Raw genomic sequence first — 72,089 nt, forward strand, 5'->3', positions numbered from 1 at the left:
TATCTGTCAGTGTTTGGTCACCCAGATCCCTGATGGTTCATTCAAGCCCCTCAGACAACCTGCCTCCGGGTTCTCCTTGAGCCGATCCCCCACCGCACAGCACGTAGCTTAGGATCTCCTCAGTAGAGCTGGGGATCCAGTAAGTCACTGGGGCCCCTGGTAGCATCAGTCGCTCCAGGCCATGAGGGCCCAGAGTCAGGAACTCTGCATTGCGACCCCAGGCCTGGTAGGCCATAGTGGTGGGGCCCGCGATGTGCGCACACCCTAAACCCGCGAAGAACCAGGAACAACGGCTTCCGCCACAGAAATACTCCTCCCCAGCATGCCCCGCGAGGGAAAACTCCTCTAATTGGCTGCTGGGGAAAAGTGGCTCTGCCAGAACCCCTCTAGCGCCACCTGCCGCCCAGGGGTGGGATCGCATCCCTGGAACGCAGACTGACCCACAGGACAGTTCAGGAATGACAGCAGCCCAAATTTAGCACAATTAGGAATGAGAGCAACTTATCTCTCTCATTCCCCCCCAATAACTTTAGCGTAGTGCCCATACTGAAAGTAAGGGGGCGCCACATTAACATAGCACCTGTACTGAAAAGTACAAAGGCGCTACAAGTACATGGGAGGACCATCGCAGCACATCTCAGATGATGAAGAAACACAGTTGCCAACTGCTGGTGCTTTCGCAATTGTGCAGACCGACAAGGAGGGCAGTGGTGAAGACTGGGTGGAAGATGATGTGGAGGACGATGAGGTCCTCGACCCGACATGGAATCAACCTCATGCAGGTGACCCATGTAGTTCGGAGGAAGAGGCGGTGGTCGCACAGAGCCACCAGCACAGCAGAAGAGGGAGCAGGGTGCCAAAGCAGAGCGTCCGTCCCCTAGACAGTACGCCTGCTACTGCCCAACGCAGCAAGGGTCCGAGCACACCAAAGCCAGGTCCAAGGAGTTCCCTAGCGTGGCAGTTCTTCACACAATGTGCTGATGACAAGACACGCGTGGTTTGCACGTTGTGCAATCAGAGCCTGAAGCGAGGCATAAACGTTCTCAACCTGAGAACAACCTGCATGACCAGGCATCTAAGTGCAAAGCACGAGCTGCAGTGGAGTAGACACCGCAAAAACCAAGAAAGGTCTCTGGCTCCTCCTGCTTCCTCTTCTGCTTCAGTCTCGGGCCTCTCGGCCTCTTCATCCACCTCCGTAGTGACAGTGCCACCTGCCACCCCGCAATCAGAGGACCGGCAAGCAACACTACCACCTGGGTCACCAAACATCTCCACAATGTCCCATGGAAGCATTCAGCTCTCCATCTCCCAAACACTGGAGTGTAAGAGGAAGTACCCCTCTACCCACCCGCGATCCCTGGCCCTGAATGCCAGCATTTCAATATTACTGGCCTTTGAAATGCTGTCATTCCGTCTGGTGGAGACGCAGAGTTTTAAAAGCCTGATGGCATTGGCTGTCCCACAGTACGTCGTGCCCAGCCGCCACTACTTTTCCAGGCGAGCCCTCCCTTCCCTGCACAACCAAGTGGAGGACAAAATCAGGTGTGCACTGCGCAACGCCATCTGTGCCAAGGTCCACCTAACTACGGATACGTGGACCAGTAAGCACGGTCAGGGACGTTATATCTCCCTAACAGCGCACTGGGTAAATGCAGTGGCGGCTGAGCGGATAGCAGTTTGGCGCATGTCCTTCCACCACCGAGGATTGCAGGGCGCTTCAGTTTGCCTCCTGTTCCTAACTCCTCCTACTCCGCTTCCTCATCCTCTACCGCAGGGGTCTCCATACTTTCTAAACAAAGGGCCGGTTTACTGTCCTTCAGACTATAGGAGGGCCGGATCGATAGCCAGCGGGAGTGTACATTTTTCTGGCATTAGTAGGAGTAAACATCACCACATTTGGTATTAGGTTGGGAGGAATAGTGCCCCATCTTTGGTAATATAGGGAGTAATTGTGCTCCATTATTGGTGTCAGTAGAAGAAATGGTGCCCCATTGTTGGTGTTAGATGTCAGAATAGTGTCTCATATCAGTGGGAGGATTAGTGCCCCAAGGGCCAGATAAAGGCCAGGAGAGGGCCGTATCTGGCCCACAGGCCACAGTTTGGAGACCCCTGCTCTACCGCCTCCTCATCCAGTCAGCGTAACAAACTCACCACCAACTTCAGCGCAGCCATGGACAAACGCCAGCAGGCAGTTTTAAAACTTTCCTGTTTGGGGGAAAAACCACACACCGCGCAGGAGTTGTGGAGGGACATGGAACAACAGACCGATGAGTGGTTGGCGTCAGTGAGCCTCAAGCCGGGCCTGGTGGTGTGCGATAACGGGCGAAATCTCGTAGCAGCTCTGGGCCTAGCCGGTTTGACGCACATTCCTTGCCTGGCGCATGTGCTGAATTTGGTGGTGCAGAGTTTCCTGAAAACTTACCCCGATACGCCACAGCTGCTGCAGAAAGTGCGGGCCGTCTGTGCGCACTTTCAGCGTTCTCACCCTGCTGCTGCTCGCCTGGCAGCGCTGCAGCGTAACTTCAGCCTTCCCGCTCACCGCCTCATATGTGATGTGCCCACAAGTTGGAACTCCACCTTGCACATGCTGGCCAGACTGTGCGAGCAGCAGCAGGCGATAGTGGAGTTCCAGCTGCAGCACGCACGCGTGAGTCGCTCTGCGGAACAGAACCACTTTACCACCAATAACTGGGCCTCCATGCGAGACCTGTGTGCCTTGTTGCGCTGTTTTGAGTGCTCCACCAACATGGCCAGTGCCAATGACGCCGCTCTCAGCGTGACTATACCACTTCTATGCCTCCTTGAAAAAACGCTACGGGCGATGATGGAAGAGGATGTGGCACAGGAGGAGGAGGAGGAGGAATCGGGATAATTTGCAAGGCTTTCAGGGCAGTCATTCACAAGTGGCTCCGAGGGTGGGTTCCTGCACCAACAAAGGCCAGGTACACAATTGTCTAGCAAGGGCACAGTTCTGGAGGATGACGCGGTGGAGGATGAAGAGGAGGAAGACATGGAGGGGAGGAGGAACCATGTTCACAGCAGGATGGCATCCAGACCAGCTCATGGCCATCACCGGTGCGTGGCTGGGGGGATACAGAGGACACAGATGATACACCTCCCACAGAGGACAGCTTTTCGTTGCCTCTGGGCAGCCTGGCACACATGAGCAATTACTTGCTGCAATGTCTCCGCAACGACCGCCGAGTTGCCCACATTTTAACAGGTGCTGATTACTGGGTGCCCATGCTGCTGGATCCCCGTTACAAGGACAATGTACCGTCCTTAATCCCCTCACTGGAGCGTGAACGCAAAATGCGCGAGTACAAGCGCACGCTGGTAGACGCGCTGCTAGTGCAATTCCCACCTGGCAGCGGGGGCACAGTGGAAGCAGAAGGCGAAGGCAGAGGAGGAGGAAGAGGTCGCCAACGCAGCAGGGGCACCGCCAGCACCTCAGAAGGCAGGGTTAGCATGGCCGAAATGTGGAAAAGCTTTGTCAGCACGCCACAACAAACAGCACCACCAGCTTATATGGAACGTTTTAGCAGGAGGCAGCATTTCAGCAACATGGTGGAGCAGTATGTCAGCACACCCCTACACGTACTGAATGACGGCTATGCCCCCTTAAACTTCTGGGTCTCCAAATTGGGCACATGGCCTGAGCTTGCCCTTTACGCCTTGGAGGTGCTGGCCTGCCCTGCGGCCAGTGTATTGTCTGAACGTGTATTTAGCACGGCAGGGGGCGTTATCACAGACAAGCGCAGCCGCCTGTCCAGAGACAATGTGGACAAGCTCACGTTCATTAAAATGAACCAGGCATGGATCCCACAGGACTTGTCCGTACCTTGTGCAGAATAGACACCGGGCCGGCCTTACCCAGCCATTCCTGTATTTCTGATCTTTCTCACTCTTTTGGGGTGTACCCTAATTTAAAAAATAAATAAATTAAATACAAAAACCTGTGTTGGCTACCTCGTCCTCCTCCACCGCCGCTTCCCCCTACACCGCCACATCCACCGCCACCTCAACCTCTTACTCCATATGGACCTCGTCCTCCTAGGTCAAGATTATTTTATTTTAATTTTTTTTATGTTATTTTAAGTTATTTGCCTATCCACATTTAATTGCAGAGTACTTGCCATGCTCTTATCAACATTATTTTTTTAGAGACATTTTAGTACCCAAAAGTTCGGGTCCCCATTGACTTCAATGGGGTTCGGGGTCAAGTTCAGGTCTCGAACCCGGCCTTTTTTTCGAAGTTTGGCCGAACCCGTCGAACCCGAACATCCAGGTGTCCGCTCAACTCTATTTGTAATCCAATGTGGTAAGAAATCAGATGGCAAAATTGCCCAAACAGTAAAACCTAGCTGGCCAAGGTAAATGGTCCACCCTCCAACAACACAGTCAGTAGGTCTTTGGGCAGGTGCCCGTCTCACCCAACCAGTCCAGGCCTTGTCCTTCCAGGACACTCCGTGCGCAATCTCCGGTCACAGTCCGACTAGACGGCAGCCTCCGGTTCTCAGACAGGTCTCAGGGGTTCTGGATGTTCGTCCAATCACTCCGGCAGAGGTTCCGTCCCTCTTCCTCAATGGCGCTTCACCCGGGCGTAAGTAGGCCTCAGTTCTGGCCTACTCTCCATGGGGACACTTCCACAGGTGTCCTCCTGGGTTGAAGAGGCGGTCCAGAGAGAGCGTGCCAAACACGTCCGCTCCCTTAAATTACCTCCCCCAGCAGGCTGCGCGGAAGGCAAGGCATCCTGGGATTGTACAGTTGCTCTCTGGGTAATGTAGTCTATATCCAGCCAGGGCAAATGGAGTCTCTTTTCTCCCTGTACTCAATCTCCCAACACTCTCTGTGGTACCAGAACAAAAAGGTAAACAGGTGGCACTAACTCGTCTCGGCCACTGGAGGGAGCTGAGATCCTTCTCAATTAGCAATGGTAGTCTTTATATCACATTAGAAAGGGTGATATCCCGCTACATATGGGATATATGTGTAGCGCCTGGCTACTTTTATAGCAGGCGCTATTGTAAATTTAAAAGGGGGTCAGAGAGTTAATTAACTCTGACCAGGTTTATTTGGCTAAATTTAAGGCCTCTGTTCCAGCCCTGGCTGTACTGGGCGCCTATGCTGCTGTCTGGGGACTTCAGTCGCCCCCAGACGGTAGATGGCGGCAGTAGAATCAGGGACGTGTGGATACTTCTCCTCGGCAGCCAATCAGGAGGGTTGATCGCCTCGCTGTGCATGCTGAGGAGGGGTATTTAAAGCGGGAGTTCACCCATTTAAAAAAAAAAAAAAAATCTCCCCTTAGCTTCCTGCTCGTTCGGTCTAGGGGAATCGGCTATTTATATTAAAATATGTGCAGTACTTACCCGTTTTCGAGCTGCATCTTCTTCCGTCGCTTCCGGGTATGGGTCTTCGGGAGCGGGCGTTCCTTCTTGATTGACATTCTTCCGAGAGGCTTCCGACGGTCGCATCCATCGCGTCACTCGTAGCCGAAAGAAGCCGAACGTCGGTGCGGCTCTATACTGCGCCTGCGCACCGACGTTCGGCTTCTTTCGGAAAATCGTGACGCGATGGATGCGACCGTCGGAAGCCTCTCGGAAGACTGTCAATCAAGAAGGAACGCCCATTCCCGAAGAACATACCCGGAAGCGACGGAGAGGATGCATCTCGTAAACGGGTAAGTACTGCACATATTTTAAAATAAATAGCCGATTCCCCTAGTAATAACGAGCGTGAATCTAAGGGGGAAAAGTGCCATCTAAGGGTGAACCCCCACTTTAAGGTGCAGATGCCATTGGTCGTGGTCGTTGCCGCCCTGCGCCTTCCACCTGGGCAGTCGTCCCACCACCCCCATGTGTGGCCCTCCTGGCCGGGGTATGTGTGTTGCTGTGTTCCTGGCCCCAGGACCACGTTGGTCTGGAGCATTTAATTTACCTTGAAGGCTCCGTAAGCAGACTGGGCCAGATTCACAGTCAGCGTAAATGTAGGCGAGCGTAGCGTATCGTAGTTACGCTACGCCGCCGCAACTTAGAGAGGCAAGTGCTGTATTCACAAAGCACTTGCGTCTAAAGTTACGGCGGCGTAGCGTAAATGTGCCGGCATAAGCGCGCCTAAATCAAGTGAGGGACAGGGGGGCGTGTTTTATGTAAACTAAGCATGACCTCACGTAAATGACGCTTTTTCGAACGACGCATGCGCGCGCATGCTCAGTATCACGTCGGATTTTCAAATTAAATTACGCCCACTCAATGCCTAGACGACGTGAACGTAACTTACGCAAAGCCCTATTCGCGAACGTTTTACGCAAACGACGGAAAATTTGACGCTGTCCCGACGTCCATACTTAACATTGCGTACGCCTCACTATAGCAGGGGTAACTTTACGCCAGTCCGACGCCTTACGCAATATAGATACGCCGGGCGCACGTACGTTCGTGAATCGGCGTATCTACCTAATTTGCATATTCTACGCGTAAATCTACGGAAGCGCCACCTAGCGGCCAGCGTAAATATGCAACTAAGATACGATGGCGTAAGAGACTTACTTCAGTCGTATCTAAGCAAAAATCCGGCGTATCTTGCTTTCTGGATACAGAAAAAAGATACGCCGGCGCATCCTAGAAGTTACGCGGCGTATCAATAGATACGCCGACGTAACTTCTTTGTGGATCTGGCCCATCGAGTCTACAAATTTACAAGTGGTCCTGTGCTGTCCGTCCAAGGTGGAGGAAGCCGGTCGATGGAGAACCTGTCTGAGGGACACCAAGCACGAGGCCGGTGTCGCAGGAGAGGCCTATCTGCTCATCGAAGGACACTTCGTACCTCAGAGGCTGGACGGTGGTCGCCTGTCAGTTATTGATGTAACCGAAGCTGTTTGAAGGAGATCCGGGTGCTGAATCCAGTGTTAAGAAGGATTTTGGACCGAGTATGTCTCCACCTTTAGGAGGGTCTGCGGCAGAGACTTTGGGCCAGATTCACAAAAGGGATACGACGGCGTTTCTCCTGATACGCCGTCGTATCTCTGTTTCTATCTATGCGACTGATTCATAGAATCATAGAATCAGTTACGCATAGATATCCATAAGATCCGACAGGTGTAATAGTTTTTACACTGTCGGATCTTAGGCTGCAATACCGCGGCCGCCGCTGGGGGGAGTTTGCGTCGTAAACCAGCGTCGGGTATGCAAATTAGGAGTTACATCCGATCCACGACGGTTTTTCGCGTTCGCTACGTCACCGCTAGTATAGTTTCCCGTCGCTAAGTTACACTTTTTTTTTGGTGCCTTAACTTTAGTCATTGCTGTCTAAAGTATGGCCGTCGTTCCCGCGTCGAAATTTAAAAATCAACGTCGTTTGCGTAAGCCGTCCGGGAATACGGAAGTACGCTACGCGCGTCGCCGTTCAAAAAAATGACGTCACGGCGCGCAAAGCACGGCGGGAGTTAGGAAACGGAGCATGCGCAGTAGGTCCGGCGCGGGAGCGCGCCTAATTTAAATGGCACACGCCCATTTGAATTGGCCCGCCTTGCGCCGGAGGCCGCGGGCGTAGGTTTTCATCGCAAGTGCTTGGTGAATCAGGCACTTGCGATGAAAAATTGCGGCGGTGTAACTTATCTAGGATAAGTTACGCCGCCGCGATTCTACGTGAATCTGGCCCTTTAACCTGAAGTTTCTGAGTGGCACCCTGGCTGCTAGGCTGGTGAGAGAGGCCTATCCGGGTGCACCTACTCCTATCGGGCCAGATTCATATACCTGCGCTGCGGCGTAACGTAACTCATTTACGTTACACCGCCGCAACTTTTCAGCGCAAGTGCTTGATTCACAAAGCACTTGCCTGAAAACTTGCGGCGGCGTAACGTAAATCTGTCCGGCGCAAGCCCGCCTAATTCAAATGGGGCGTGTTCCATTTAAATTAGGCGTGTTCCCGCGCCGAACGTTGTGCGCATGCTCCGTTAGGAAATTTCCCGCCGTGCTTTGTGCGAAATTACGGCGCCCCGACGTGTTTTTTGAACGGCGACGTGCGTTACGTCCTTTCGTATTCCCGGACGTCTTACGCAAAAAAAAAAAAAATTCTAATTCGACGCGGGAACGACGGCCATACTTTAACATGGATGGTCTAGTGTTACACCACCTAAATAGCACTCGTAACTTTACGACGGGAAAAGCCGACATGCGACGAACGCGCGTACCTTGGTGGATCGCCGTAAACAGCTAATTAGCATACCCGCCGCGGAAAACGACGAGGACTCCACCCAGCGGGCGCCGAAGAATTACACCTACGATCCGAAGGCGTACGAAGCCGTACGCCTGCCGGATCGAAGCCTAAAGCCGACGTAACTTGTTTTGAGGATTCAAAACAACGCTACGACGCAGCAAATTTGAAGATACGCCGGAGTATCTGTAGATACGCCGGCGTATTTCGACTGTGAATCTGGCCCATCGTTTTTACCTGGCTGGGTAATAAAAGCACAGAAAAGACGCTTGTCGTGTGGACATTGACTTTATTACAGCTCTCATCCAGTACCCTAGACGGCGATAAGACAGAGGTAACGTGCCACCCAAATCAAACCAGCAGCTCCTTCGTGGGTAGTGCTACATATATATGTGACAATCAATCAATCCTGATGTACTGATGGCCGATCTCATTTCTTGGGGCCGAAAACTGCCAAAAAAAACCCAAAAATTACCCCTTTTTTGGACAGTAGACAGTCCAGGGTATTTAGTAAGAGGCACACTAATGGCACAGATGGGCTGTGATTGTCCCTGTCTGTACCATGTGATCTCTGTGACCAATCACAGCAAGCAACACAATTGTACACCATGGATGGCATGAAAGGTTCCGCCGCTAGATCGTTCTTACAGGCGGCGGGAGGGGACATACCCCCCCTCCCGCCGCCATTCCGGTGCTTCTCCAGGCTCTCCCGTGCCATCGGGGGCCCGGAGAACGAATCGTCCGGCGCTGGCAGGAAGCATAGAGATGACTGGTGACCAGACCGTCGGACCCGGGCGCAATGTCACGCCCGGGTCCCCGTAAGTAAACAAAGCCGCAATTGCGGCTGCTAAACAACAGTAATCATGAGATCGGTGAATTTTTTTTCACCGATCTCATGCTTTCCAGCCTGGAGGAGAGATGTGGGGGGAGGGGAAGGTCTTATTGACCCCGCATCTCTCCATAAAGAGGACCTGTCACACAGTAGCTCGTGCGCAGAAGCGAACGCACACGCAAGTCCCGCCGACATATCTAAACACTGTTTAAACCACATATGTGAGGTATCGCCGCATGCATTAGAGTGCCAGCAACAATTCTAGCACTAGACCTCCTCTGTAACTCTGAACTGGTAACCTGTAAAAAATTTCAAAGCGTTGCCTATGGAGATTTCTAAGTACCGAAGTTTGGCGCCATTCCATGAGTGTGCGCAATTTTAAAGCGTGACGTGTTAGGTATCTATTTACTCGGTGTAACATCATATTTCATATTTTACAAAAAATACTGTTTTGTTATTTTTTTAATTCATGAAACAATTTTTTTCCAAAAAAAAAGGCGTTTGAAAAATTATTGCGCAAATACCGTGCAAAATAAAACATTTCAATGACCGTCGTTTTATTCCCTAGGGTGTCTGCTAAAAAAAATATATAATGTTTGGGGGTTCTGCGTAATTTTCTAGCAAAAAAATTATGATTTGTACATGTGGGAGAGAAGTGCCAGAATAGGCCTGGTATAGAAGTGGTTAAGGACCGCCTAACGCCGATATACGTCAGCAGAATAGCACGGCTGGGCACACACGTACAGGTACGTCGCCTTTAAGAGCTTAGCCTTGGGTTGCGTGCGCACGCCACCCGGTCCGAAGCTCCGTGACCCCGCACGCGGGACCCGTGGACCCAATCGTCGCCGGTGTCCCGCTATCGGTCCCCGGAGCTGAAGAACGAGGAGAGGTGAGTGTAAACACACCTTCCCCGTTCTTCACTGTGGCACCGTCATTGATCGTCTGTTCCCTGATATAGGGAAAGACGATCAATGACGTCACACGTCCAGCCCCGCCCCCTACAGTTAGAAACACATATGAAGTCACACTTAACCCCTTCAACGCCCCCTAGTGGTTAACTCCTAAACTGCAATTGGCATTTTAACAGTTATCAGTGCATTTTTATAGCACTTTTCGCTGTGAAAATGACAATGGTCCCAAAAATGTGTCAAAAGTGACCGATGTGTCCGCCATAATGTCGCAATCATGAAAAAAAATCGCTGATCGCCGCCATTAGTAGTAAAAAAAAAAATTATTAATAAAAACGCCATAAAACTATCCCCTATTTTGTAGACGCTATAAATTTTGCGCAAACCAATCAATAAACGCTTATTGCGATTTTTTTTACCAAAAATATGTAGAAGAATAGGTATCGGCCTAAACTGAGGGGAAAAAATGTTTTTTTTATATATTTTTGGGGGATATTTATTATAGCAAAAAATAAAAAAATATTGCATTTTTTTCAAAATTGTCGCTCTATTTTTGTTTATAGCGCAAAAAATAAAAACCGCAGAGGTGATCAAATACCACCAAAAGAAAGCTCTATTTGTGGGGGGAAAAAGGACGCCAATTTTGTTTGGGAGCCACGTCGCACGATCGCGCAATTGTCAGTTAAAGCGACGCAGTGCCAAATCGCAAAAACTGGCCAGGTCCTTTACCTGCGTAATGGTCCGGGGCTTAAGTGGTTAAAATTAGCCTGGGCAGCAAGGGGGGGGGGGAAGTGCCTGGTATTGAAGTAGTTAAAGCGGTAGTTCACCCCCCCCCGACACATTTTACCATCGAGACAGGCATTGTAGCGCGAGCTACAGTATGCCTGTCCCGATTTTTTTAACCCCGTACTCACCTTGTAGTCGTCCATCGTAGATTCCGGCTCCCGCGGGGAATGGGCGTGCCTATGGAGAGGGAGGATGATTGACGGCCGGCCCTGGCACGTCACTCTCCCCGAAGACAGCCGGAGTAGGTCTCGGCTCTTCACGGCGCCTGCGCACAGGCTATGCGCACGCGTCGTGAAGACCGAGCCTATTTCGGCTATTTCCGGAGAAGCGTGACGCGCCAGAGCCGGCCGTCAATCATCCTCCGTCTCGATAGGCACGCCCATTCCCCGGAATCTTCGATGGACGACTACAAGGTGAGTACGGCGGTAAAAAATTCGTGACAGGCATACTGTAGCTCGCGCTACAATGCCTGATTTTAAGGTAAAATAAAAAAAAAAAAAAATTTTCATGTCGATAGGGTGAACCCCCGCTTTAAGGATATAAAGCACACGGTTGTCTTCACATGATGAGACAATTCTCAGGGCTGCAGCTCTTCTGAGCTCCACAAGGTGGTGATCTCACTTGTATCCAAACAAAAAGACAGGAAGTGATTTCATGAACAGACAGGAAGTCTCTATGGAAGATAGGAAGTGATGTCAGGTATAGATGGGAAGTCTCTATGGAAGACAGGAAGTCTCTATGGAAGACAGAAAGTCTCTATGGAAGACAGGAAGTGATGTCAGGAACAGACAGGAAGGGATGTCAGTCACAGACAGAGAGATCCAGGTTTGAGGTAAGGAGGATGGGCTAGATTCAGCAACGATTTACGCCGGCGTATCCATAGATACGCCGCGTAAATTCAAAGCTGCGCCGGCGTATCTTCTTTCTGTATTCAGAAAGCTAGCTACGCCGACATTAGCCTAAGATCCGACTGACGTAAGTCTCTTACGCCGTCGTATCTTAGTGTGGCGCTTCCGTCGTTTTCGGCGGAGAGTATGCAAATTACCTATACACGCCGATTCACAAATGTACGTGCGCCCGGCGTTCGTTCTTTACGTCGTTTGCGTAAGGCTTTTTCGGCGTAACGTTGCTCTTGCTTCTATGAGGCGCACGCAATGTTAAGTATGGACGTCGTTCCCGGTTCGATTTTTGAATCTTTTACGTCGTTTGCGTAAGTCGTTCGCGAATAGGGCTGGACGTAATTTACGTTCAAGTCGAAGCCAATGACGTCCTTGCGACGTCATTTGGAGCAATGCACACTGGGATATGTACACAGACGCTGCATGCGCCGTTCGTACAAAACGTCAATCACGTCAGGTCAACACACATTAACATAAAACACGCCCCTCCCTTACACATTTGAATTACGCGCGCTTACGCCGGCCCCATTTACGCTACGCCGCCGTAACTTACGGAGCAAGTGCTTTGTGAATACTGCATGTGACGGTAGTAGAATGATATCCCCGTCAAGCATTCCCTTCTTCCCATAAAAGAACATCCCATCCTGGAATCGCCATAATAATCCACACATGAGCCAAGCTTACTGCTGGAACAAGAGAGCTTTTAATGGTACAACACCTAGCTTATATGTAGTTACAAAACTGTTACAATGACAATCTCCGCCCCCCCTCACACAGTGGGGGCTCCCATACAGATTATAGGCAGACACTTTGGAGCCGACCCTGTAGACACATTTCTTAAGGTCTTCTTCACACACACAATAGATCAATTACCCTTTAAAATAGGGACATTGGCCCAGATTCAGAGAGCAATTGCGCCTGCGTAACCATAGTTACGCAGCGCAATTGCTGACTTGCTCCGGCGTTACGAATGCTCCTGATTCAGGAACATCGTAACGCCGACTGCAGGCTAAAATCTGCGTGGCATAAGGCTCTTATGCCACGCAGATTTTAGGCTGCATTCTTGCGATGACCGCTAGGGGGCGCTCCCATTGTGCTCAGTGTATAGTATGCAAATTGCATACTAACACCGATTCACAATGTTGCGCGGGCCCTGCGTACGCAAGTTACGGAGTTTCCGTACGGCGTCTTTAGCGTAAGGTTACACATCCTAATAGCAGGCGCAGCCAATGCTAAAGTATACCCGCCATTCCCGCGTCGTGAAATTAGAATTTCACGTCGTTTGCGTAAGTGATTCGCGAATGGCGCTGGACGCCATTCACGTTCACTTGGAAGCAAATGACGTCCTTGCGACGTCATTTGCCGCAATGCACGTCGGGAAAGTTTCCAGACGGAGCATGCGCTCTACGCTCGGCGCGGGAGCGCGCCTAATTTAAATGATTTCTGCCCCCTACGGGATCATTTACATTAGGCGCCCTTACGCAGGGCAATTTTAAAGAGCGCACACGCAATTTACGGAGCTACTGCTCCGTGAATCGCGCGCAGCGCAGATAATTTCCGGGGGCGCAGGGCAAAAACGCTGCCCTGTGCCTCCGTAAAAAAGGGGCAAATTCTACCTGAATCTGGGCCACCGATTCACAATGTTGCGCGGGCCCTGCGTACACAAGTTACGGAGTTTCCGTACGGTGTCTTTAGCGTAAGGCTGCCTCTTCTAATAGTAGGGGCAGCCAATGCTGAAGTATACCCGCCGTTCCCGCGTCGTGAAATTTGAATTTCACGTCATTTGCGTAAGTGATTCGTGAATGGCGCTGGACGCCATTCACGTTCACTTGGAAGCAAATGACGTCCTTGCGACGTCATTTGCCGCAATGCACGTCGGGAAAGTTTCCCGACGGAGCATGCGCTCTACGCTCGGCGCGGGAGCGCGCCGAATTTAAATGATTCCCGCCCCCTACGGGATAATTTACATTAGGCGCCCTTACGCAGGGCAATTTTAAAGAGCGCACACGCAATTTACGGAGCTACTGCTCCGTGAATCGCGCGCAGCGCAGATAATTTGCGGGGGCGCAGGGCAAAAACGCTGCCCTGTGCCTCCGTAAAAAAGGGGCAAATTCTACCTGAATCTGGGCCACCGATTCACAATGTTGCGCGGGCCCTGCGTACGCAAGTTACGGAGTTTCCGTACGGCGTCTTTAGTGTAAGGCTGCCTCTTCTAATAGTAGGGGCAGCCAATGCTAAAGTATACCCGCCGTTCCCGCGTCGTGAAATTTGAATTTCACGTCGTTTGCGTAAGTGATTCGTGAATGGCGCTGGACGCCATTCACTTGGAAGCAAATGACGTCCTTGCGACGTCATTTGCCGCAATGCACGTCGGGAAAGTTTCCCGACGGAGCATGCGCTCTACGCTCGGCGCGGGAGCGCGCCGAATTTAAATGATTCCCGCCCCCTACGGGATCATTTACATTAGGCGCCCTTACGCAGGGCAATTTTAAAGAGCGCACACGCAATTTACGGAGCTACTGCTCCGTGAATCGCGCGCAGCGCAGATAATTTGCGGGGGCGCAGGGCAAAAACGCTGCCCTGTGCCTCCGTAAAAAAGGGGCAAATTCTACCTGAATCTGGGCCATTAACATTTCAACAGTCTGTTAGCAGAGGAATGAGTCACACATGAAATCACCTTTTACCTCTAAGGCCCCATACTCACGACCAAACATGTCTGCTGAAACTGGCCCGCAGGCCAGTTTCAGCAGACATGTTTGGTCGTGTGTGGGCGCGAGCGGGCCGAATTCCAGCAAACATTTGCCCGCCGGGCCTTTTCCCAGCAGACAAATATTCCTGGACTTGTTTTAAAACAGTCCGCTGGAATTCTGCCCGCTCGGACATGTACGGTCGTCAGTACAGACCTACCGTACATGTCCAGGCGCCCGCCGTCCCTCGCATGCGTCGAATGACTTCGACGCATGCGTGGAAGCATTTTAAAGGCGGGCCGCCCACGTTGCCGCGTCATTGTCGCGGCGACACCGCGTCATCGACGCGGGGACACCGCGGACACGCCCCGCGTATTGTTTACGCGCGGACTTCTGTACGATGGTGTGTACAACCATCGTACAGAAGCCCTCTGGCAGACATGTATGGTGAAAACGGTCCGACGGACCGCTTTCACCATACATGTTTGTCCGTGTGTACCCGGCCTAACACACACAGCATTACTAGCAGGGAGAATTAAACTGAAGCATATAGGCAAAAAGTCCTTCACACTGCACTTGCTCCTGTAAGTTGCGGCGGCGTAGTGTAAATACGATACGCTGCGCCGCCGTTAGATTGCGCGCCCCTACCTGAATCTAGCCCGAAGTGTATAGCCTTGTATCATGAATACGTTTCTCAGTGAAGCTGAATAATAGATCACCTTTTATATAAATCAAATAATAGATAAGAATAACATGAAATGTTCATAGATCAGCATCTTCTACTTCTATCATAGAACGTTTCTAGTAATATTCTAACACTGACCCTATATCACATACATTGTGAGTCATACAAAACAGAGAATACTGCCGTGGAAATCTTCCTCCTCATTACTCCTGATGTATGGTGCAACATTCCAGTCTTCAGATTTGCCGAGTACTACAGTACACCTCCCTCTTGTGTAATCCACAATGTGCAAAAAGTTCAAATGAAACGAAGAATAATACAACATATAAAGTGCACCATTCAAAAGTCCAAACACGCTGTGTGTGCACTACAGTACACCTCCCCCTTACATTATATGGTGTGTGATGTTCTGATTGGTCCTTTGTTCTCTCTGTGATGGATCTTCTCCCTTGTGCCTCACACACTCACCAGAAGATGTGGACCCCTTAATATTAATAGGTGGGTCTATCAGCTCCACCTTCTCCTCCGGGACACGGGACCTCTCACTTTATCCGGCTGGATAGTCACACTCTTTACCTCCAGCAATGTATTACAATCATATTATACAAGTATATTACAATTAGGGTTGTCCCGATACCGATACTAGTATCGGTATCGGGACCGATCCCGAGTATTTGCGGGAGTACTTGTACTCCCGCAAATACCCCCGATGCCAGATCCGATACCAATCCACCCCCCTGCCGCCGCCGTTACGCCGCATCCGGCAGCATCCCCGCTGCCACCCCCGACTGGTTAATACGCGCGGGGAACATCACAGCTTTCATTTGAATAGCTGTAATGATTCACACCGCGCTGCGTATAGACACTCCCCCTTGCTCGGGTGAACTGTCCAATCCCGAGCAAGGGGGAGTGTCTATACGCAGCACGGCGCGAATCATTGCAGCTATTCAAATGAAAGCTGTGTAATGTTCCCCGCGCGTATTAACCAGTCGGCGGCAGCGGGGATGCGGCGGGATGCAGGTAAGGGGGACATGGCTGCATATGGGGGACATGGCTGGATATGGGGGGAGACATGGCTGCATATGGGGGGGACATGGCTGGATATGGGGGGAGACATGGCTGCAAATGGGGGACATGGCTGGATATGGGGGGAGACATGGCTGCATATGGCAGGACATGGCTGCATGGGGGGGGGACATGGCTGGATATGTGGGGGACATGGCTGGATATGGGTGGGAGACATGGCTGCATATGGGGGACATGGCTGGATATGGGGGGGGACATGGCTGGATATGGGGGGAGACATGGCTGGATATGGGTGGAGACATGGCTGCATATAGGGAGACATGGCTGAATATGGGGGGGGGACATGGCTGCATATGGGGGGACATGGCTGGACATGGGGGGGACATGGCTGCATATGGGGGGACATGGCTGCATATGGGGGGGACATGGCTGGATATGGGGGGGACATGGCTGGATATGGGGGGGGACATGGCTGCATATGGGGGGACATGGCTGGATATGGGGGGACATGGCTGCATATAGGGGGGCATGGCTGGATATGGGGGAGACATGGCTGGATATGGGGGGGGACATGGCTGCATATGGGGGGACATGGCTGGACATGGGGGGGACATGGCTGCATACGGGGGGACATGGCTGCATATGGGGGGGGACATGGCTGCATATGGGGGGACATGGCTGGATATGGGGGGGACATGGCTGCATATGGGGGGGACATGGCTGGATATGGGGGGACATGGCTGCATATGGGGGGGACATGGCTGCATATGGGGGGACATGGCTGCATATGGGGGGGACATGGCTGCATATGGGGGGGACATGACTGGATATGGGGGGGGGTCATGGCTGGATATGGGGGGGACATGGCTGCATATGGGGGGACATGGCTGCATATGGGGGGGACATGGCTGGATATGGGGGGGACATGGCTGGATATGGGGGGACATGGCTGCATATGGGGGGGACATGGCTGCATATGGGGGGGACATGACTGCATATGGGGGGGACATGGCTGGATATGGGGGGGACATGGCTGGATATGGGGGGGACATGGCTGCATATGTGGGGGGACATGGCTGCATATGTGGGGGGACATGGCTGCATATGTGGGGACACATTTAAAAAAAAGTATCGGTATTCGGTATCGGCGAGTACTTGAAAAAAAGTATCGGTACTTGTACTCAGTCCTAAAAAAGTGGTATCGGGACACCCCTAATTACAATGCACTCTGTGTAATGTGACTGGCACACCTTTTCAAATCCCGGACTGTCCGGGTGAATCCCCGGACAGGTGACAACCCTACTTTCAGCGCTGTCACACTTTGAATGACAATTGCGCGGTCATGCTACACTGTACCCAAGCTACACTTTTATCAACATGGGGACAGGGTGCTTTGGGGTGGGGGGGCTGCAGGGCGCCCCCTGCCCCAAAGCACCCACCCCCCCCCATGTTGAAGGCATGCGGCCTGGTACTGCTCAGGAGGGGGGGGGGGTGCTCGCTCATCCCCACTCCTTTCCTGACCGGCCTGGCGGCGTGCTCGGGTAAGGGTCTGGTATGGATTTTCGGCGTAGGGTTCTCCTTACAATCCATACCAGACCCAAGGGACTGGTATGCTCCTGGAGGGGAACCCATGCCGTTCTTTTATTTAAAATTTGGCGTGGAGTTCCCCTTCATGTTTAATACCAAACAGTGTCTGGAATTGGCGGGAATCCAAGTCGGATCCCCCGTTCATTGTAAGTCGGACGTATGCCGGCTTTTTTCCTTTCCGGCGAGCCAGCTCGGCGCTGGCTCCCGCAACGGGGCTCGTAGGTGGTCAATCACACCGATAAAAGCAGCAAGATTGACACAATATCGCGGTCAACCAACTGTATCTCCCAATCCCCCCCCCCCAGTACAAGTCTCTTCCCCAGAACAAATCCTCTCTCCCCCAAATCGCTTCCCCACAGATGTAACACTCTCACCATCCCCTCCCCTATATAATATTCCCCCCAAACCCCCTCTTAGCACAAATGCCCTACTCCCCCAATTCCTCCCCAGAACATCTTCTTCCCCGCATATCCCCCCTCCCAACATAAATCTCTCCCCCAATCACCGCTCTTAGCACAAAACTCCCACCATCACCCTCCAAGTGCTCTATCATGTGACACGTCAGAGCCAAGTAGAAGCCGAGGAGAAGCTTCCCTCAGCTCTGAAGTCGGTGACAGGCTAAAACTAAGCAAAAATAGTTCTGAGACCAAATAGACTTTCCATGGAAAATGTAATTTCTGATCAAGCAGGTAGGACAGGATCTAACAGGAGAGCGAGGTGCGAGAAACCCAATAAACACAAAGTAACCCAATCTACATGTACCACCGGGGACAGCCTGTCTATTAACCCCCTTATACCCCCCATCCTAATATTGTACAACCGATACCCTCCAGATAATTCTCCACCATCCTTCTACAGAGAAACCTGCATAGATCTCATAACCACTGAGGATGGAGGAGGACCGGAGAACCATGACTGAGAGGATACTAAACCTCACCCTGGAGATCATCTACCTGCTGACCCGAGAGGTGAGGAGGATTCTGGGAGGTCACATGACATCACTCTTATCTCTATTAATAAAACACAGACCTGACCGGAGAGGTGAGGAGGATTCTGGGAGGTCACATGACATCACTCTTATCTCTATTAATAATACAGACCTGACCGGAGAGGTGAGGAGGATTCTGGGAGGTCACATGACATCACTCTTATCTCTATTAATAATACACAGACCTGACCGGAGAGGTGAGGAGGATTCTGGGAGGTCACATGACATCACTCTTATCTCTAATAATAATACACAGACCTGACCGGAGAGGTGAGGAGGATTCTGGGAGGTCACATGACATCACTCTCATCTCTATTAATAATACGCAGACCTGACCGGAGAGGTGAGGAGGATTCTGGGAGATCACATGACATCACTCTTATCTCTATTAATAATACACAGACCTGACCGGAGAGGTGAGGAGGATTCTGGGAGGTCACATGACATCACTCTTATCTCTATTAATAATACACAGACCTGACCGGAGAGGTGAGGAGGATTCTGGGAGGTCACATGACATCACTCTTATCTCTATTAATAATACACAGACCTGACCGGAGAGGTGAGGAGGATTCTGGGAGGTCACATGACATCACTCTTACCTCTATTAATAATACAGACCTGACCGGAGAGGTGAGGAGGATTCTGGGAGGTCACATGACATCACTCTTATCTCTATTAATAATACAGACCTGACCGGAGAGGTGAGGAGGATTCTGGGAGGTCACATGACATCACTCTTATCTCTATTAATAAAACACAGACCTGACCGGAGAGGTGAGGAGGATTCTGGGAGGTCACATGACATCACTCTTATCTCTATTAATAATACACAGACCTGACCGGAGAGGTGAGGAGGATTCTGGGAGGTCACATGACATCACTCTTATCTCTATTAATAATACACAGACCTGACCGGAGAGGTGAGGAGGATTCTGGGAGGTCACATGACATCACTCTTATCTCTATTAATAATACAGACCTGACCAGAGAAGTGAGGAGGATTCTGGGAGGTCACATGACATCACTCTTATCTTTATTAATAATACAGACCTGACCGGAGAGGTGAGGAGGATTCTGGGAGGTCACATGACATCACTCTTATCTTTATTAATAATACAGACCTGACCGGAGAGGTGAGGAGGATTCTGGGAGGTCACATGACATCACTATTATCTCTATTAATAATACAGACCTGACCGGAGAGGCGAGGAGGATTCTGGGAGGTCACATGACATCACTCTTATCTCTATTAATAATACACAGACCTGACCGGAGAGGTGAGGAGGATTCTGGGAGGTCACATGACATCACACTTATCTCTATTAATAATACACAGACCTGACCGGAGAGGTGAGGAGGATTCTGGGAGGTCACATGACATCACTCTTATCTCTATTAATAATACACAGACCTGACCGGAGAGGTGAGGAGGATTCTGGGAGGTCACATGACATCACTCTTATCTCTATTAATAATACAGACCTGACCGGAGAGGTGAGGAGGATTCTGGGAGGTCACATGACATCACTCTTATCTTTATTAATAATACAGACCTGACCGGAGAGGTGAGGAGGATTCTGGGAGGTCACATGACATCACTATTATCTCTATTAATAATACAGACCTGACCGGAGAGGCGAGGAGGATTCTGGGAGGTCACATGACATCACTCTTATCTCTATTAATAATACACAGACCTGACCGGAGAGGTGAGGAGGATTCTGGGAGGTCACATGACATCACACTTATCTCTATTAATAATACACAGACCTGACCGGAGAGGTGAGGAGGATTCTGGGAGGTCACATGACATCACTCTTATCTCTATTAATAATACACAGACCTGACCGGAGAGGTGAGGAGGATTCTGGGAGGTCACATGACATCACTCTTATCTCTATTAATAATACACAGACCTGACCAGAGAGGTGAGGAGGATTCTGGGAGGTCACATGACATCACTCTTATCTCTATTAATAATACACAGACCTGACCGGAGAGGTGAGGAGGATTCTGGGACATTATCCAGTAACAGACAAGGGGTGTGTCTGGATGGTGACTGTATCATTGTGTGTGTCAGGTTCCTATAAGGTGTCAGGATGTCACTGTCTATTTCTCCATGGAGGAGTGGGAGTATTTAGAAGGACACAAGGATCTCTACAAGGACGTCATGATGGACAATCAGCCGCCCCTCACATCACCGGGTAAGAGGAGACTTTATTGTAAAGGAGAGAGCAGTACGGAGGCTCCACCTAGATCCCCCATCATCTGATAAACACATAGAAACAAGGGGGCAGATCCACAAAGAAATTACGCCGGCGTATCTCTTGATACGCCGCGTAATTTCAAAATTCCCACGTCGTACCATTGTTTTGAATCCTCAAAACAAGATACGACGGCATTTCGGCTAGATCCGACAGGCGTACGTCTTCGTACGCCGTCGGATCTAAGCTGCAATTTTTCGGCGGGCGCTAGGTGGCGTTCCCGTCGAAATCCGCGTCGAGTATGCAAATTAGCTATTTACGGCGATCCGCGGACGTACGTCGGCCCGGCGAATTTTTTTTTACGTGGTTTGCCTTTCGGCTTTTTCCGGCGTATAGTTAAAGCTGCTATACTGAGGCGTACTCAATGTAAAGTATGGCCGTCCTTCCCGCGTACAATTTTGAATTTTTTACGTCGTTTGCGTAAGTCGTTCGCGAATAGGAATTTGCGTAGAATGACGTCACCGTCGTAAGCATTGGCGGGTTCCGGTTTAATTTTGAGCATGCGCACTGGGATACCCCCAGGGACGGCGCATGCGCAGTTCCAGAAAAACGTTGTTTACGTCGGGTCACGACGTATTAGCATAAAACACGCCCCTATTAGATCCATTTGAATTCCACGCCCTTACGCCATGAGAGATACACTACGCCGCCGTAACTTATGGGGCGGATTCGTTGAGGATTCAAATTAAAAAAGATAAGTTACGGCAGCGTAGCGTATCTTAGATACGCTGCGCCCGGCGCAGATGTCTGTGGATCTGCCCCAATGTATTCAGTCAGTGTGTGTGTTTCCTACAGATGGATCCAGTAATGGGAACCCACCAGAGAGATGTCCCCGTCCTCTGTATTCCCGGGATTCCACTCTATTAAAGAGGAGATAAAGGAGGATGAGGATGAGGATGAGGATGGAGCGACGGAAGACTCCGATTTTGAAAACAAAGATCTGTACCAGGACACCATGGTGGAGTCATCCAGCTACAGAGAACCCCCAGAGAGATGTCCCCGTCCTCTGTATTCCACACAGGTCTCTATTGAAGAGGAGATAAAGGAGGAGGATGATGAGGATGGGGTGATGGAGGAAATACACAAAGATCTGTACCAGGACACCATGGTGGTTCATACACACTCAGGAGCTCCGCCTCTTTATACACACTCAGGAGCTCCGCCTCTTCATACACACTCAGGAGCTCCGCCTCTTCATACACACTCAGGAGCTCCGCCTCTTTATACACACTCAGGAGCTCCGCCTCTTCATACACACTCAGGAGCTCCGCCTCTTCATACACACTCAGGAGCTCCGCCTCTTCATACACACTCAGGAGCTCCGCCTCTTCATACACACTCAGGAGCTCCGCCTCTTCATACACACTCAGGGCTCTGCCTCTTCATACACACTCAGGAGCTCCGCCTCTTCATACACACTCAGGAGCTCCGCCTCTTCATACACACTCAGGGCTCCACCTCTTCATACACACTCAGGAGCTCCGCCTCTTCATACACACTCAGGAGCTCCGCCTCTTCATACACACTCAGGGCTCCACCTCTTCATACACACTCAGAGCTCCGCCTCTTCATACACACTCAGGGCTCCACCTCTTCATACACACTCAGAGCTCCGCCTCTTTATACACACTCAGAGCTCCGCCTCTTCATACACACTCAGGGCTCTGCCTCTTCATACACACTCAGGAGCTCCGCCTCTTCATACACACTCAGGAGCTCCGCCTCTTCATACACACTCAGGGCTCCACCTCTTCATACACACTCAGGAGCTCCGCCTCTTCATACACACTCAGGAGCTCCGCCTCTTCATACACACTCAGGGCTCCACCTCTTCATACACACTCAGAGCTCCGCCTCTTCATACACACTCAGGGCTCCACCTCTTCATACACACTCAGAGCTCCGCCTCTTTATACACACTCAGAGCTCCGCCTCTTCATACACACTCAGGAGCTCCGCCTCTTCATACACACTCAGGAGCTCCGCCTCTTCATACACACTCAGGAGCTCCGCCTCTTCATACACACTCAGAGCTCCGCCTCTTCATACACACTCAGAGCTCCGCCTCTTCATAAACACTCAGGAGCTCCGCCTCTTCATACACACTCAGGAGCTCCGCCTCTTCATACACACTCAGGGCTTCGCCTCTTCATATACACTCAGGGCTTCGCCTCTTCATACACACTCAGGGCTCCGCCTCTTCATACACACTCAGGGCTCCGCCTCTTCATACACACTCAGGAGCTCCGCCTCTTCATACACACTCAGGAGCTCCGCCTCTTCATACACACTCAGAGCTCCACCTCTTCATACACATTTAGAGCTCCGCCTCTTCTTCATACACACTCAGGAGCTCCGCCTCTTCATACACACTCAGGAGCTCCGCCTCTTCATACACACTCAGGAGCTCCGCCTCTTCATACACACTCAGGGCTCCACCTCTTCATACACACTCAGGAGCTCCGCCTCTTCATACACACTCAGGAGCTCCGCCTCTTCATACACACTCAGGAGCCCCGTCTCTTCATACACACTCAGGAGCTCCGCTTCTTCATACACACTCAGGAGCTCCGCCTCTTCATACACACTCAGGGCTCCGCCTCTTCATACACACTCAGGAGCTCCGCCTCTTCATACACACTCAGGAGCTCCGCCTCTTCATACACACTCAGGAGCTCCGCCTCTTCATGCACACTCAGAGCTCCACCTCTTCATACACACTCAGGAGCTCCGCCTCTTCATACACACTCAGGAGCTCCTCCTCTTCATACACACTCAGGAGCTCCGCCTCTTCATACACACTCAGGAGCTCCACCTCTTCTTCATACACACTCAGGGCTCTGCCTCTTCATACACACTCAGAGTTTCGCCTCTTCATATACACTCAGGAGCTCCGCCTCTTCATACACACTCAGGAGCTCCACCTCTTCATACACACTCAGAGCTCCGCCTCTTCTTCATACACACTCAGGAGCTCCACCTCTTCATACACAATCAGGAGCTCCGCCTCTTCATACACACTCAGGAGCTCCGCCTCTTCATACACACTCAGGAGCTCCGCCTCTTCTTCATACACACTCAGGAGCTCCGCCTCTTCATACACACTCTGGAGCTCCACCTCTTCATACACACTCAGGAGCTCCGCCTCTTCATACACACTCAGGAGCTCCGCCTCTTCATACACACTCAGAGCTCAGCCTCTTCATACACACTCAGAGCTCCACCTCTTCTTCATACACACTCAGAGCTCCGCCTCTTCTTCATACACACTCAGAGCTCCGCCTCTTCATACACACTCAGAGCTCCGCCTCTTCTTCATACACACTCAGAGCTCCGCCTCTTCTTCATACACACTCAGAGCTCCGCCTCTTCTTCATACACACTCAGAGCTCCGCCTCTTCTTCATACACACTCAGAGCTCCGCCTCTTCTTCATACACACTCAGAGCTCCGCCTCTTCTTCATACACACTCAGAGCTCCGCCTCTTCTTCATACACACTCAGAGCTCCGCCTCTTCATACACACTCAGGAGCTCCGCCTCTTCATACACACTCAGGAGCTCCGCCTCTTCATACATACTCAGGGAGGAGAGAAAGGAGAATCCAACATCATGTAATGCCTTTTATTAAAAGGAAATACTAAAAACTGCACTCACTGAAGAACAGATGTGACCCAATGCTTGTGTAGCACTGACCCCCGAAGGAGCTGCTGGTTTAATTTGGGCCTGCACTCTACTAATAAACCCCACTAACTTGACTCAATCCCCTTGGCACAGCTGTGATGCAATGCAATACAATACAATGTAAGACAATACAAAATACCTGTATTATAACCCCAGGATCCACTGACTGCATTTGGAGTGAGAAAAACAGTACGCCACAACAACTGGATACTTAACCAGAGATATATTTTTATCAAAAGAAGTGATTACAGTAATTGTGCTGTCATCCCAACGTAAGACGACAGCACAATTGATTTAAACATAAGCTATTTGAAAACAGTATACATAAACATTTTATACCTGGGAGCTCCCCCTACTTTATTAGCTATGCGTGAGATCTCACTTAAAGTACTTGGTCTTGGATCTTCTTTTCTTCGCTAGCTAAAGTGATTTGTAATCCACAGTTTTGATGAGTCAAATTGAAGTGAAAATGCTCCTGGTGTAACTGCAACAACTATTTTAAAATCGCTTAAAATGTCAAATTAAATAGGCCTCAAGCTTTCTCAGTTTCAGTTCCTCTGCTCCTCTGTGGAACTATAAATCTCAGTGAGGCCTGTATATGAGTCTAACTGTGTGTAAACTTAGCAAACTGTGGGTCGTGACCCGCTCACCCACTGGATCGGAGCTCCGGGTAGTAACTTTTGTTCAGGGTCCTGTGACTGCAACTTGCTTCTCCGTCAGCTCTGTTTAGCTCCGCTGGATGGATCCGGTTCTCTGATGCTCGGATGAGTGTCTCTCGGTCTCTGCAATCCGGCCACTGTCCTCTAGCTCTCCGAGCTCAGCCTTTCGCTCCCCAGCAGCTCGGCATCCGCATCCAGAAGGCTTTTGTTTACACTCCTGTCTCCCCTCGTCTCCAAGGCAACCAAAATCCTCAACCCAAAACATCTCTCTGCATTACCAGTATTTGGGTCTCTCCTCGTCTCCAAGGCAACCAAAATCCTAAACAAAACATCTCTCTGCATTACCAGTATTTGGTCACTAGATGGCTCCAAATACTTAAACATAGCAATGTCCATAGACGTTGTATTAAAGTATGCAAACACACATCAATATACAAGAATGTCAGCGCTACATACTCCCCCTACTTTATCTCTTTGGTCCTCCAAAGAGGTTCAAATTGCTAACTCTATTCTGCATTTTAGCCTCTATACGGTTATACAATACAGACAGAGGAGCTTCCCACCAATTGTCATATGATAGGGAGCTATCCTGTGCACTCACAGCTGATACTACTGTGTCTGGTACAGATGTGCCAAGGGGTGAGGTGGGGTTGTCCCTTACTGAATCAAAAGTAGAGGGACCAGACAGTTCAAGGTTTCTTTTGCTGACAAACTGAGATGCTTCAGAGCATTCGCCCAATGTATCATAAGTCAGTCTGCGTGGTGGGCGAATGTCTCTCTTTGCTCTTTGCACTTTCGGGGTATCCATTCCTTTTTGACAAATGTCGTCATCCCTCCTCTCAGTGACTAAAAATGGAGAGTAAATAAGAGTACTGGGCTCTTCTGCAAGATGAGTTGCCGGCACAAATTCTGGGGCCTCTGCCCTGAGAGTTCCTTTATTATCCTCCTCTACTTCTGAAGAGATATCAGCATCTGTTTCTGAAGTTTCCGGAGGCCACAGCCAACTCATCTCCACTTCCTCATCTTCATCTGTAGAGGGTGCAGGCTGAGATCTGGTTATTGGCCTACACACATCGGTGGATGTGGATGGGAATTCCTCCTCTGTGCTTATCCTGACTGCCTCAGTGAGAGGTAAAAGGTGATTCCGATGCCAGGTTTTTATTGGCCCAGTGTTTCCTTCTGGCTTGATTTCATACACTGGGAGCCCTGGAAGCTTCCTACACACAACATAAGGCTGTGATCTCCAACGATCAGCCAACTTATGCTTGCCTGGGATGCCTAGATTCCTCAGCAAAACCCGGTCACCTGGTTGAAGATCCTGAACTCTTACTTTCAGGTCAAAGTTTTTCTTGTTCCTGTTGACTCTGGAGTTCGAGGTGGCTTGAGCCTGCTCGTAAGCTATCTTCAGGCTCCTCCGCAGCCTATCCACATACCCTCTATGGGAGGTCTCTGATGTGTGATCCAAGGAGGAACCAAAAGCCAGGTCGACTGGTAATCGGGCTTCACGGCCGAACATCAATCTGTAAGGTGAATACCCAGTGGCGTCACTTTTGGTACTGTTGTAGGCATGAACCAGTGCAGTAATGTGTTTACTCCAATGGGGTTTCTGTTCCGCAGTCAACGTCCCCAACATATTCAGGAGAGTCCTGTTGAACCTTTCCGGTTGAGGGTCCCCTTGTGGGTGATAAGGAGTAGTCCTGGACTTTTGTATGCCTAGTAGATCCAACAGTCTTTTTATTAATTTGCTCTCAAAGTCCCTTCCTTGGTCCGAATGTATCCGTTGAGGTAAGCCATAATGGACGAAGAACTTTTCCACGAGAGTCTTTGCTACTGTGGTTGCTTGCTGGTCTCTAGTAGGAAATGCTTGGGCATAACGGGTAAAGTGATCTGTTACCACCAAGATGTCCCCCTGCCCACTCAGATCGGATTCCAAACAAAGAAAGTCTATGCAGACCAGGTCCATTGGTCCCTGGCTCTCCAAATGGCCCATTGGGGCAGCCCTCTGGGGCAATGTCTTTCGTTGTATACACCTGAGGCAGGAATGACAGTAACTCTCCACTTCTTTCCTCATGTGAGGCCAGTAGAACCTGTCCCTTACTAGTTGGAAAGTCCTCTCTGCTCCCAAATGACCATGATGATCGTGTAAAGCAATCAGTACCCTCTCTCTGTGCTTTTCCGGCAGGAGCAGCTGCCACTTTGCTTCTGGATCATCAGAGGGGCCCCTTCGGTAGACCACCCCTTGTTGCAACTGCAACCGATCCCATTCTTTCAGTATCAGCTGGGCTTCCTTCTTGGGGCTCTTCTGCAGCACATCAGACTGTTGATGTTCCAATGCCTTCAGCACCAGCCCACACAGTGGATCTTCCTCCTGATCTCTCCTGAGATCCTTTCTGGATAGCTTGGGGAGACCCTCTTGTACAACCTGGGAGACGTTGCAATAGCACCTGGGTACTCCCGCTGAGGATACTCCCACTTCTTCAGCTCTGGCCCCACCTCTACCATGTAGACTTGTCCCTTCACAAAGGGCTCTTACCCCCTCTGGAGTAAGTTGAGTCCAGTCTTCTGATGGATTTCGGGGGTCATGAGGCCTTCTTGATAGAGCATCCGCATCTCGATTACCAACCCCTGGTCTGTACTTCAGGCTGAAGGTAAATGCCGAGAGAGCAGCTAGCCACCTGTGACCGGTGGCGTCCAGCTTTGCAGTGGTGAGCAGGTATGTGAGGGGGTTGTTGTCCGTCTTTACCACGAATTCAGCCCCATAAAGGTAATCCTTCAACTTGTCTACCACTGCCCACTTCAGAGCCAGAAATTCAAGCTTGTGAGTCGGATAGTTTCTTTCGGCAGGAATCAAACTTCTGCTCACATAGGCGATCGGCTGCAGATGCCCTTCATGCTCTTGATAGAGCACTCCTCCCAGTCCGTCATGGCTGGCATCCACATGCAACTCGTATGGTTTGGCAGGGTCTGCATATGCCAAAACCGGAGCAGTGGTAAGGCTCCACTTCAATTGTCTGAAGGCTTCCTCACATCCTGGAGTCCACTGGTCCTGGATGGACTCTTTCTTCCTTCTGGGCCCTTCTTTTGGATTCCTTGACTGATCTGGGCTTACACTAACTTCTTCCTGTTTCTTCAGGAGCTCAGTGAGTGGGTGGGCTATTTTAGCGAACCCCTCCACGAACCTTCTGTAGTACGAACAGAAACCTAAGAATGACCTGAGTTCAGTCACGTTGGTGGGCCTTGGCCAAGAAGTGACAGCTTCTAACTTCTTGGGATCGGTTGCCACTCCCTCTTCAGACACAATGTGTCCCAGGTAATTCACTGAGGGCTGGTAGAACTGGCATTTTTCCATAGAGAGCTTCAGACCTTCATCATGAAGTCTCTTCAGGACCTTCTCCAGGCGTTCTTCGTGCTCTTCCAACGTTCTTCCAAATACGATGACATCATCCAGGTAAACTAGTACTTCAAGTAGGTTCATGTCACCCACTGTTTTTTCCATCAACCTCTGGAACGTTGCTGGGGCCCCAGACAGGCCTTGCGGCATCCGGTTGAACTCAAAGAATCCGACTGGGGTGATAAAAGCGGTCTTCTCTTTGTCTTCAGGGCACATGGGGATCTGATAATACCCACTCTTTAAGTCCAGCACACTGAACCACTTCGCTCCCGACAGGCTCTGCAAAGCATCCTCTATCCGAGGTGTGGTGTACTGGTCAGGAATGGTCCTCCGGTTCAGGGTCCTGTAATCGATACATAGGCGTAGGGACCCGTTCTTCTTCCTGACCACCACTATTGGGGAGGCATAAGGACTCCTGGACTCCCGGATAATGCCAGTCCTCTTGAGTTCAGCCAGTTGTTCCCTCAAATCTTCCAGATCTCCCAATGGGATTCGCCTAACCCTTTCACGAAACGGCTTGTCTTCCTCCAGTCGAATTCGGTGGGTGGCACTCTTTGCCAAACCCACATCAAATTCACTTTTTGAGAAAGCTGCCCTCCATCTCAGAAGTTGGGCTTTAGCTCTTTCTCTCCATGCAGGAGTAAGAGGCGTATTCTTTGGGCAGAATTCTTCTACAGGGATTTCTGCTGCTGGTCCTTCCGTCGAACCACATGCTGCGACTGGAGTTGCTGGGCTGACCTGTCCTAACTGTAGTCTGGCTGGCACCCTCACTGGCACAGCTGCTGTGTTGCGGACACTGACTGGAACTTTGCCGTGAGTCCTCTTTAATGCCCTGGTGGGCAATACTTCAGGGATAAGTTCTAACCCCTTTTTTTCTTCCTGGCTTGTATTTTCAAGGACAATGAAAGGACCTGGTTTTTTCCAGCTTAACTTGACGGAGGCTCTCAGGCAGACTACTTCACCTGGCTGGACTAACCTCTTTTCCCTATCCAGGAGCCAGATTTTTCCCACTCCCTCTTCAGGAGCCTCTTCCTCCTGTCTAAGGTCTCGGTATGTCTGGGCCAACATTGGATGTATTTTAGTGGGGAGGGTCCCCTTCTGCAGCACAAGCGGTGCAAGTAGCCTCCTCACCAAGTCAGTGTTCGTCCCAATGATGAGGGAATTTTTGTCAGCCCCTGGGGGACGAGGGCACACTATGGCCAAGGTGTCGAAAGTCTCAGCCTCTCCTGCTGTACTTGGGTCGAAGGTGAGTCTGACCGGCAGGTAACCATCATATGGGAAGTTCTGGGTGCCTAATCCCCATATCTCTAGTTCCTCCAATTTCTGTAACGGCAGGTGCTTGAGATGTCTGTCATAGAAATCCCTGTAGAGTAAGGTTACTTGGGCTCCAGTGTCCAGCAGGGCTTTCGTATAAATCTCCTCTACTTGGATGGGAACAATTGGGGAGGGTCCCACTAGCTTGGGGGGAAATCCACTGATTGCAGTACCTTTGACCTGCCTGGTGGCTTGTACCTTCGCCTTTGGTTTTAGAGGTCTCTCTCTTTTCCATCCTGGCTTGTTGGTGACCTCAGTGGTCAGGGGTATATGAGTCGGTGTGGAGTTCGCTATTGCAACCGGGCGCCCAGTTGACTCCTTCACTGGGGCCCTCTGAAGTTTTTCCCCCAGTTGTTTGGATTTTGTTTCAGTTACTGGGCTTGGGCACACTCGCCTGAGATGTCCTACTCCTCCACATTTGAAGCAGACTCTCTGTGTTTGTTTCATAGGATGGTTAATGGTAGGAGTCTCTGGAGCCTTGAGTGGCAGGACTTCTTCTGTCTGGGGTTTCACCAGACGAATCATCAACATGGTCATCATCTCCAGTATTTCTTTCTGGGTTTGGAACAGCTTCTCCAGTTCAGTCTGACCTACGGGTAGGTGGTGAATAGGTGAAAGCCATGATCCCTGTTCAACGCTTGTTGCCAATACATTAAGTTCCTGAGTGTCTGAGGGGACACCTATCTGCTGTATTTTAGCACTTGTGGTGCTAGGAGGTTGAAGTTTCCCCTGTTTTTGGTCCCTCTCAATCTCCATTTTATCCGCTTCATTCACTTTCTCAATGAGGACCTCATCCGGAGTTGAGGGATCTTCCAAATACTGCTTCAGTTGTAGCTTGATATAGTCACTCCTCAATCCCGTAGTCACAGATCTCCTAAATTTCCTCTTAACTAGCTCGGCTCCAAAATGCTCTCCATTTCCTTCTTCCTTTGATGTGAACAGCAGGCGGTCCTTGAGCTCAATGGCCCGAAATAGGAAGTTCTGAGGAGTCTCTCTATTATCCTGTGTCATATTTATCAGTCGATAAAACAGCTCAGTGGCATCTTCCTCCTCATAATAGCTTTTCAGTATCCTCTTTAGCTGGTTCAAGGTCAATCCACTCTTCCTCTCCAACATGCCCCTAACACTTGAACCTGGGCTGATGGCATGGATTACAGCCTCTCTAATTTCCAATTCCAGATATCCTTTCTGTAGCCCCAACTCTATTTGGTGTAGGAGGCTGGTGTAGGACAGTTTGTCCTTCTGCCCTCTTTCTCCTATCTGGCCGTCAATGTGGAAATCCTTCCGGATGGTTACTTCCTGCAAGCGGCCCTGGGTGCGTTTCTTCAGTACCTTCCCAGTGTTGGGCGTTATCTGGCCATCTTTCTGGTCCTCCAAAACGACACGTAACCCATTAATGCGTTCAGCTATCATACTGGAGGTCTCCTGAAACCTCTCCTGTATGTTACAGTACTGTCGCTTCAGATCAGCCAGCTGTCGTTCTGCCAGTGATTTAACAGCAGCCTCTGCTTTCCTTTCTAAAGGTTCTAACTGCTTTTGACTGGGAGAGCGCCCTTCATGTTTGCTGGGGTGTGTCAGATGGAACTCTGTCTTTTCGGACAATTTTATACTGGCACCGTGGAAGTTTTCAGGGACATCCCGTTCCCACTCTATCAGTGCATAGGTGCAGTCGGTCCCAGGATCGGGTTTCACTGCGACCACGTAAGCCTTTCTGTCCGGGGACAATGCTTGTACCACCTCTTTAATTTGTTTCTTTCCCCAGTCGCTCCCTGGAAGTTCAATGACCACGCTCGCTTCTGAGCGTGTCCCTTCTGCTTCGCACCATTGGACTACTTTGATGGGGTCCATGATAGTGTGAAGGGGCGGGCTTGCTTGTAGAGTGACAGGAATCCCGGACGAGCCCCCACGTGTAGCACTGACCCCCGAAGGAGCTGCTGGTTTAATTTGGGCCTGCACTCTACTAATAAACCCCACTAACTTGACTCAATCCCCTTGGCACAGCTGTGATGCAATGCAATACAATACAATGTAAGACAATACAAAATACCTGTATTATAACCCCAGGATCCACTGACTGCATTTGGAGTGAGAAAAACAGTACGCCACAACAACTGGATACTTAACCAGAGATATATTTTTATCAAAATAAGTGATTACAGTAATTGTGCTGTCATCCCAACGTAAGACGACAGCACAATTGATTTAAACATAAGCTATTTGAAAACAGTATACATAAACATTTTATACCTGGGAGCTCCCCCTACTTTATTAGCTATGCGTGAGATCTCACTTAAAGTACTTGGTCTTGGATCTTCTTTTCTTCGCTAGCTAAAGTGATTTGTAATCCACAGTTTTGATGAGTCAAATTGAAGTGAAAATGCTCCTGGTGTAACTGCAACAACTATTTTAAAATCGCTTAAAATGTCAAATTAAATAGGCCTCAAGCTTTCTCAGTTTCAGTTCCTCTGCTCCTCTGTGGAACTATAAATCTCAGTGAGGCCTGTATATGAGTCTAACTGTGTGTAAACTTAGCAAACTGTGGGTCGTGACCCGCTCACCCACTGGATCGGAGCTCCGGGTAGTAACTTTTGTTCAGGGTCCTGTGACTGCAACTTGCTTCTCCGTCAGCTCTGTTTAGCTCCGCTGGATGGATCCGGTTCTCTGATGCTCGGATGAGTGTCTCTCGGTCTCTGCAATCCGGCCACTGTCCTCTAGCTCTCCGAGCTCAGCCTTTCGCTCCCCAGCAGCTCGGCATCCGCATCCAGAAGGCTTTTGTTTACACTCCTGTCTCCCCTCGTCTCCAAGGCAACCAAAATCCTCAACCCAAAACATCTCTCTGCATTACCAGTATTTGGGTCTCTCCTCGTCTCCAAGGCAACCAAAATCCTAAACAAAACATCTCTCTGCATTACCAGTATTTGGTCACTAGATGGCTCCAAATACTTAAACATAGCAATGTCCATAGACGTTGTATTAAAGTATGCAAACACACATCAATATACAAGAATGTCAGCGCTACACTTGTATAACCAGTGCTGCGTGTCCCACAACTTCCTGTTCCGATGACATCACTTCCTGCCTGTAGAACACAGCACTTCCTGGTGTTGGTTATACAAGCATTGTGTCCCATCTGTTCTTCAGTGAGTGCAGTTTTGCCAACGGTCAGTAGTCAGTAAAAAACGTGCACTTTTCTCTGCCAGTTACAAATATGTCTGTAACGCTTGACTAAGAACATCCGAGTGCCTGCTATAGTGTGTTTGGGCGGCACTGGAGGAGGGGCAAGTCTGGCAGAGGCGGTGCCTGAGCATGTGTCATGTGATGTCATGGTGCAAGGGAGCTGAGCAGAGTGTCCAGAGCCTCGTCTGTGGGTTGGACGCAATGCAAGCCGGGAGCGGGACAGTCAGTACTGTGTGGACTGGAGAGGACTGAAGGGGACCACCTGGCATGGAGAGAGACTGTCGCTGTTACTCAGGAGAGGACGTGTCGTGTCGGTGATCTGTGCTGCTGCACATTGCTGTCAGTGTGAAATCCCTGCCAAATCACCACTCCTGGAACCCCCCCCCCCCACCTAAAACAATTCTTACCACCTGCTGCCCCCAAATTCCCGCTCCCAACACAAATCCCCACCCCCAATCTCCTTCCAGTACCCCCCCTCAGCTCACACAATACCACAGTGCCCAGGGCAGTCGTTCCCTCCTGCCCACCCCTTGTTCCAGCCCTGGGGGGAAGGGCACTGTCCCATAGACTGGCAATACAAGTTCTTTAGGTCCCCTGTGGAATCTTCTCTGGCTGGAACTACCCACCTTCCTCCTATTTCTGGATCCTATTCTCCTGCTGCAGACCAACATTAGCTCCTCCCACTATATAATAATACAGGGCTGGGCTGGTGCAGAGGACACCCCTCCTGAGGGGAGTGGTCACACATTAAAGGGGGACAACTTCCTACTTATTTCCTATGCATTTCTCATTGCAGGGGAATCCCTCAGGATGCAGTAAACGGGGGCAGCAGGGGATGTGTTATTGTTGGTTGCTAGGGTGCCAGCGGTCACCAGCATGTTAGCAACCACAAGCACTGAGTGGGAAGCGGTCATTATTTAAATGGTGGTAGTACTACGGTCACTCGTGGTGGACATCCTGCACGGCCAGAGGTTTAGTCCCAACAGCCGGAGATCAGAGGGGAACCCTGTATTTACCTGAACCCAATCCTCATCCCATCTGTGAATAGGTCTCAGAGTACCACTGGAAGTACTGGCAAGGATTATGAGAGTACCATTGGAAGTACTGGCAAAGAATTATGAGAGTACCACTGGAAGTACTGGCAAAGGATTATGAGAGTACCACTGGAAGTACTGGCAAAGGATTATGAGAGTACCACTGGAAGTACTGGCAAGGATTATCCGAGTAGCATTGGAAGTACTGGCAAGGATTCTGTGATTACCATTGGAAGTACTGGCAAGGATTGTGAGAGTACCATTGGAAGTACTGGCAAGGATTGTGTGAGTAGCATTGGAAGTACTAGCAAGGATTCTGTGAGTACCATTGGAAGTACTGGCAAGAATTCTGTGAGTACCATTGGAAGTACTGGCAAGGATTGTGTGAGTAGCATTGGAAGTACTGGCAAGGATTCTGTGAGTAGCATTGGAAGTACTGGCAAGGATTATGTGAGTAGCATTGGAAGTACTGGCAAGGATTGTGTGACTACCATTGGAAGTACTGGCAAGGATTCTGTGAGTAGCATTGGAAGTACTGGCAAGGATTGTGTGAGTACCATTGGAAGTACTGGCAAGGATTGTGAGAGTACCATTGGAAGTACTGGCAAGGATTGTCAGAGTACCATTGGAAGTACTGGCAAGGATTGTGTGAGTAGCATTGGAAGTACTAGCAAGGATTCTGTGAGTACCATTGGAAGTACTGGCAAGAATTCTGTGAGTACCATTGGAAGTACTGGCAAGGATTCTGTGAGTAGCATTTGAAGTACTGGCAAGGATTATGTGAGTAGCATTGGAAGTACTGGCAAGGATTGTGTGACTACCATTGGAAGTACTGGCAAGGATTCTGTGAGTAGCATTGGAAGTACTGGCAAGGATTGTGTGAGTAGCATTGGAAGTACTGGCAATGATTGTGTGAGTAGCATTGGAAGTACTGGCAAGGATTCTGTGAGTACCATTGGAAGTATTGGCAAGGATTATGAGTGAGGGTACCATTGGAAGTATTGGCAATGATTATGTGAGCACCATTGGAAGTACTGGCAGGGATCTTGTAGTAGTCAGGCCAGCCAGTCTTGCAGGTAAGTATTGAAGATCTTTGTAACAAGGAGTAGCTGGTTAGAAAACACAGAACTGCCACTTCAATGGCTGGAGCTTAAAGAGGAGTTCCACCCAAATTTGGAACTTCCTCTTAACCCACTCCTCTCCCCCTTACATGCCACATTTGGCATGTAATTTTTTTGGGGGGGGAGTGGGGGCTTCAGCACGAGTGGGACTTCCTGTCCCACTTCCTCCTTCCTGTAGGCGACTAAGCTTAATCGCCTTCAGGAAGTGGCTGCTGTAGGCGATCGCCTAGGACACGTCACAGGTCCTAGGCGATCTCCTGGCCAATTACACGGCGCGGCGCTGGGCCGCGCCGCTCGCGCATGCGCAGTGCCGCTCGTGCATGCGCAGTGGGTGCCCGGCCGTGAAGCCGAAAGCTGTCACGGCCGGGTGCCCACACTGAAAATGAAGACGCCGGCCGGGGAGGGGGGGAGAGGAGCGGAGCCCTGGCCGGCGCGTCGCTGAGGCGCTGGAGCAGGTAAGTGCCTGTTTATTAAAAGCCAGCAGCTACACTTTTTGTTGCTGCTGACTTTTAATAAACATAAAAATGGCTGGAACTCCCCTTTAAATACCTTCTGGTTAGAGGACGAGTATCATTGGAAGTGCTGGCAGGAATTCTGAGCTTATCATTGGAACTACTGGCAGGGATTCCTAACTTACCATTGCAAGTCCTGGCAGAGATTCTTAACCTACCATTGGAAGTACTGGCAGGGATTCTGTGAAAACCACGAGAAGTACTGACAGATATTCTGAGCTTATCATTGGAACTACTGGCAGAGATTCTTAACCTACCATTGGAAGTACTGGCAAGGATTCTGTGAGTACCATTGGAAGTATTGGCAAGGATTATGAGTGAGAGTACCATGAGAAGTACTGGCAGGTATTCAGAACTTACCATTGGAAGTACTGGCATGGATTCTGAACCCACCATTGGAAGTACCGGCAGGTATTCAGAACTTACCATTGGAAGTACTGGCAGGGATTCTGAACTTACCATTGGAAGTACTGGCAGGTATTCAGAACTTATCATTGGAACTACTGGCAGAGATTCTTAACCTACCATTGGAAGTACTGGCAAGGATTCTGTGAGTACCATTGGAAGTATTGGCAAGGATTATGAGTGAGAGTACCATGAGAAGTACTGGCAGGTATTCAGAACTTACCATTGGAAGTACTGGCAGGTATTCTGAACTCACCATTGGAAGTACTGGCAGGTATTCTGAACTCACCATTGGAAGTACTGGCAAGGATTCTGAACTCGCCATTGGAAGTACTGGCAGAGACCAGCCAGGAAGCTGTTATATCAATCAGCAGGTGGGATCGGACGACGCCTAACACTGCCAGACCAGCACAACATCCAGACAGGAAAGGACTACACGTCTGTGGAAGTTCAGGTGACAGAACAACCTCACATGGGGCCTCAGGTAAGCCTAGCCCTCCATGTTTGTAAAACATGAAATAGCAGATTGGCTGCAGAGACAACAACCTGCCCCCCTCACACCTCATTATGGTGCCTCGTCACATTTATAAGACCATTCTGGAACATATAGGTGTTAATGGGCCCTCCGATCCACTGCTGGGGCCCCAGAAATCCCACATGGCTATATTCCTCTACAATGTCCTCAACATGGAACATCAGATCTATAGATCCCTGGAGGACCTGATCACTCAGCCATTGATTGGACTGTTCAGATCCTCACCCCCCCCCCCCCCAGATCCATATGATGGGGATTGTATGGGGTTAGTGAAGATACGGGGCCACGCACGTCTTTAGGGGAGACCATTGGTGTTATATAACTTTCTGATTTTAATTTTTTCTGGAAAACGGCATTAAAGGACAAAACATCCATAGAAATCGATATTCACTTTGGGCTGGATTCAGATACATTACGCCGCCGTAAATTTGGGCGCAAGTTCCGTATTCAGAAAGAACTTGCGCCCTTAGTTACGGCGGCGTAACGTATTTGGTCCGGCGTAAGCCCGCCTAATTCAAATGGGGATGATGTGGGCGTGTTTTATGTATATTAACTGTGATCCCGCGTATTTTACGTATTTTACGAACGGCGCATGCTCAAAATTACGCCGCAAGTCGTCATTGCTTTAGACGGGAACGTAACTTATGTACAGCCCTATTCGCGAACGACTTACGCAAACAACGTCAAATTTTCAAAACTCGACGCGGGAACGGCGTCCATACTTAACATTGGCTATGCCTCATATAGCAGGGGTAACTTTAGCGCCAAGCGGCCAGCGTAAATATGCAGCCTAAGATATGACAGTGTAAGACACTTACGCCGGTCGGATCTTAGGGAAATCTATGCGTAACTGATTCTATGAATCAGGCGCATAGATACGACGGCCCGCACTCAGAGATACGACGTTGTATCTCCGTTCTGAATCTGGCCCTTTGTGTGCATGTTCGGCCCCTTTCACACGTGTGGACCCTTTGTTTAACCTCTTCAATACCGTGCACTCCCCTCCCCCCTTCCTGCCCAGGTCAATTCTCAGATTTCAGCGCTGTCACACTTTGAGTGACAATTACGCGGTCGTGTAACACTGTACCCGTATGACATCATCATTTTTTTCACACACATAGAGCTTTCTTTTGCTGGTATTTAATCACCTCTGGGGTTTTATTCTTTGCTTAAATAAAAAAAAGTTAGTTTCTGTCAGTAAATTTGGTAAATAAGTAATTTTTCTCCTTCACTGATGGGCACGGATGGACAGCACAGATGGGTGGCATCGCTGGGCACTGACTGGCATCGCTGGGCACTGGGAGGCACTGACTGGTGTCAATGAGGGGCACTGACTGGTGTCACTGGTGGGCACTGACTGGGGTCACTAGTGGGCACTGATTGGGGTCACTGACTGGCATCACTGGTGGGCACTGGTGGGCACTGACTGGGGTCACTGGTGGGCACTGACTGGGGTCACTAGTGGGCACTGATTGGGGTCACTGACTGGCATCACTGGTGGGCACTGGTGGGCACTGACTGGGGTCACTGGTGGGCACTGACTGGGGTCACTGGTGGGCACTGACTGGGGTCACTGACTGGGGTCACTGGTGGGCACTGCTGGGGCTGCACTGGTGGGCACTGCTGGGGCTGCACTGGTGGGCACTGCTGGGGCTGCACTGGTGATGAATGTCCTGATTCTATGTTCTGGTCTCCCCTGTGAGGAGATGTCGCTGATCGTCTCTCTTTGCCTCCCGCTCTGTCAGTGAGAGGATTGGAGACCTGATAAACGTCACTTCCATGTTTACATGTGACCGGCTGTGATTGGACACCGCCCATCACATGGATAAAGTGCAGCGGCAGCTCTTTACCGAGATCGGGGTCGTGCCACACCCCCCCGCTTGCGCAGGAGAGCGGTGACACTGGGGCGACGTCCCAGAATTCAGAACTTCTGCCACCTCCAGCACTGGCCTCTAGTATCTGCACACACTAACCCCCCCCCCCCCAGCTCTGCGTATACAACAGAGGAGGGAGTACGCCCTTACGCCCGCCCGCTTTAGGCTACGCCGTCGTATATAAGCAGGCAAGTACATTGAGAATCATTACTTGCCTAGCTAACTTACGGCGGCGTAGCCTAAACAGGCTAAGCTACGCCGCCGCAAGTTTGCACCCAGGTACCTGAATATGGCTATTTGTGCGTAGCGCACTCTTAAACCCTACCATTTGTGCGCAGTGCACCCCTGAACCCTGCACTTTGTGCGCAGTGCACCCCTGAACCCTGCACTTTGTGCGCAGTGCACCCCTGAACCCTGCACCTTGTGCGCAGTGCACCCCTGAACCCTGCACTTTGTGCGCAGTGCACCTCTGAACCCTGCACCTTGTGCGCAGTGCACCCCTGAACCCTGCACTTTGTGTGGCGCACTCCTCAACCCTGAACCCTGTGCATAATGTACTCATGGTGTGAGGAACCCAGGACTATGTCCGCTATCAATGCTTCCTCTGTCCAGAACCAGCACTATCCAAGACTCTTTAGCCCTCCCAGTCACCAGACAACACCTCAGTCTTGGAGTACATCAGGAATAGCTTTTTAACCGGTTAACGCCCGCCGCATGTATATGTACGTCCACAGAATGGCACGTACAGGCATATGGGCGTACATGTACGTTCCCGCCTTTCCGCGGGTCAGGGGTCCGATTGGGACCCCCCCCCCCGGTACATGCGGCGGTCGGTAACCTGCGGGGAGCAATCCGGGACGAGGGCGCGGCTATTCGTTTATAACCGCCCCCTCGCGATCGCTCCCCGGAGCTGAAGAACGGGAGAGCCTTATGTAAACACGGCTTCCCTGTGCTTCACTATGGCGGCGCATCGATCGAGTGATCCCTTTTATAGGGAGACTCGATCGATGATGTCAGACCTACAGCCACACCCCCCTACAGTTGTAAACACACACTAGGTGAACCCTAACTCCTACAGCGCCCCCTGTGGTTAACTCCCAAACTGCAACTGTCATTTTCACAATAAAGAATGCAATTTAAATGCATTTTTTGCTGTGAAAATGACAATGGTCCCAAAAATGTGTCAAAATTGTCCGAAGTGTCCGCCATAATGTCACAGTCACGAAAAAAATCGCTGATCGCCGCCATTAGTAGTAAAAAAAATAAAACTATCCCCTATTTTGTAAACGCTATAAATTTTGCGCAAACCAACCGAAAAACGCTTATTGCAAAAAGTAAAAAATATTGAATTTTTTTCAAAATTGTCGCTCTATTTTTGTTTATAGCGCAAAAAATAAAAACCGCAGAGGTGATCAAATACCACCAAAAGAAAGCTCTATTTGTGGGGGAAAAAAAGGACGCCAATGTTGTTTGGGAGCCACATCGCACGACCGCGCAATTGTCTGTTAAAGCGACGCAGTCCTGAACTGTAAAAACCCCTTGGGTCTTTAGGCAGCATATTGGTCCGGGGCTTAAGTGGTTAGAAATTTATTTTTGGGTGAACTTCCACTTTAAATGCATTTTTTGCTGTGAAAATGACAATGGTCCCAAAAATGTGTCAAAATTGTCCGATTTGTCCACCATAATGTCGCAGTCACGAAAAAAAATCACTAATCGCCGCCATTAGTAGTAAAAAATAAATAAATAAATAAATAAATAAAACTATCCCCTATTTTGTAAACGCTATAAATTTTGCGCAAACCAATCGATAAACGCTTATTGCGATTTTTTTTTAGCAAAAATAAGTAGAAGAATACGTATCGGCCTAAACTGAGGAACAATTTTTTGTTTATATATGTTTTTGGGGGATATTTATTATAGCAAAATTTAAAAAATATAGAATTTTTTTCAAAATTGTCGCTCTATTTTTGTTTATAGCGCAAAAAATAAAAACTGCAGAGGTGATCAAATACCACCAAAAGAAAGCTCTATTTGTGGGGAAAAAAAAGGACGCGCAATTGTCTGTTAAAGCGACGCAGTGCCGAATCGCAAAACCTGGCCTGGGCATTTAGCTGCCTAAAGGTCCGGGGCTTAAGTGGTTATTTGAGATCTCGCACAAATATATACACAAGGGGGTAGATTCAGTAAGATATGCGCATTTTTTACGTAGGCGCAGGGCACCGTTTTTGCCCTGCGCCCCCGCAAATTTACTGCGCTACCCTCGATTCAGGGAGCAGTAGCTCCGTAAATTGCGTAGGGGCTCCGGCAAAATGCCTGGCGTAAGCGCGCGCAATTTAAATGATCCCGTAGGGGGCGGGAATCATTTAAATTAGGCGCGTTCCCGCGCCGAGCGTAGTGCGCATGCTCCGTCAGGAAACTTTCCCGACGTGCATTGCGGTAAATGACGTCACAAGGACGTCATTTGCTTCAAAGTGAACGTGAATGGTGTCCAGCGCCATTCACGATTCACTTACGCAAACAACGTAAATTTCAAATTTCGCGACGCGGGAACGACGGGTATACTTTAGCATTGGCTGCCCCTGCTATAGAAGGGGCAGCCTTGCGCAAAAAAACGCTGTACGCAAACGACGTAAACTGCGTACGCAGGGCTCACTTAACGTTGTGAATCGGCGTTGGTATGCAATTTGCAATACTATACGCTGACCACTACGGGAACGCCCCCTAGCGGCCATCGCAAGAATGCAGCCTAAGATATGCGGGCAGAGCCTTATGCCGCGCAGATCTTAGGCTGCAGTCGGCGTAACGAGCTTTCCGAATACAGAACACTCGTTGCGCCCGGGCAAGTAAGCAATTGCGCTGCATAACTATGGTTACGCAGGCGCAATTGCTCTCTGAATCCGGGCCAAGGATGACAATACAAATTGTAACCAGAAACCTAATTAACATGAGCTAACTATCTAATCATTTAGACAGCTATGGTGACGCGGGGACATGGCCTTTGAGTTCCTAGCCTTGCTGCCTCCTTGCTCCCTAACTACAATACACATTATCACAAATCAACACAGAACTCCTTCACACAATAGCAGAGTTCATTAACACAGACAACAATGGGTGAAAGACTTGGAGCCCACGCTATTCTTATTTACAATAAACACATTATAGCCGACAGACAGACAGGTAGGTGGAGTTGATGACATCAGCGTCTTCTATGAGCCCCAAAATTATGAAGCCATCACTATAATATGGCGTATACAGGGTTTGGAAAAAATTGGAAAACAACTGCGCTAAGATGTAAGTACTAATTGAATAAATAAGAATAGCCTAAAGCTATTTTGATAAGCAGCAACTAACCTGCAAACTAAGGGCCAGATTCACGTAGAAGAGCGGCGGCGTAACATATCGTAGATACGTTACACCGCCGCAATTTTTCATCGCAAGTGCCTGATTCACCAAGCACTTGCGATGAAAACCTACGCCGGCGGCCTCCGGCGCAAGGCAGGCCAATTCAAATGGGCGTGTGCCATTTAAATTAGGCGCGCTCCCGCGCCGGACCTACTGCGCATGCTCCGTTTCCGAACTCCCGCCGTGCTTTGCGCGAAGTGACATAATTTTTTCGAACGGCGACGCGCGTAGCGTAATTCCGTATTCCCGGACGGCTTACGCAAACAACGTTTTTTTTTTAAATTTCGACGCGGGAACGACGGCCATACTTTATACAGCAATGCGATTGCTGTATAAAGTTAAGGCACCAAAAAAAACGACTAACTTTGCGACGGGAAACTAGACTAGCGGCGACGTAGCGAACGCGAAAAACCGGCGTGGATCGGCCGTAACTCCTAATTTGCATACCCGACGCTGGTTTACGACGCCAACTCCCCCCGGCGGCGGCCGCGGTATTGCATCTTAAGATCCGACAGTGTAAAACAATTACACCTGTCGGATCTAAGGGCTATCTATGCGTAACTGATTCTATGAATCATCCGCATAGATAGAACAACAGATACGCCGGCGTATCTGCTCTGTGGGCTGGATTCAAGAAGCAATTGCGCCTGTGTAACCATAGTTACACATGCACAATTGCTTACTTGCCCCGGCGTAACGAATGCTCCTGATTCAGGAACCTTGTTACGCCGACTGCAGCCTTAGATATGCACGGCATAAGGCTCTTATGCCCTCATATCTTAGGCTGCATTCTTGCGATGGCCGCTAGGTGGCGTTCCCGTTGTGCTCAGCGTATAGTATGCAAATTGCATACTAACGCCGATTCACAACGTTGCGCGAGCCCTGCGTACGCAGTTTACGTCGTTTCCGTACGGCGTCTTTCGCTTAAGGCTGCCCCTGCTATTGGCAGGGGCAACCAATGTTACGTATACCCGTCGTTCCCGCGTTGCGAAATTTCAAATTTACGTAGTTTGCGTAAGTGATTCGTGAATGGCGCTGGACGCCATTCACGTTCACTTTGAAGCAAATGACGTCCTTGCGACGTCATTTGCCGCAATGCACGTCTGGAAAGTTTCCCAACGGAGCATGCGCTCTACGATCGGCGCGGGAACGCGCCTAATTTAAATGATTCCCGCCCCCTACGGGATCATTTAAATTTTGCGCGCTTACGCCGGGCATTTTGCCGGAGCGCCCACGCAATTTACGGAGCTACTGCTCCGTGAATCAAGGGCAGCGCAGTAATTTTGCGGGGGCGCAGGGCAAAAACGTTGCCCTGCGCCTCCGTAAAAAAAGCGCAATTCTACCTGAATCCAGCCCTGTGAATCTGGCCCTAACAGTGAACAAATTGGAAAAAATAAATAGTCGCGCTAAATCTAAGAACACCTATGACAAAAATAGGTATGAATACTGCCACAAAAGGGAGTGTACCCTGTGCACATACTGTATGTAAAAAACTTTTGAAAGACATTGATACAGCTCATTGTAACGGTCACCACCGTTTACGACCTTCCATCACATCCAAGACAGCTTATCGACACTCCGACCAACAGGACCCGATCCATCCCATTCCCCCAGAATCAAGACGAGACGCGCAGCTCTGTACCGGACCTTTAGGCAGCTAAATGCCCAGGCCAGGTTTTGCGATTCGGCACTGCGGCGCTTTAACAGACAATTGCGCGGTCGTGCGACGTGGCTCCCAAACAAAATTGGCGTCTTTTTTTTCCCCCCACAAATAGAGCTTTCTTTTGGTGGTATTTGATCACCTCTGCGGTTTTTATTTTTTGCGCTATAAACAAAAATAGAGCGACAATTTTGAAAAAAATGCAATATTTTTTACTTTTTGCTATAATAAATATCCCCCAAAAACATATATTTATATAAAAAAAAAAATTCCTCAGTTTAGGCCGATACGTATTCTTCTACCTATTTTTGGTAAAAAAAATCGCAATAAGTGTTTATCGATTGGTTTGCGCAAAATTTATAGCGTTTACACAATAGGGGATAGTTGTATTGCATTTTTATTATTTTATTTTTTTTAACTACTATTGGCGGCGATCAGCGATTTTTTTTCGTGACTGCGACATTATGGCGGACACTTCGGACAATTTTGACACATTTTTGGGACCATTGTTATTTTCACAGCAAAAAATGCATTTAAATTGCATTGTTTATTGTGAAAATGACAGTTGCAGTTTGGGAGTTAACCACAGGGGGCGCTGTAGGAGTTAGGGTTCACCTAGTGTGTGTTTACAACTGTAGGGGGGTGTGGCTGTAGGACTGACGTCATCGATCGAGTCTCCCTATAAAAGGGATCACTCGATCGATACGCCGCCACAGTGAAGCACGGGGAAGCCGTGTTTACATACGGCTCTCCCCGTTCTTCAGCTCCGGGGAGCGATCGCGACGGGGCGGCTATAAACAAATAGCCGCGCCGTCGTCCCGGATCACTCCCCGAGGTAAGCCGCGCGCAGCGGGGGGGGGGGGGGGGGGGGCCCGATCAGACCCCCCCACCCGCTAGAAGGCAAGGACGTATATATACGCCTATCTGCCTGTATGTGCCATTCTGTGGACGTAAATAGGCGTGCGGCGGGCGTTAAGTGGTTAATGGTTCACTCTCAGCTTTTAGACAGTTTTCAAGGCACATGAACAATTAACTCCCCACCCACACATCACACCTTGGGGGGCTTCAATCACATTCTTTGAGCTAATTACTAAACATTCTAGACATGTCGGCGCCGGGCTATAATTATCATGACCTAATCACTGCACATTCCTTCATTAACAGAACTCAAACAAAACACCATCACACAATGATCTCTTCTCAATCCACATCCCTAGACAGACGTTCTGTCTCCGCATACAGCTTGGCAAGTTCCATTACACATTTTATATCAATAGAATTCCATACAAAGCAGCATCACACAATGAGAGGTCTTTCAGAAGCAGACTCAATTAGCATGTCACTAGTCAGGGCTAATCATAGAAATGAGTCGCTATTGACTGGTTGGGTCACAAATAACCAACAACTTGCAATATCTCAAGATCCTGCAATATGAACTATCAGTGATGTCCCCTGTCCTGTAATTTAGGATATAATTTCTCAGTCACCCTATGGCCCTATCGGACATAAGGTGACCCTAGACATAAGACTCCTTGGTGACGCCGGTACAGGAGTACCCCTCATCCTTCCAAAGTCTCTGTTTGTCCCGGGTCATTCTGTTACACTCATCATAAATGCCCAATAATGAGTGAACGACTTGAACATAAGTGAAAAACAAAATGAAATGTGAATCACAATAGATAATCTCATAAAGATCAGTGGCGAAGTGCCCATATGTGGTAAAGTTTTTCACTTAGGCCTCATTCACACAGGCGGACTGTGTTGCTACGGAGTCCGCCTGCTCCCGTCAGCTCAGCGGGAGATCTCCGCTGCGCCGACGGATGACAAACTCCTCTCTGCTCACTGAGTGGGGAGGGGCTTGTCGGGCACCGCTGTGTCCCATGGAACGATCTGATGAAAACGGACAGCTTGTCCGTTTTCATCAGATCTTACACGATCCGATCCGGATGTGGACGTGCCCCCCATACGTCTGTTTTTAGCGGATCGGATGTCAGCGGACATGTCTCTGCTGATATCCGACGCTCCATAGGGATGCATGGAGCGGCCGTTCAGGTCCGTGACAGACGGACCCGAAACGGCCCGTAGTGTGAATGAGGACTTATGTTCAGTTCGTTCACTCATTATTGGGCATTTATGATAAGCTCTATCAAAGTCTTTTACATACAGTGGCCCAGATTCAGAGAGCAATTGCGTCTGCGTAACCATAGTTACGCAGCGCAATTGCTTACTTGCCCCGGCGTAACAAGTTCTCCTGATTCAGGAACCTCGTTACGCCGACTGCAGCCTAAGATATGCGTGGCATAAGGCTCTTATGCCCTCATATCTTAGGCTGCATTCTTACGTTGGCCGCTAGGTGGCGTTCCCGTTGTGGTCAGCGTATAGTATGCAAATTGCATACTAACGCCGATTCACAACGTTACGCGAGCCCTGCGTACGCAGTTTACGTCGTTTGCGTACGTCGGGTTTCGCGTAAGGCTGCACATGCTAAAAGCAGGGGCAGCCAATGCCAAGGATACCCGTCGTTCCCGCGTCGCGAGGTTTGAAATTTACGTAGTTTGCGTAAGTGAATCGTGAATGGCACTGGACGCCATTCACGTTCACTTTGAAGCAAATGACGTCCTTGCGACGTCATTTACCGCAATGCACGTCGGGAAAGTTTCCCGACGGAGCATGCGCTCTACGCTCGGCGCGGGAACGCGCCTAATTTAAATGATTCCCGCCCCCTACGGGATCATTTACATTAGGCGCCCTTACGCAGGGCATTTTTGAAGAGCGCCCACGCAAATTACGTGGCTACTGCTTCATGAATGAAGCGTAGCGCAAATAATTTGCGTAGGCGCAGGGTAAAAAGGGTACCCTGCGCCTCCGTAAGGAGCGCGCAGCTGTACCTAAATCTACCCCAGTATGTGCACAGGATACACTCCCTTTTGTGGCAGTATTCATATATACAGGATTCCCAGAGTTTTGTGTTTTGGGGGGGCATGGACTTGAATCCAAAGTAACATTACTTCAAGGTCCCCAGGCATACACCTCGCAAAGAGTATTGTTCCCTTAACCACTTCCCTACTGGCCCATAGTAAAATGACGTCCACAAAGAACCTCTACCATTCAGAGTGGACGTCATATGACGTCCTGGGCTTTGTGGGGGGGATATCTGAATGATGCCTGCAGCTAGAGGCATCATTCAGATATCCTTCTCTTGTGCCGGCGATTCTGCACAACGTAAGAACGATCATAGCGGCGGTTCCGCCGCTAGATCGTTCTTACAGGCGGCGGGAGGGGACATCCCCCCCTCCCGCCGCCATCCAGTGCTTCTCCGGGCTCTCCCGTGCCATCGGGGGCCCGGAGAACGAATCGTCCGGCACTCGCAGGAAGCATAGAGATGACTGGTGACCAGATGGTCACCAGTCATCTCTATGACCGTCGGAGGACCCGGGCGCGCTGTGATGACGTCACGCCCGGGTCCCCGTAAGTAAACAAAGCCGCGATTGCGGCTGCTAAGCAACGGTAAACATGAGATCTGTGAATTTTTTTTCATGATCTCATGCTTTCAGGCCTGGAGGAGAGATGTGAGGTCTTATTGACCCCGCATCTCTCCATAAAGAGTACCTGTCACACACATTCCTATTACAAGGGATGTTTACATTCCTTGTAATAGGAATAATAGTGATAAAAAAAAAAAAAAAACAAGTGTAAAAAAAGAAATAAATATGTCAAAAAAAAAAAAAAAAATTTTTAACGCCCCTGTCCCCAGTAGCTTGCGCGCAGAAGCGAACGCACACGCAAGTCCCGCCGACATATGTAAACGCCGTTTAAACCACATATGTGAGGTATCGCCGCGTGCGCTAGAGTGCCAGCAACAATTCTAGATCTCCTCTGTAAATCTAAACTGGTAACCTGTAAACATTTTCAAAGCTTTGCCTATGGAGATTTTTAAGTAACGAAGTTTGGCGCCATTCCACGAGTGTGCGCAATTTTAAAGCGTGACATGTTGGGTATCTATTTACTCGTGTAACATAATCTTTCATATTTTACAAAAAAATTGGGCTTACTTTACTGTTTTGTTATTTTTTGAATTCATGAAACCTTTTTTTTCCAAAAAAAAGGCGTTTTAAAAATTATTGCGCATATACCGTGCAGAATAAAAGGTTTCAATGACCGTCGTTTTATTCCCTAGGGTGTCTGCTAAAAAAACATATATAATGTTTGGGGGTTCTGCGTAATTTTCTAGCAAAAAAATTATGATTTGTACATGTAGGAGAGAAGTGCCAGAATAGGCCTGGTATGGAGGTGTGTATAAAAGCCCCGTATGGAAGAGGTTAAAATCCAGGGCCCATAATCAGAAGTCAATAGGCTAGCATTCAGTCCTCTCCAAAAGCCTCTGTCCCGGCTAGGTCTGTCACACATCTCCCCTTTCGGCAGGAGACTAACACCGGAGGAGACCCCAGACGGGTTGACTCTGAAGTTAGTCCATAGTTCCATTCCCCCAATGCCGGTATTCACACAGTACCCCAAACAAATGGTCCCAAACAGAGCATTACTCACCCAGCCAACCTCTGTCTCTCTCAGAGAACATACCCACCGCTGGGGAGAGGCCTAGACTGGCCCTTCTCCCTGGAGTCCTTCCAGCCGCTGGAGAGAAGACAGGGTAACTGGGCTTACTCCGTCATGCTGTTGGGGATCTGGGCCGATTGCCCCCCATCCCTGGAGTATACAAGTGGGGACTGAGGTCCCATCCACTTTAAGGCTCCATTCACATCTAGGCGGACGAAATCGCGGCGTTTTGTCCCGCGAATTGCGGCGGCAAATAGCGGCGTTTTGTACCGCGATTTGCGGCGACAAAACGCCGCGATTGTCCGCCTAGATGTGCCCCTAGGATGTGCCCCTCTATGGAGATGGTCCCCAAACGCCGAAAGCCGCCTGAAAAAAGGTCCGGGACCTTTTTTCAGGCGACAGGCGGCCGGCGTTCAGCGTGGAGATGTGAACCATCTCCATAGAGGGCAATGTGTTTCCAGCCCTCTGGCGGCAGCGGCGTCACACTACAGGCGACAAAACGCCTAGGTGTGAATGGGGACTTGGTAGGTAAAAATCCCCTAGTGCTTGCAAAGCAAGGCTGACATCCTCCTGTCTCAGTGCTGCACCAATTTCTGGGGTTGTGTCAGTGAAGACTGAAGTCCCATCCACTACCACAGGAACTCCCTCTTCTGTTAGTTGAGGGCAGAGGCCAGCAGAACTCTGCTCTGTTGCCAGCTCTTCTGCTGGGTTGCTGTGAGTGGAGACCGCAGTCCTATCCCTGATATGAGCTCAAGCTGCAGTTGTGTGCAGAGGCAAGCAGAATTCTGCCCTGTTAGCACTTCAGCTGAGGACCCCACATCATCCACTCTGGCTAACTTTTGGGGAGTCACTGTCACCTTCTCACCATGGGCCCCTAGAACTACTGCAGGTGTGGGGAAGAGGTCTTGGACCCTCTGTCCGGTGGCCAGCGCTTCAGCTGAAGGAGTCTCTTGTATCTCTGCAGATGCTGCTGTTGGTGCTGGGCAGAGCCCAGTAAAGTTTGGCCCTGATACCAGCTCTTCTGCTGGAAGCTCACCAGGTTGTTCTTCCTCAGCAGAACAGTCTATCAAATCCCCAATCTGTATAACAGGTGTTTGGGGATAGAGATTCACCATCTCCTGTCCGTAGAATGAAGAAGTGGTTACTGGTGCTGGGCAGAGCTTAATGATGTCTGGCACTGGTGCCAGCTCTCCTGCTGGGTTGGTGGCATCATTCTGGGGTGCCATCTGCTGCTGGGAAGGGACCATCTCCTTCTCACTCTGGGCCTCCGGAACCGTTGCAGGTGTAGGGCAGAGGTCTGTCCAGTTGTCAGCACATGAGCTGCATAAGTTTCTGGTGATGCCACAGATGCTGCTGGCAGAAAATCCCATGTCTCTGAGTATTGTGGGAGAAAGGTCAACTGCCTCTTCTCTCCAGGAGGCTGATGCTGCTGTTGGTAATGGGCAGAAGCTAGCAGGGATCTACCCTGTTGTCAGCACTTCAGCTTTGGAGATGGCAATCTCCGGAGTTTCTACTGCCGATTCTCTGGCATGCTAATGAACGCATTCTAGCAGTTTCCTTATGTTCTTTCCAGATGCTGTTCCTTCCTTAACAAATAGTCCAGATCAGGTTTAAGCTCTGAAACCCCTACAAGACCGAGCATAGCCTCTCTGTGTTCTCACAGGTCCTCAAGGGTAGGTTCCCCTTCATCACCAAACCCAAAACAACCTGTAAGGCTCTCCCACAGCAATCCAGGGCCACCAAAGTCATATTCCATCCGGAGAGCATTCTGTTGTCTCCCCTAAATATTCCTCCTCCGCGTGCCATTGCAGAGCCCGATAACAATTGTCCAGCTCTATCTCCTGCATGACCAGCCTGTCCAACTTGGTCACCCATTGCTTTTGGGGCCGCTCTCCCAGGAATTGCATCCATAACTCCCGTTGTTCACTGGCCTGCTGCTCTGAGGTTGGAAAGCACTTGCTCTGTTGCATACCAGCAACCTGGAGGGCTCTAATCCAGTGCCTTTCCCGAATCTGCTGCCTGACCTCCAGGTATTCATCCACAGACCTGGTGTATGCTGAAAGGATGATCTGCAGCAGCCCCGGGAACTCTGATGCCAGATCCATATCTCCCCCGGGGTGACTGAAATCTATGCCAATCTTGGAAATGGGTGGAGGTTTGGATGTATCCACAGCCAGGAAGCACGATCCCGCTGCTGCCACCAGTTGTGACGAACCCATGTCCTCCGTCAATGCTTCCTCTGTCCAGAGCCAGCACTATCCAAGACTCTTTAGCCCACCCAGTCACCAGACAACACCAGTCTTGGAGTACATCAGGAATAGCTTTTTATTTGAGATCTCACACAAATATATACACAAGGATGAAAATACAAATTGAAAAACAGGGGCAGAGTTATCTCTGCCCCAGGACAAGCAATGTCCTAGGCAGGGAAGGAGGGTACTGTAAGCGATCACAATGGGCAGAAGGCTTTAACCACTTCCCCACCAGCCGCCGTCTGGAAACGGCGGCAAGGTGGTTGCTTAACTGGGGGTCGCCGTTCTGAAACGGCGCCCCGCAGAAGCAGCAATGCGCGCCGCCTCGGGCGCGCACACAGAAAATTCTGTGCACGCCGGGTCTATGAGACCCGGCGCTAAACAGATCTAGGTAAATGACCAGCAACAACGGTCATTTACCATGTGATCGCGCCGTCCAATGACGGCGCGATCACAATGTAAACAAAGGAGGTCAGGGAAAGTTTACCTCCTCTCCTCACACAGTATCAGCGGGAGAGAAGAGGAGATAAACTGTGAGTTTATAGTGCCCATAGTGTCACATCAGTGCCCAATCTGTGCCCTAAAGTGCCCAATCTGTGCCTAAAGTGCCCAATCTGTGCCTAAAGTGCCCAATCTGTGCCCAACAGTGCCACATCTGTGCCCAGTAGTGCCACATCTGAGCCGCACCAGTGTCACCAGAGCCGCACCAGTGTCACCAGAGCCGCACCAGTCACCAGAGCCGCACCAGTCCTATAATATTGCCACAACAGTGCCGTACCAGTGCCGCCTGTGCCCACCAGTGCCGCCTGTGCCCACCAGTGCCGCCTGTGCCACCAGTGCCGCCTGTGCCACCAGTGCCGCCTGTGCCACCACGGCCACCTGTGCCCACCAGTGCCGCCTGTGCCCTCCAGTGCTGCCTGTGTCCACCAGTGCTGCCTGTGTCCACCAGTGCTGCTAATCGGTGCACACCAGAGCCACCTGTGCCCACCAGAGCTACCTGTGCCGCCTGTGCCCACCAGTGCCGCCTGTGCCCACCAGAGCCACACCCGTGCCACTACAGTGCACATAAGTGCCGCCTGTGCCCACCTGTGTCCACCAGTGCCACCACAGTACAGTACTCTGCAGTACAGCCTCACCAGCCACCAGTATGGCAAAAACATTCTTTACCGGCGAGCAGGCCGTACATCTTCTACTTGCCATGAGCGATGAGAGCAGCGAGGAGTCTCTGTCCGATTCTGATTCGGCCTATGAACCCGTTATAGACAGTGGGTCCGATTCAGAATCTGAAGAAGAACATGTGCCCAGGAAAAAAAGGGGTGCTGGCGTGGAGAAGCGGCCTGCTCCCAGACGCGCAGGGCCGTCCACCTCAAGCGCTGTGCCTACCACCCCAAGCGCTGTGCCGTCCACCCCAAGCGCTGTGCCGTCCACCCCAAGCGCTGTGCCGTCCACCTCAAGAGCTGTGCCGTCCACCTCAAGAGCTGTGCCGTCCACCTCAAGCGATGTGCCACTGCAACAAAGCCCAGGCACCAGTAGGGAGTCATCTCAGCCCCAAAGGGATAGGGGCCATGCCAGCCTTCCCTATGGCCTTCAAAACCCCCTGTGGCTTCCCCCTAATTCCGGAGCAGCAAATATCCCCCCCTTCACTGCCCAGCCAGGTGTCCAGGTGAACACAGAAAACTTTTCTATGATTTATTTTTTTAATTTACTTTTCACCGAAGATTTCCTATCCTTCATTGTGGCCCAGTGCAATCTCTACGCACAACAGTACGTAAGAAGTAACCCTGGTTCCAGATATGCCCGCCCCTTTGAGTGGAGAGAACTAACCGTGGACGAATTTAAAATTTTCTTAGGCCTAACCTTTACTATGGCACTTTCAAAAAAAAAACAATTGTACTCCTACTGGTCCACCAAACCCATTCACCACATGCCAATCTTCTCCTCCCTTATGCCAAGATCCCGATATTTAATAATTATGCGGTTCCTCCACTTTAACGACAACGCCCAGTGCCCTCCCCGAAATTACCCTGCTTTTGACAAGCTATATAAAATTCGACCACTTCTAAATTTTTTCGCTCAACAATTTCCCCAATTATATACCCCTGACCAGAACATATCTGTGGACGAGTCCCTTGTCAAATTCTCAGGCAGGCTGGGCATCAAGCAGTTCATCCCCAGCAAAAGGGCCCGATATGGGGTTAAAATGTACAAGCTTTGCGACAGAGCCACAGGGTACCTCTACTCATTCATGGTGTATGAAGGGAAGGACTCCCAACTGCATCCCCCTGAATGTCCAGAGTATATGGGAGTCAGCGGAAAAGTGGTCTGGGATCTGATGTATCCACTCTTTGGAAAGGGATACCACCTTTATGTGGATAATTTCTACACCAGCTTGCCCCTGTTTCGCTGTCTTTACCTTCGGAATACCCCAGCATGTGGCACAATAAGACCCAACAGGAAAGGCTTCCCGCAAAAACTGGTGGATCAAAAGCTCAGACGAGGGGAGTCTGCAGCATTGAGGAACCAGGAGATATTGGCTGTCAGGTGGAGGGACAAACGGAACGTCCACATGCTCTCATCAATCCACAATGACACCCACGTGGAAGTCCCCAAAAGAACCGGCCCAATCCAAAAACCAAAATGCATCTATGACTATAATTTGTTCATGGGGGGAGTGGACTTCAATGACCAGATGTTAGAACCCTACCTGCCCACAAGAAAATCCCGCCACTGGTATAAGAAAGTGTCCATTTATTTTTTTAGTTTGGCCTTCTACAAGTCCTATGTAATTTACAAAAAATCATCCGAGAACCCCGTATCATATCTGGACTATCAAGAAGAAGTCATCACCGCCCTTTTGTACCCTGAAAACCCACCGGAAAATATTCGCTCTGATTCTGTGAGCAGACTGCACGAGCGTCACTTTCCTGAGCAAACCCCCTCCCGTGAAACAGGCAACAGAAATCAGAAGAGGTGCCGGGTGTGCTCCAGAAGAGGAATTTGAAAAGACACCACGTATTACTGTCCCGATTGTCCTTCCCAACCAGGCCTCTGTATTGGAACATGTTTCCGCCGTTACCATACGTTTCTTCATTATTAGGGACGTATGGTTAACGCAATTCTAATTTCCTGTAATTTCCCCCCCACACCCCTTATGCCACTGCACTCATACCTCTGCCTTCTCCGGAACCGACCATGGCCTGTTATACGACCACTCTTTTGCCTAACCCTAAACATACTTCTGCCTTCTCCGGAACCGACCATGGCCTGTTATACGACCACTCTTTTGCCTAACCCTAAACATACCTCTGCCTTCTCTGGAACTGACCCTGGCTTGTTATACGACCACTCTTTTGCCTAACCCTAAACTGTACCTACCTCTGCCTGCTCTGGAACTGACCCTGGACTGTTTGACCACGTTTTTTGCCTGCCCCTTGGATTGATCTTTTACCCTGCTATACTAGTGGGAACACAGGGGTCTCACATATGTGAGGGGCTCCAGAATTGTTTTTCTGGATGAAAAAACTAATTTTTTAGTTTTCTCATTCCCGGATTAGGGTCTGGTTGCCCGGAGGCTTCAAAGAGATTTGGGTGGGAGAAGCCTCTACCCCTGTCCCCATTCCCCTACCCATGGCCCGCTACTTGGACCATGTTCCTACCAGGACAAATATTTTGCCACTGCTGGCACTGTACTGGCTATGGACAATATTCCTGCCTGCTGCCTGCTGCCTGGACAATTCCATTCACTGTCGCTGACCAGTGACCACGTCCCTGCCTGCTGCCTGGATCGGGGCTCTCCTTCTGTGGACAATTGCACTACTAAAACCACAGGTAATCTTCTTTTTTTTTTACCCATTACTCAGCAGAATGTATTTTAGGGTGTAATTCTTGGTATGTACATGCTGTGTTAGAAATATGAAGGCCCTTCAAAAATGTGATAGATTGTAAGGAAATTGGATGTGTAATTTATGTCCCTAGAACACCTGATGGTGCTTCTTGGATGTTGGGCCTCTGTATGTGGCCACGCTGTGTAAAAGTCTCACACATGTGGTATCCCTATACTCAGGAGGAGCAGCAGAATATATTTTGGGGTGTAATTTTTTCTATGTACATGCTATGTGTTGGAAATATCCTATAAATGGACAACTTTCTGTAAAAAAAAATGCGTTTTTATTTTTTTCCACATTTTCCAAAAACATCTGGAAAAAAATGAACTGTTCAAAAGACTCATTATGCCTCATAGATTATACGTTGGGGTGTTAGCTTTCCAAAATGGGGTCACTTTGTGGGCGTTTCCATTGTCCTGGTGCTCCAGGGCCTTCAAAAGTGTAATAGGTGGGTGAGAGATTAGATGTGTAATTTATGCTCCTAGAATGCTTGAAGTTGCTACTTCGGTGTTGGGCCTCTGTATGTGGCCACGCTGTGTAAAAGTCTCACACATGTGGTATCGCCATACTCAGGAGGAGCAGCAGAATATATTTTGGGGTGTAATTTTTTCTATGTACATGCTATGTGTTGGAAATATCCTATAAATGGACAACTTTCTGTAAAAAAAAATGCGTTTTTTTTTTCCACATTTTCCAAAAACATCTGGAAAAAAATGAACTGTTCAAAAGACTCATTATGCCTCATAGATTATACGTTGGGGTGTTAGCTTTCCAAAATGGGGTCACTTTGTGGGCGTTTCCATTGTCCTGGTGCTCCAGGGCCTTCAAAAGTGTAATAGGTGGTTGAGAGATTAGATGTGTAATTTATGCTCCTAGAATGCTTGAAGTTGCTACTTCGGTGTTGGGCCTCTGTATGTGGCCACGCTGTGTAAAAGTCTCACACATGTGGTATTGCCATACTCAGGAGGAGCAGCAGAATATATTTTGGGGTGCCATTTGTGGAATATACATGCCATGTGAGAGAAATAACCTGTTATAATGACAATATTGGTATGAAAAAAAAAAAAAAAAATCTTGATTTTGCAAAGAATTGTGGGAACAAATGACAACTTCAAAAAACTAACTATGACTCTTACTAACTACCTTGGAATGTCTACTTTTCAAAAAGGGGTCATTTGGGGGGTATTTGTACTTTATTGGCTTGTTAGGGTCTCAAGAAATGAGAGAAGCTGTCAGTACTTCAGGTGTGATCAAATTGTTCAATTTTCAGAAATTGGTACCATAGCTTGTAGACCCTATAACTTTCACCCAGACTAAATAATATCCAAATTTTTTTTTTTTTTTACCAAAAATATGTAGCAGTATGCATTTTAGGCCAAATGTATGAGGAAAAATTCATTTTTTACAAAATGATATGATAGAAATGAAGAAAAATTCATTTTTTTACAAAATTTTCGTTCTTTTTTCATTAATAGCGAAAAAAAAAAAAAACCGCAGAGGTGATCAAATACCACCAAAAGAAAGCTCTATTTGTGGGAAAAAAAGGACAAAAATTTCATTTGGTTACAGTGTTGTATGACTGAGTTATTGTCATTCAAAACGTGAGAGCACCAAAAGCTGAAAATTGGTCTGGTTATTAAGGGTGTTTAAGTGCCCAGTTGTCAAGTGGTTAAATGAGGAAAGGATTAACATTCATTGCTATTACTTTGCATGCAGGAGTGGGGCATGTGGGGGGGTAACTTTCATTGCCATTATCACTAATGCAGGACTGGGGGATGGGGGTTGACTTTCATTGCCACTGATCGCCTGACCTCCCCCTTTCTTAGATTGGTGGCCATGGTATATCTGCATTTTTTTTGTATGTTTGTGGTTCTAATAGGAGTTCATTATTCTTACAGACATGGGCTCTAAGACTAGCCAAGGCTGACCGGGTACAGAAGAAGCCGTATTGACCCCCGTTGAGTGTCCTCAGCTTTTTACCTTTTCTCTTCTGCTGTCAGCGATGGCGTCCGCTGATCCGGGAGCTGAGCTGAAATGTTCCATCTGTCTGAAAGTTTATACGGATCCTGTAAAGCTGACCTGTGGACACAACTTCTGCCGGGTCTGCATAGATGGTGAGCTGAATGCACAGAAGGGGTCTGGATCTTATTCATGTCCTCAGTGCAGGAAAAGGTCCAGGAGACGTCCTACACTGCAGAGGAACATAACCCTACATAACATGGTGGAGGCTTTCAGGTCTACACAGCCAAGTCAGGAGGAGACCCGGATCCTCTGTACTTATTGTCTTCACTCTCCTCTACCTGCTGTGAAATCCTGTCTGATCTGTGAAGCTTCTCTGTGTGAGGACCACCTGAGAGTCCACAGCAAGTCCCCAGAACACGTCTTCTGTGACCCAACCACCTCCATGGAGAACAGAAAATGTTCCGTCCATAAAGAACTCCTTAAATATTTCTGTCCTGCAGATTCCTCCTGTATCTGTGTGTCCTGCAGTTTGGCCGGAGCACATCGGGGACACCAGGTGGAGACTATGGATGAGGCTTCTGAGAAGAAGAAAAAGACACTGAGGAACGTTCTGCAGAAACTGACCACAGAAAGAGAGGAAACTGATAAAAGGGTCCAGAGTCTGAAGGAACACGAGAAAAAAGTGGGAAAATTACAGGAAAAGGCAGCCGGTGTGGCAGAGCGCGTGACCGCGCTATTCAGAGACCTCAGGAGACAGCTGGAAGACCTGGAGAAGAAGGTCCTGAGTGAGATCTCCGGGAGGGCAGAGCGGCTCTTGCTCTCCTTGTCTGATCTGATCAAACAACTGGAAATAATGAAGGAGGAGCTTTCCAGGAAGATGGATCACATCGAGGAGCTGTGTAACGTGACGGACCCCCTGACTCTTCTACAAGAATCGGGGGACTTGTGTGGTCCTGAGCATGGAGATAATGGGAGACCTCAACTCCCCCATGATGGGGGTGATCTGGACATAGCTGGCATCTCACACACAGTACAAGCCGGGTTATCTGCTATGATGAGAGGGATAAATGTCTACCTTAATATACGGGAATTTAAGGACGTAGTACTAGATATATCCAGAGCCCATAATAGTCTAAATAAAAAGCCGAATAATCAGAGGATTGTTCAGGAAATAAGCAGAAGAGGATTTTCCTCGGGGCGCTGTTACTGGGATATGGATGTCCAACAACCAGAGTGGTGGATAGTCGGGGTGTGTTATCCCAGTATGGAAAAGGGAGGAGATCGGGGAGTCATAGGATACAATAACAAGTCTTGGGGTTTGCATTGGTACAATACTTGGTGTTACGTGACCCATGACAATAAAAAGATTAAGTTACCTGGCATTGTCTTGGGTAAGCAAGTCAGAGTCTATTTGGACTATGAGGCCGGCCAGATCTCCTTTTATGACCTGTGGGACCACACTCTGCACCTCTACACCTTCACCGCCACCTTCACTGAGCCCCTCCATGGTGCATTGGCTCTATGGAAAGGTCCAAAAACCACACCCAGCGTGGGTCTGCAGAAAAACTGAACAGAAACGTGAATCAGGTTAATTGTTCAATCTATGGAATTATCCTTTTATAAAATAAGAGTACTAATTATACTCACAAACCAACGTGTAATACTGTACATGCTCATCAATGCAAATCCAGGAACAGAACATCAGAATTCTTGCATATCATCTCATCAAAAGATGAAGCTGCACAGATCTGGAAGGCTGACGTATTTCGAGAGACAATTTCCTCTTGGCTCTGAGGAAGAGGGTATGTCCCTCGAAACACATCAACCTACCAGATCTGCTTATCATTCCATTGCATCAAAAGATGGAGCTGCAAGATCAGGAAGGCTGGTGTGTTTTGAGGGACATACCCTCTTTCTCTTGGCTCTGAGGAAGAGGGTATGTCCCTTGGAACATGTTGGCCTTCCAGATTCGCTTATCTCATCACATCTAAAGATGGAGCTGCACAGATCTGAAATGCTGACGTCTTTCGAGGGCTATTCCCTCTTCCTCAGCGCCAAGAGCTCACATTGGCCTTCTAGATCTGCAAATCATCCCATCAAAAGATGGAGCTTCTCAAACCTGGAAGGTTGACATATTTGGAGGCACGTGCTCTCTTCCTATTGGCTCTGAGGAAGAGGGTATGCCCCTTGGAACATGTTGGCCTTCCAGATCTGCATCTTTCGAGGGGTATTCCTTCTTCTTCGGCGCCAAGAGCCCACATCGGCCTTCCAGATCTGCGTCTTTAGAGGGGTATTCCCTCTTTTTCGGTGCCAAGAGCCCACATCGGCCTTCCAGATCTGCATATCATCCCATCGAGTCAAAAGATGGAGCTTCTCAAATCTGGAATGTTGACATATTTGGAGGCATGTGCTCTCTTTCTATTGGCTCTGAGGAAGAGGGTATGCCCCTTGGAACATGTTTGCCTTCCAGATCTGCGTCTTTAGAGGGGTATTCCCTCTTTTTCGGCGCCAAGAGCCCACATCGGCCTTCCAGATCTGCATATCATCCCATCGAGTCAAAAGATGGAGCTTCTCAAATATGGAATGTTGACATATTTGGAGCCACGTGCTCTCTTCCTATTGGCTCTGAGGAAGACGGTATGTCCCTGGAAGCACATCAACCTTCCACATCTGTTTATCTCATCACATCAAAAGATAGAGCTGCACAGATCTAGAGGGCTGGCGTCTTTCGAGGGACATACACTCTTCCTCAGAGCCAATAGGAAGAGAGCATGTGCCTCCAAATATGTCAACCTTCTATATTTGAGAAGCTCCATCTTTTGTTGAGATGATATGCAGTCTTGATGATGTTCCTGGATTTGCTTTGATGAGTCTGTATACACGTTGGTTTGTGAGTATAATTTGTAAACTTATTATATAAATAAAAGAGGTGCACAAAAAAGGGGCCTGCAGCGCACTTCCCGGCGCTAAGGAACAATGTATCAACTGTTAGTGAGTGATAACTAATAGGGATGTATACCACACAATAAATAAATGAATCAAAAATAGTCCCACATCTATCTGTAGCAGCAGCTGTTGAAAATAAATGGAAAACCATTTAAAACACAAAACAAAGTATCAAACCATAGAACAAAAGTCCAATGGATAAACAGCGCTAGATATGTTGGATGAAGTCCAATTCCTCAAAGTCCAAAGAGAGAGATAAGATTTCTAGGGTGATAAGTGATCCTAGGACAGATAATGTAGTGCACCCTACACACTCTAATTATATGACTAATAAATAGTATATAATATATATTGCACCAGTCTTAGGAGGGCAGCAAAGCTCTGTGCTTTTAATCTGGTCAATAATGGAACAGTGAAGAGTCTATTGCATTCGAGTGCCACCTCTGAGCGCAGGAGGCGTTCTTTTCTGTTCATTATTCCATTATTGGGATCTTCTGGGTGGTACCACTAACATGTTTCCTGAATCTGATGTTCTTGATGCCCAAATCTCTGCACCTCCTTGCTAGCTGCGTTGTTAGATGGCTGTGGAAGCCGATGGGGCACCATAGACGGCACCTAGGAGGATAGGACACAATGCTACATCTACTTTGTCTTCTAGGGAACGGAACACATTCATAAAAACTGAAGAAATCTTCCTCAAGTTGGAATTTGAAGATCACAAAATGTTGTACCACCAACCTTCATTTCCACAATCTCACCCCCACTTTCCTGCTACAGAAGCTATGAAGGGTAAATCTAAAGTCTAAATATGTTTGTGACGTCGAATAGGCACCGGCGGAGGTAGAACCAGCGCACTCTGTAATCAGCACTCAGCAACAGACCTGGTTTGAGGATCGCTCAACCTCTGCAATACAAATCTGTGCGAGGACGCGAGTGCTGAGGGGTGCAACTGTTACTCAGCTCTGCCAGTATAGAGCAGGGAAGGGGCAGAAAGAAAGGACTTTCAGTGAGGGAACAAAGTATTTGATCGGCTGCTGATTTTGTACATTTGCCCCACTGACAAACGATCAGTCTAATTTTATTGGTCGGTTTATTAGAACAGTGAGAGAATAACAACAAAAATATCCAGAAAAACACATTTAAAAAAAGTTATAAATTGATTTGCCTTTTAATGAGTGAAATAAGTATGTGAACCCCTCACAAAACATGACTTGGTAGTTGGTGGAGAATCCCTTGTTGGCAATCACAGAGGCCAGACGTTTCTTGGAGTTGGCCTCCAGGTTCTCACACATCTCAGGAGGGATTTTGTCCTCTTTGCAGATCCTCTCCAAGTCATTAAGGTTTCCAGGCTGGCGTTTGGTAACTCCAACCTTCAGCTCCCTCCACATATTTTCTATGGGATTAAGGTCTGGAGACTGGCTAGGTCACTCAGGAATAGAGGGGTAGCGGCTGCTAGTACCTTAGAACCACACAAGCTATTACCCAGGTGGTGCTGTATTTATGCTGTAGGGGTAAGGGCTAGGTAGTGCAGTGTTTATAGGTGGTGCAGTGTTCATGCTGTAGGGGGTAGGGGCTAGGTAGTGCAGTGTTTATAGGTGGTGCTGTGTTTATGCTGTAGGGGTAAGGGCTAGGTAGTGCAGTGTTTATAGGTGGTGCAGTGTTTATGCTGTAGGGGTAAGGGCTAGGTAGTGCAGTGTTTATAGGTGGTGCAGTGTTTATGCTGTAGGGGTAAGGGCTAGGTAGTGCAGTGTTTATACAGTAGGGGTAAGGGCTAGGTAGTGCAGTGTTTATAGGTGGTGCAGTGTTTATAGGTGGTGCAGTGTTTATAGGTGGTGCAGTGTTTATGCTGTAGGGGTAAGGGCTAGGTAGTGCAGTGTTTATAGGTGGTGCAGTGTTTATAGGTGGTGCAGTGTTTATGCTGTAGGGGTAAGGGCTAGGTAGTGCAGTGTTTATAGGTGGTGCAGTGTTTATGCTGTAGGGGTAAGGGAGCAATTAAGTGTTAATAAGAAGTGTTAGATAAAGGTTTAATGTGAGAAAAAGTTGTTAAAGGGTACATAATCCCGAATGACGAATGTATTGAATTTGTCACCTTTTAATTCTGATGAATATCAAAATTGTTTAGTTATAATAAGCGCAAGAACTACCTGTTGATTCTGCCAGAAACCCAAAGCTGTCCCCTGCATAGCTCCTGTGTTATCTCAAGGAGTGTAATTGGCCCTCCCAGGTCTTGCCTTTGACTACAGAACAATTGGTTCCCATGTTGCGGAGAAGCGGGTGAGAGATTCAGTCATTTAGCAAAAGACATGTGGGCAGGGCTGACACCATTTAGTCTGGAAAAATGCTGTGTGTCGTCAGGGAGATAAGGAGAGGAGTGGATTTCTTGCAGATCAACGGGTCTTTAAAGTAATAAAACACAGAGAAATTAGTGTTTTTTTTTTTTTTTGCCCGGACATCGACTATGTGTTGGTTTTCAGGGTGTGGCTACGTTTGGGAGTCAGGGACATGTGGGGAAAATTTCGGTCAGTAGGATCACCAAGACAAATAGAGAAGGTTCCTCAATGGGGTCACCAGGACAGATAGAGAGGTCACTCAGAGTGGGGACACACCTCACATATTACTGTGCACAGGGCAGCTGCTCCTATTGCCCACCCCTTGTCCCGGCCCTGTCAGTCAGTAGACTTTAATTGGTCCATTATTACATTTATTTTCTGTATTATAAATCTCATATTGTATAAATATGGCGGTAAATCTGTGTGATACAATAAAAGCATCAGAAGAGATTGTGGTCATGTGATGATTGATATTGTGTAATGGGGGTACAGGTCGGGGGGAGGGGAGGTCCATGGGTAAAATGGCTCATTGTGATACACATGTATTGACATGGACTCATTAATTAATTGATATCCTGATCCAATCTCAGGGTTACCCATACTGCCGCCTGATCCAAATTACTATGGGTGAGACAATGCAATCTAGACAAAATGATTTCACATCTCACCTCTCCAACATTCAACGGCCAAGAGAATGGCTGCCGTCTGAGCAGTTCACTTTATTTTTAGCACACGAGCACAGAATGCATTTTCATTGGTTCACATTAAACAGAAACACCCATCAATCCTCCCACTCCCCTGTGAGGCTGTCATTGGCCAGTTCATATACGGGCCTCTCCATATAGCACAAATCAGTTCTTGTTACAAGATTTAAAGTTCCTTCCAAAGTCATGAGACAGAAATTCCTTCTGCGATCTGTAAAGGCAGGAGCATGGGGGAAGGGTAACTTCCTCTCGAAAAGGTCCACACAAGCCTCAAAGGAAAATGTCCAGGAATCCAACATAAAGGAGGGGCCGTAATTAGGAGTGAGGAGAAAATGTAGACTGAACTTTCCTTTATATTCTCAATGCTGACTTCATTACTTTAAAAAAACCATCATATATGATTCCTGATATCTGACAAAATCTTTATCAAGGAAAATAAGCAGTATTGATCATTCCCATACATACATATGCATATATATTTTATAAGAAAAGCAAGATAAGCAACACTTGGCAACATCCAAGCGATTCCAATAATAAAAAGAATTAGCCTAATTTGAAAATAGGGATTTTATAATCATCCACCACAATCCCCCCTAAAATGCCTATTTTATCAGTACTGTCCCTACATTCTCTTTGTCCCTGGTCTGGCCTCCTTACTGGCAACTCTTTTTATTTTCCGCATAGCTCCCAGACAGGGCTAATCCGTTGTCCTTCTTCAACGAAACTTCAGGAGGCGGTCAAACACTATTCTCTCCCTCACGTGAAAATGTGGTATGTGTTTTTCTTAACAGGTGACTGTAATGGAGGACACGGTCAATATAACAAAACATTATCGTAACCAATATAAACAAAATTGCTATACCTGAGCACAAATGTGTTATCACCCAAAATACTGTCCCCAGGTGACATTCTAAATGCACCCCCCTTGTTCACTAGTATCATGTATAAGGCCATATGTTTAGGGTCATGCGATTTTAACAAAGACGTTTGTGAAGTGGCCTCTAGGTGTTCAGTAATATATTGGAATGTATCCTTGTTTACAGTTAACGAACCTCTGTTGACCATAGCAAACATAATATATCCAATCTACATTCCCATTACTAAGTTAAATTTCATAAAAGCATCCGTTCCCACCTAATTACCATATTTTCCTTCATTAGCATTTATATTTTATTTTATTTTGGACTCTGTACCTTTCTTAAAGTGGGGGTTCACCCCTACATAACACTTTTTCCCCTTAGATGGATGCTCGTTTTGTCTAGGGGAATCAGCTAGTTGTTTTAAAATATGAGCTGTACTTACCGTTTACGAGATGCATCTTCTCCGCCACTTCCGGGTATGGGCTGCGGGACTGGGCGTTCCTATTTTGATTGACAGTCTTCCGAGAGGCTTCCGACGGTCGCATCCATCGCGTCACGATTTTCCGAAAGAAGCCGGACGTCGGTGCGCAGTATAGAGCCGCACCGACGTTCGGCTTCTTTCGGCTACTAGTGACGCGATGGATGCGACCGTCGGAAGCCTGTCAATCAAGAAGGAACGCCCGCTCCCGAAGACCCATACCGGAAGCGACGGAGAAGATGCATCTCGAAAACGGTAAGTACGGCTCATATTTTAAAACAACTAGCCGATTCCCATAGACAAAACGAGCATCCATCTAAGGGGAAAAGAGAAAAAAAAAAAAACATCATTGGGTGAACTCCCGCTTTAAGCTGTGCAGATTAACACCATATTTCATGAGAGAGAGAGAGATTTTTTATTAATAAGGGCTTTCTTTCAGATCTTCAAATGATTGTGTACAAATGACCTTTTATTATTAAAGAAAGATTTACCCTATAATATGCTTTTATAGTTCATAACATATTTGCTTCAGACAAATATATATATTTTTGCCTTCAAACATTGCAAAGAGAAACATTTAAACCACATCAGTTAAGAATGTTTACACTGGGTGTCTGGTTTCAACGCTAGCACTCCAGATAGAAGGGTAATTCACCACAGCGTGTAACCTGATCTGCATCTCTTCTGTTAATGACCTCTAAGGGAAAACATCTGTCCCCCCCCCCCACTGCTTCGAACAGATTGTACACGTTTTATACAATACAATCGAATTGTATAGTTTTTCTCATTTTTAACTCTTTTTCCCAATAAATTTAAAACATATTTGGTTTGTACATCTGTCAAAAATCATGTACATTACATTACAATATGACGTTTCCCAACTACAACAGCGACAAAAGATCGCTTAGAGGACAAATCTCACGAAATCCACTGACCAGTCCCTGCGCATGAACCGACCATTGTTTTCTTCCGAGATAATTACTCACAATCTATATTTTATCAGAAATGTCACATTATAAAAACTTTTAACACTTGTTTATTTTTTAATTTTATTTTTAAAATTTTTTATAATAATATTTTTTATAACGTTTTTTAGATTAACAATAACTTTCATATTTTAATATTTTTCCTGGGGAACCTTATAATAAACCTAACCCAAGTTTAGAATCTGTTGTAAACATTGCTCAAACCTCTACTTATTACTTCTTACAACCAGATCTGTAGGATTTCAGTTAAATACAAAATACCATGTTGTTTACCATTAACTGAATTGTATTCAATTCTTCACACAATCTCAATCAACAATTTTGCCATTAAACCTTTGTTCTAATCCCATGCATGTTTTGACATGTCATAATACATTTTCAGTTGTTGGGGTAAACATATTCATAAACATTTACAGGCAGAATTAAACTTAATTATCTCATTAGAGAACTTCTTTACACTCTGACACTAATTAACTAATTAGCCTATGTAACCGGGACCCCCCTTTGAGATATTCCAACCCACAAACCCCAGTGGTCACAATCCCATGTATTTGAAAAAAAAAGATATATAGTTTCATTCAGATTTGGGTGGCACAGTCCATCACATCTCATCTCCAGAGAATATTTTTGAAGGGACCTCTTAATCATCACCCAGGGGATATTGGTAATTATCGGTACCTACATCAGAAATGCGAGAAACTCGTACACGGATATTAGTTAATTATTTTCCAAAAGCGGTCACATAATCATAGCTTATAACAATCTAATCTAGAGACTGTCTCAAACAAGATTTCAAAAAGGGATAATGAATGCTCCCCCCTTGGGGCCACTTACCCACTAACCCTGAGGGTGGCATGGCACAGCATGTGGAATAAAACCGTTTAAATGCACTATGTAAAATGTTCTAATGTTCCAATGTGATACCCAGAATCTCCTCATCCCTCATTTGTGACTTGTGAACACAATGACTGTAGCCATGAACGCAGGGATTTACACACTCTCAACCACCTTTTGGGCACCCCATTGGGTCAAGGCATTGAGGTCGGGGCACACAGGACAGTGGGTACATGAGCGGATTTCACCTCCAGGTAGGCCTGCGGCCCTGCATGATTCGCATCCTTACGCGTCTGTCCAGCAAAGCGACATGTCAACTATCCCCCCTGGACAGACTAAGGAGAGAATGAAGAAGAAGGCCCGTGGGCCGGAGGGCACAGAATCCAGTATGGGCAGCGGGCAGGAGGTGACACCATCTGCGTTTAAGACGGGGCAAAGCCTTCAGCAGGGAAGAGGATCCGGGCAGGCCCATGCTTCCTCCAGCCGGGCATACATTCGGGCAGAACGTGAGGGGAAGGAAGGGGCAAGGCCTCGAGCATTCGGGCGGGGCCCATGCTTCCAGCAGGGAACAGCATTCGGGCGGGGCCCGTGTCTCCACCAGCCGGGGCATCGTGGGCAGAACATGAGGGAAATGAAGGGACAATAACAGGCCCTGGGTATCACATTACAACAATCAAACTGGCAAAAAGCCCTCTATGTATCAGGTCATACCATCGTCAGGGTCCCCACAGAACACACAATCTACCCGATAAAAGGATAAAAAAAACAGGACGGGCTGGTCACCATGTAACCGCTAAACTAAGACCAGCACCATGAGGCATATGATTCTCCTGAATAAATTCTCTGTATAAGAAGTTTTAGTGATTGATCAGATGTCGGTAATATGATCTGACTAGATCTCACAATCTTTTCTGTTACTTTAACTGCAAAATAAAGACTTAACAATTGCTTATTATGTGTATCAAATGTCTTTTCCATATTTGTCAAACCTCAGGAGAAATATCCTATTATTTTCTGATTACTGTTTTGTAATTGCGACAAAGTAACTGAAATCGAATTCTCTGATAAATCAGCGTACAATCTAACAGACATAGACAGACCAACTTCAATTGTACTCAATGAATGAGCAGTCCATACATCAATACTGAAGAAACAGTTGCAATATCCCAATTCAACCTTTTGTCAAAAAAAAACTTTCTTCTAGGTTGCTTTTCCGTTGTTCCCTGGGGGGCTGTTTGCAAGGGGGGGAAAGAGTGGGAGGGAAACCCCCGAGCCTGAATGGAGGAGGGTGGATGGGAGTGAAAAAACTGTCTGCAGAGCGTGTGCTTGTCTCCCATAATTTTCTGGGCAGCTTGCATCCCCCATAACAAGAATGCATGTAAAAAAAAATGCATGGCACTTCATGACAATAAAACAACACAAAACACAAAATACACGGAATACGACTCTTTCAGCCCCCCTGTCTGCAGGGCGCTAATTCTTAACCCCTAACCCCCCCCCCAAAAAAATATGTATATATATAAAAAAATATACATAAATGTATCTTGCCTCCATACACCCATGTAAAATTAGAAAAAAAAAAAACCCTCAGTGCCCCCCAAAATAAGGATCCTAGCTCTCTCAGCCAGGGCAACCCCCCTTTAATCCCAGTCAACTTCTCTTCTTAGCGACTGTTACAACACCCCCCAGTCAACACTCGTCTTAGTGACTGATACACCCCAATTTGAATCCCCCCAAAAAAACTAGCAACCCCCCCTTTTAATTCCAGTCAATTCCTCTTAGCGACTGATCAATCCCCCCATTTTAATTCCAGTCAACTCATCTTAGTGACCGATACAACACCCTGTACCCCTTAATAAACCCCTTAAAAAAACTCCGCCTTGAACTCCCTTAGTCAAGGAAACCCCAAATCCTCTTCTTTCAGACCAGACATATTGACATGCGCATACTGACAACCTCACTTAACCCAACACCAGTAAAACACGGATGCTTATAATAGGAAGGAGCCCAGTGACAGCATGCGCACATAAACATCTCCCCCCAAGACACGCCACCGTGTGTCAACGGCTCAGGACCCCTGAAAGAAAAATACCGTCCACCCACCGCCTACAGACATAGACCCCTGAAACAGTCACATTCAAACTAACACAACACGTGAAACATAAAAACACAGATATCAACCCGGCAGACGGGACAAAGGGTTACAAGCTTTGCTCAAGAATTCTCGTCTTCGATTTGAGGAAGCGCAAGACGCCTGCACGGAAGTGTAGGTGATCAGCGTATGTAAAGTGGCTTACAAGTACAGGGGTCCCCAAACACTTTTTAGGACAATAACTTGCATATTAGACTTTAAAATTAGCACTTTAGATTTCAAATGTTCGAGTCCCATAGACTTTAACGGGGTTCTAAAGTTCACACGAACATTTGGTGTGTTCGCAGGTTCTGGTGCGAACCGAACAGGGGGGTGTTCTGCTTATCCCTAATCTGGACTATGAGGCCGGGCAGATCTCCTTTTATGACCTGTGTGACCCCATCCGGCACCTCTACACCTTCACCGAGCCCCTCCATGGTGCATTGGCTCCAAGGAGAGGCCAGATAACTCTACCTGGGGGTGTTGGGGTCTGCAGAAAAACTGCTGACCTCACAGAAATGCGAATTAGGTTCATTGTTAAGTCTGTGGAATTATCCTATTATACCATTTATTAGTCATAAAATAAGAGTACTAATTATACTCACAAACCAACGTGTATACAAGCTTATCATCAATGCAAATCCAGGAACAGAACATTGAAACACCTGCAGATCATCTCATCAAAAGATGGAGCTGCACAGATCTGGAAGGCTGATGAGTCCTGAGGGACATGCCCTTCTCTAAACTCTGAGGAAGAGGGTAGGGATGTCCTGATACCACTTTTTTAGGACTGAGTACAAGTACCGATACTTTTTTTCAAGTACTCGCCGATACCGATACTTTTTTTTAAATGTGTCCCCAAATGCAGCCATGTCCCCCCACAAATGCAGCCATGTCCCCCCACAAATGCAGCCATGCCCCCCCCATATACAGCCATGTCTCCCCACAAATGCAGCCATGTTCCCCCATATGAAGCCATGTCCCCCCCATATGCAGCCATGTCCCCCCCATATCCAGCCATGTCCTCCCATATATCCAACCATGTCCCCCCATATATCCAGCCATGTCCCCCCATATGCAGCCATGTCTCCCCCCCATATCCAGCCATGTCCCCCATATGCAGCCATGTCCCCCTTACCTGCATGCTGCCGTGCCGCCGCATAGATCTGGAAGGCTGATGTTTTTTGAGAGACCATACCCTTTTCCTCTTGGCTCTGAGGAAGAGGGTATGATCCTGGAAACACGTCAACTTGCCAGATCTGCTTATCATTCCATCACACCAAAAGATGGAGCTGCATAGATCTGGAAGGCTGATGTTTTTCGAGAGACAATACCCTTTTCCTCTTGGCTCCGAGGAAGAGGGTATGTCCCTCGAAACACGTCAACCTGACAGATCTGTTTATCATTCCATCACATCAAAAGATGGAGCTGCACAGATCTGGAAGGCTGACGAGTTTTGAGGGATATACCCTCTTCCTCAGAGCCAAGAGGAAGCTCCCTCTTTTTGATGAAATGATGTGCAGGCATTCTGACGTTCGGTTTCTGGATTTGCTTCGCTGAACCTGTTGGTGCCCTCCCACCTGACATGATACCACAATGCCTGGGGGCAGCTCCCCCTCATGCCCACCCCTTGCCCTGGCTCTGTCAGTCAGTAGACCTTAATTGGTCCATTATTACATTTATTTTCTTCACATTATAAATCTCATATTGTATAAATATGGCGGTAAATCTGTGTGTAACGGAATGACCCGGGACACCCAGAGACTTTGTGAGGATGGGGGATACTCCTGTATCAGCGTCACTGATAACTCTTGGGTCTGAGTCCACTCTGTGCCCTTTGGGGATGGGGTGGCAAGTGAATCATAATTCATGTATTACATGAGATAGGACATCACTGATAGTTCGTATTGCAGGATTTTGAGATACTGCAAGATGTTGGCCCAACCAGTCAATAGTGACTCATTCTATGCTTAGCCCTGACTAGTGACATGCTAATTGAGTCAGGGCCTGGAAGACATTCCATTGTCCTTGTGTAAAGGTGTTAACCCAAGTTAACCCTGCTCCCAGAACTCTAATTATGCATGCTAAATACTGTTTATGTGTGATAACACTGTCTACAGCCTGTTGATTCTCAGAGGTGTGAATAGGTGTCAAGCTGCATGCGGAGACGAAACGTCTGCCTAGGGAACTCAGTGGGTGAAGGTGTTTTGTTGTTATGCTGTTAATTAAGGAATGTTTAGTAATTAGCCTTAGTGTGTGATTAGGGGGGTGGAGATCTCATTGTTGCTTTAATGCCTTGTACTGTATAAAAAGCTGAGAAGAAACCATTAAAGTATCTTTACATTTGAAACCAGAAGCACAGAGCTGTGTGTCTCGTGTCTGGGGGGAATTCTTATGGATCGGGTCCTGTTGGTTGGAGTGTCGATAAGCTGTCGTGGATGGGATGGAAGGTCGTAAACGGTGGTGACCGTTACACTGTGTGATAAAATAAAAGCATCAGAAGAGATTGTGGTCATGTGATGATTGATATTGTGTAATAGGTGATGGGGGTACAGGTCGGGGGGAAGGGTCCATGGGTAAAATGGCTCATTGCTATACACATGTATGAATGGGGATTAGTGCTGCTACTCTGTGACAGATGATAGGTGAATGAGTCAAAGTGAGGGGTGATAATGTGGGTGGAGGAGGGTGATAAGGTGGAGGAGGTGCTAGGGTGATAATGTGGGGGGGGGGGGGTAATAAGGTGGGGGGGGGGTGCAAGGAAAGCCATGATTGAGCTGCTTCTACCATCAGGATACAATGTATCTCCTGATATCTGAGCCCAAACTCCCCCATCTCTTTTCAGAGCTTCTCCTGAAACTATCATTTCTTCCCATATGCTTCTATGCAGTGCAACCTCCCTCTCCCAGTCCAGTGTGCATGGAGAAGGCAGCCGTGTCCTCAGGCAGAGGGTGGCGCAGGAATTGGGGTACACAGTGAAGAGGGCGCCTCCTCTCGTGCGCACAGACATGCAATACTCTATGATACATGTCCGGTTCTGAACACAGAAGTATTGGATGCTATGGGCCCTCGCTGTCTGCAGGAACAGGGCAGTCTTTAATATTGATTGGACCCTGGGCAAACATTTTCTTGCCCCCCCCCTCCATGCAATTTCGTCCTCCACCTGCTCTGAGACATACAAAAAAAAGCAGTTTACAGAATCAGATCAGGCAGCGATTGGTTGCCAGAGGTTACAGTGTATCATTACCGCTCACTGACTGGCTGCTAGAGGTTACAGTGTATCATTACCGCTCACTGACTGGCTGCTAGAGGTTACAGTGTATCATTACCGCTCACTGACTGGTTGCCAGAGGTTACAGTGTATCATTACCGCTCGCTGACTGGCTGCTAGAGGTTACAGTGTATCATTACCGCTCACTGACTGGTTGCCAGAGGTTACAGTGTATCATTACCGCTCGCTGACTGGCTGCTAGAGGTTACAGTGTATCATTACCGCTCACTGACTGGCTGCTAGAGGTTACAGTGTATCATTACCGCTCACTGACTGGCTGCTAGAGGTTACAGTGTATCATTACCGCTCACGGACTGGCTGCTAGAGGTTACAGCACACATTACGGCTCACTGATTAGTTGCTGGAGGTTACAGCACATGACTTCTGCTTGTTGAGCGGTTGTTAGAGATTACTGTACATCAATACTGCTCACTGATTGGTTGCTAGAGGTTACTGCACATCATTACTGCTCACCAGTTGCTAGAGGTTCCTGCATATCCTTATGTAGCGCCCTCTACCTTAGGTAGGTGTTAGAGGTGAGGACTTGTATGTGGTAGCTGCCAGGCAGGCAAATTTAGGCAGGCCTATGCTTCAGGCTAGGCCTGCTTGTTTTGATCTGGGGGCAGGGAGTGGTTAGTGTAGCAGTGGGTGTGACCACCTGTGCTTCAGTTCTTGGGCGCCTTCCCTGCTTCCAGGGAGAATGTTCTGGAAGAGGGTCAGGGCTGGGAAGTGGAGTGATGGAAAGCTTGTGAGGAGTCCTGACCAAGCCCCAATTGGAATTGGCAGGGGGCAGGCCTCCTTCATAAGCTCAGGTCCAGCCCACTGGAGGGGAGTTGTCGACTGGGTGAAGTGAAGAATAGAGTGTTAGACTGCAGCAGGAGGCCCATCCCCATTTGGGGGGGTGCCTCGGCGGAGGAGCTCAGGAGCTGGGAGGGAGCCTCATCCTTACACGGTCATGGAGGGGGTGTCCTGGAACAGAGGAGCCGGGGAAGCAGTCGGTACGCATGTGCGGGTAAATTCTTCCCTTGATGGGATCAGTGGCAGTGGTGGGGGGTTCTTGTGGTCTGCATCTGATGTGACCACAGTGGAGGGAGGTCACTGGCCCTTTATTCCTGATATTGGGTTCTTGTTGAAGGCATACAGTGTACCCACAGAGGAGGAATTTCATTGGTGGCCCTTCATTCCTGGTATTGGGTTCTTGTGGTCTGCATCTGGTGTGACCACAGTGGAGGGAGGTCATTGGTGGCCCCAC

The 72,089-nt window shown here is 48.6% G+C and overlaps 1 protein-coding gene across 1 annotated transcript; it reads left to right on the plus strand.

Moving 5' to 3' along the window:
• The first annotated feature begins 36,416 nt into the window (after nucleotides 1–36,416).
• LOC120939736 (E3 ubiquitin/ISG15 ligase TRIM25-like) lies at nucleotides 36,417–58,558 on the plus strand. The gene is made up of 2 exons (XM_040352068.1): nucleotides 36,417–36,658; nucleotides 56,234–58,558. The coding sequence occupies exon 2, from the start codon at nucleotides 56,338–56,340 to the stop codon at nucleotides 57,865–57,867; it is 1,530 nt and encodes a 509-aa protein (XP_040208002.1). The 5' UTR covers nucleotides 36,417–36,658; nucleotides 56,234–56,337; the 3' UTR covers nucleotides 57,868–58,558.
• Nucleotides 58,559–72,089: the final 13,531 nt, after the last annotated feature.

This window comes from Rana temporaria, chromosome 5, assembly GCF_905171775.1.
Source record: "Rana temporaria chromosome 5, aRanTem1.1, whole genome shotgun sequence".
Classification (NCBI taxonomy): Eukaryota; Metazoa; Chordata; class Amphibia; order Anura; family Ranidae; genus Rana; species Rana temporaria.

Excerpts from the sequence above, each read along its gene's own strand:
- LOC120939736 (XM_040352068.1), top strand. The coding sequence starts at position 56,338 with ATGGCGTCCGCTGATCCGGGAGCTGAGCTGAAATGTTCCATCTGTCTG.